Here is a 63,072-nt window from a genome sequence, read left to right as displayed (position 1 = left end):
ATTCTCCCCTACAAACGCTGTTTGTCGCTGCCCTAGCTGACCCACCAATTCCCAGTGTATGCCTCGTGGTCTGGAGTCAACCAGCACTGCCATACATCGCGGAGGCGGGGGTCAACTGCTAAGCCCGCCTACCCGCTATTTAAGACCTGACCTCGTGGTGACCTGTCTCTTATAACCTGCAGCCAGCAACACCTCCTCCTCGGCTGCTGCCTGGCGGCCCTCAGCTCCTCCTCCGCCTGCCTGGGGTCCTCTCTCCAGCTGGCGAGCATGGCGACCACAAGCTGTCCTTCTCTGGCGTCCTCACCAACCAGCTCTCTACATCATGCGCCAACCATGCGGCCTTCCCAGCACCAAGCTGCATTGTACATCAATACAACATGTATATAGAGAGCACATTGTGAGTTTCCTTTCTCCATCCCATCCTGAGTGTGAACCAAACATCCTGAACCCCACAAATGGTGATTCGAGATTCACTCACACAGGATGGAGGAGGAAACTGATCACGCTTCAGTCTTCAAGCAACATAGAGGCTGACTATCCACAGAAGCAGCTTTCTCATCGGATCTACAACTACTGTCTCTACACACTTGGGTTAGACACCCTAGAGCAGCTCTGCTACTCTAAGCAGACACCAGCTCCTCTTCCTGCACTCGCCCTGGAGCCCCAGCACACCAGTCCCTGCCTCAGGCGCCGACCCCAGCCCCTTGGTAACCCCTGATGCGGCCTCTGTTCAGGACATATATCCTTACTGCACTTGGTGTCCATTGTAGTGGAATTCTCCCCTACAAACGCTGTTTGTCGCTGCCTAGCTGACCCCCAATTCCCCAGTGTATGCCTCGTGGTCTGGGTCAACCAGTGCCGCCATACATCCGGAAGCGGGGGTCAACTGCTAAGCCACGCCTACCCCCGCTATTTAAGACCTGACCTCGTGGTGACATATCTCTTATAACCTGCAGCCAGCAACACCTCCTCCTCGCTGCTGCCTGGCGGCCCTCGCTCATCATCCGCCTGCCTGGGGTCCTCTCTCCCTGGCGAGCATGGCGACCAAGCTGTCCTCTGCGTCCTCACCAACCAGCTCTCTACATCATGCTTGTAACCATGCTGCCTTCCCAGCACGCTGCATTGTACATCAATACAACATGTATATAGAGCACATTGTGAGTTTCCTTTCTCCATCCACATCTGATGTGAAAAACATCTGAACCCCACAAATGGTGATTCCCGGAGATTCGCACTCACAGGATGGAGGAGAAACGATCACGATCCAGTCTTCAAGCAACATGGAAGACTGGCTTATCCAGAAGCAGCTCTCATCGGATCTACAACTACTGTCTCTACACTAGGTTAGACACCTACTGCACCCTTACAGTCGGCCTCTGTTCCTGAGTCGGACCCACACACCCTCTTTTCTCCCTCAGGTACTCCCTTAATGTCCTGCACCTGCTGCTGTCGTGGACCCAGCTGCTGTCACGAGCCCTCATCACTTCTGCTGACGAGCCCCTGCTCCCTGCAGGCCCACACACCCAGCAGGCGCATCTGACGACCTGGTACCTGCCGTGAGGAAGCACAACATTCATTGCCTCCACACACCCTTATTCTCTCTTCTCCCACAGATAATGTATCTAGACAGTTGTCCCCAGCGACCGGCTCATCCACGCCATCGCCGTTTCTCTCATGAGGCACGCACGCCCGTTCTGCCTCGCATGTGCTATGCAATCCTGCAGACAACAAGTCTCCTACACCCAGGAGGGAAGGGGTATTGTAGTGGAATTCTCCCTACAAACGCTGTTTGTCGCTGCCCTAGCCGACACAATTCCCCAGTGTATGCCTTGTGGTCTAGGTCAACCAGCACTGCCATCACGGGCCGGGGTCAACTGCTAAGCCACGCCTACCCCATATTTAAGACCTGACCTCGTGGTGATATCTCTTTCTACCTACAGCGCGCAACACCTCCCCTCCGCTGCCTGGAGCCCTACTTCTCCTGCCTGGCGGTCTCTCTCCTGCTGGCGAGCATGGCGACCACAAGCTGTCTCTGGCGTCCTCAACCAGCCTCTCTCTACATCACGCTTGTAGCCATGCTGCCTTCCCAGCACCAAGCTGCATTGTACATCCAATACAACATGTATATAGAGAGCACATTGTGAGTTTCCTTTCTCCATCCCATCCTGAGTGTGAACCAAATATCCTGAACCCCACCTAGCCACATTGTCAAAACTGCACACGAGTCCACCTGGTCCCATAACTCGTCGAAAGCTGGCAGTTTAGGTGGCCGAATTTACTGTTGAATACATAGATGACGTTGTGTGGTCATGATACAACCGACTCTATACTTGTTAATGTAAATGCTCCATCAATTCTTCTTGTCTTTGAACCCCTGTGCTTTCTCATCCTCTTAATTATGTTCCTTCAGTTCATAATCGGTATAAATGGAAAGGTGGTAGTACAGTGGCCAGTAATTATGGTGGAAGACCCACTTGGTGAATACCGAGGTTAGAACAATTCTGTATTGAGGCCAGATTCTTGCTACCACAATGATCCAAAGTGGGAGGATGAACAAGGAAAACGGAGTCCATATAATGTATAACCTAGCACAACAAAGTACATGTTCTGGGTGAGGTCTGTAGTTCCCTGGTCTGGCTACTGAGGAATGTCTGCAGCAAACTAACGCCTACTTTTAACCACTCAAGCCTACATTCCCCAACCTCGTAGCTTCTTCACAACCACTAGGCACCTGTACTGGTAGCTCTCGCCTGAATCTGTAGGCAGCAATCCCTCCTACTGCAAATGTTGGAACTCCATTGGCCCACGTCTGAGCTCACTCGTCTTGGGTGGTAGATACTAACTTGTTACCTTGAGTATAGCTGTACTACTACACCTCCACCACTGCTAGTACTCATCACCATAATTACTACTGTACTCATTACAGTTACTCACAACAGCACTCCCCTCCATTACTGTACTGTCATTCACATTATATTACAACATTCCTATACAAGAAACCATTCATTGTTTAACCCTTCACTAACAGTCCTCACAGCTACAGTAGATACATCTCCCACAGTTCCCAGGGCCCCTTAGTAGGTAGATACACAAGGGGATACAGACGTTTATACTATAACACTTGTTAGCAGAATACAGCAGATACGATACACTGCTGACATGTGACAAGTTTTCTGTCTGGTATAACAAAGGCTGATAAAGTATAGGTCAATTATTTTAAAAATCGGACATAGGTACAACTGGTTTGTAGTATTAATGCACGAGAACTAGTTTGTGTGGCATAGCATCAAGGCGAAGTGACAGGTGGGGAGTAATGCGGCACCCAGCCTTGAGGGAGTGTCAATACGACCTCGCTCGTAACGTGTATGAACAAGTGCAAACTGTTGTTTTTTGCTTATTAACTCTTATTTTTCTGCCCTCATTATGGCTCCCAAATACAAACCTGATGCAAGTGATAGTAGTGCATCCAAAAAAAGGAAAACAATTAGTGAAAGTTGATGTAATTAAATGTTCTGAAAATACAAAACTTTGGTAAAGAGTTAGGCTTCAGTCGGTCAACAATAGGAACAATTTTGAAAGACAAACATAAAATTTTTGAACACATAAAAGGATCTACACCATGAGCTCAACTGTAGTAACAAACCAAAGAAGTGGATGTGAATGGAAGATCTCTTATAATTTTACTTTACTTTATTTAGTCATTCAATTTCTTATTCTCTTAATTTAAGTGAGTCAAGATGATATAGTGCACATAGGGTATGTGTTCCAACTTACGTACTTTTCCGACTTATGATCATAAGGATGGGACTTGTGTAACCAGGACCCCTAATACTTGTTTTATGACTTATATCCATATATCATTTGACATCATCACTCTCAGATAATTTACATTGGTGTCCTATTGTCTGGTAATTTTTATATTAATTTACATACTTCAAAGGAAAATTCAACTCATACTTGACCATTAAAATTTTTTTATTTTCCACAGACAACAATTTTTTGGCCTTTGCCCAGAAAATTTTCAGAAAAATTCATCTACTATGAATAGCATTCCCCCAGCCTCTTGATACTGCCTAAAGAACTAAGAATAGAAATGGAGGATTGATCCTGAAATTCTATTTTCTGCAACCCATATCCAAGTGGCTTCTTTTAACACAGGCTGCCTACTGTTAGTTCTAGTTCCCCAGACAACTCCCAAACAATGGCAATTAGCTGGGAAGTGAAGTCAAAATGATGAACTGACCTGGATCAAGAGAAGGCAGGCACTTAAGTCAGGTGGAAAGTGTGCTGATTAGGCAGATGTGTCCAAAATACCTGTTGTCTCTAGTGGACAATTGTTACAGTACACCTGATCTTCCTTATGAGTGTGAGGAGGGAAGAGGCAACTGGTTCACCCCAGAAGTTAATAGATTAACCTTCATTAACAGAAATGGGAGATGTCTTAGAACACAGAAGCTCCCAATAAACAGCCTGTATAATAAGATGCTGCCTGATGGTAGGCCTAAACCAGAAAAAATATGAATGTCTGTCAAACATTCAAAGTGAATACAAAGTACTACAGAGGAATTTGCCATTTGTAACACCTATGATATGTGTTCCATTGTGCTATCCTCTTTATCCTTTTGACAATGTTTTTTACTGTGTAGTTTTAATGAACCATAGTCTCTGCACTTATAATCACACTTGTCACATTTATAAGGTTTTTCACGGTATGTATTCTCATGTGTCTCTTGAGTGCTTCACTGTAACTAGTCTTGTATGAGCAAACATTACAGTTATATGGCTTCTCTCCTGTATGAATTCTCATATGTTTGGTAAGGTTACTCCTCCATTGAAAGACCTTCTTACAGTCAGGACATACAAACCCAATATCAGTTACCCCTCATTACTTGCTTCTTTTCTGCTGGGTCTCCGCTTCCTGGATCAATGGTCTCTTTCCACTTAACACCTTCAGTAGACTGCTTTCCTCTCTGAAATGGCAATAATGCAAAATTAGAAGAAGATAATGGTTTGTTTCAGAAGATGATAGCTTTAAAATGTATTGGATCTACATTAATATTATAGAAAATAAAACACCCGACAGTATACTGCATAACGCATGAAGTGCTTGATCTAGTTCACACACATTGTATAATGTTCTTTGCAGATTCCTCCATTGTGTTATCTTTCACATCAACAGATTCTATTTTTTTCATTCTTATCTCTGGTCTCATGCAGAGCTGCTTAACTGTAGAAATACTGTAATGTATATCTTACTCTTAAGGCCAACGAGGGCAAGGATAATCTTAGCAGTGAAACCCTCAGAACCGAGATATCCTAAACTAGGAAAGTACAGTGCAACATAATTTAATTACTGAGCAAAACAAGCCATTATCTTTCAATATGTTTACACTTACATTATCAGGAGTGTTGCTGCCTATGAAGACTTTCAGCATAGAATTGATATCAGCACTCGAACTTTGGGATAGGCATCTGTACCAGGGTTTGCATCCATTTCTCTGTTGTGCGAGTTCTTATTTGCACATAAATCATAACCATCCGACGCCGAATGTGATTTTTGATAATGTGAGTAGTTGTTGGTCATGTCTTGTGTGTCTGACTCTTCATACTCAATAGGTTCTTCTTTTAGCGTAAAACTTTCACTGCTTTTCCTTCTTTTTTTATTTACAACCAGACTTATTTTTACTATTGTTTATATTATTTTCCAAATTGTTTCTACACAACTTCTTTGTAAATTTGTACACCTCCTTCTGTTCTACCTTCTCCCCATTCACATTTTGCTCTTCATTAAAATCACATGGAACTGCCAGCCCTCGAATCAACAGGATCTCAGCAGCATTTACTAACTCTGCTAGATCACTTTGGGGTACAACAACTTCTCCGAAATACATAAAGTGAGGAGGAGACAAGTTCTCTGTGCTGCACATCAGGAAGAAATGGAACCTTGATGGGGAACATCTATCAACAGTTTTTGAAAATATTCACTGCAAGCTGATAGAATAAACTTGTGCACCCAGACTTCACGGCCTTCACATTCAAGTCTAACATCTGTAAAAATCTCCTGAAAGAAGAGTACAAACACGTTAGGTACAGTAATATAACATGCAGTAATTTTACATCATTCATCAGGTCGTCCTATCAAGTTACTCATAATAACCATTTTGTGAATTCATCAAGTGAAAATTGGTACAGTAATATGTATCCCCGATAGCTGAAATCTTTGATCCCCGGAACTTTGCATTACAGTACAGTCATGGCGGTTAACGTCCGATCGCATATACGTCCGTTCCCCCGCCCCCAACCAAAAAAAATCAGCGCCTGCTGGACCACCACTCCCTGACGGAGACACGATGATCCTCCCCATACTGGTCAGATATTATGTGTTAAAGGAATATGCTTCCTTCCTTAGGCTTTAGTAAGCATTTTCCTCCAGGTGTAATGTTAACCTACATCTATTGAGGATAAAATCTTTCACCTACAAACTGACAATAACACATTTGCTGTAATCAGACATATCTAGTTGCCTCAACAATTTGCAACCCCAGTTGCAATTGCAACCCCAAGTTTGTTTCAGAATAACTTCAAGTCTCTGGTGCACTCTAAGATTAGAGAGAAAAGAAAGAGGACTCAGGCGTCCTGTGAGCAGGACTCGTATGATGGGGACCAAATAAAAAAACGCATAGCTACATGTTTTGTGGACTACAGTATTAAGCATACACTTTTTTTCATTACTTTTGGCAATAAACCTGCATAACACTGTGTATTTATGATATTTACCATAACATTATATATATATTTAGTGGGTCTAAATGGTGCGTAAAATAGGAAACTTGGGGAGTTGGAGTCTTGGGTGCCTGGAATTGAGCAGAGAATGATCCCGTAGGTTCTGTGCTACCGTTATCCCAGCGTTCTTACGTTATCACGCACTCGGCGGGGAGTCCCCAATTAGGCGATGATAACCAGGGATGACCTGTACTGTACTGTATATACTTGTGACACTGGCCAGTTGCTTCTGGTGTATGGTACAGGGGTGCCAAGTGGCTTAGCTAGATCCCTTCTATCAAAGAATAAACAATTGAAATTGAATTACCGTCAACTTGTTTTATGGGGTGTTCAAATAAGTACTATCTTACAAGAATCCTGTGACATAAGTTATATTCACCAGGTCGTTTGGGTGTGTAGAAATTATGAGAAGAAACTAAAATCGCTCCTAAGTAATGATAAATAAACACATGGGTCTTCAGTTCCAACTGTCAAATCTTCCTAAAATAATAAAGAACACTCTGTCTGCCTCTCCTCCCCCGCCCCCTCTTCCACATTCCTCCTCTTCTGACAAAAAAGATTGGTGATTTCTTTATGTTTTTATCTTATATAATATCTCTCGAGACTAAAGGATTTGTAATATAATTTTTTGTAAATCCTTGTACCAAGACAGAGATTAATTTAGTATGGCATATAAACTTGAATATAAAATACATTTTTAACACACTGTAATACACATTTATAAAAGTTTTCAATATATTTTTTTGATGAATTTACATAAATTTCTTTATTTTTCATCCATTTAAATTTTACACCATACTAAAAAGCGTAAAAGAAATGGTATTTTGAATTACTAAAAGCTTGGGCGTTCTTGTACTAATTTGTTGATTACTGTGCTAAAATTGTTGTGCTCTGGTCACAATTACAACATGTTTATATTCAAATAAATCAGTATCTTACAAGTCAGCAATGGTAATTATATTCTCTAGGTCCATATCACTGGCATTTTAAAATGAGAGAAGCTTAGTGGGACTGTTAAATAAACACACACAGACCTTCGGCTCAAACCCCAACGTCTCACCTCAACCCCCTCCCCCACCACCCCTCGCTGGCTGGCTGACAAGTCCCCTCTCCCAACCCAGGGTTTTAAACACAGTTTCTCTTCCTATATAATATCTCAGACTGGTGGGAACATAATTGCATTGCTGGGATCCCTTGCAAGACAGCCAATAATTTTAAGCCATAAGCAATCTTCTCTTTGTAAAATAATTTTTTTTGACACACATTTGAGTATGTGTACCCAGTACTGTGAATACATTTTATAAAGGATTTTCCTACTGCTTATTTTGGGTGGAGTTACATAGATTTCTTCATTTATTTTGCATTTCATTTACATGCACACACTAAAAAATGTAACAAGAAATAATGGCGCAATTCTAAGCTTGAGGAGGCGTTCTTGTACTAATTTGATTCACGGTACTAAAATTGTTTTGTCCGAGGTGCAAAATTACAGCATGTGTTTATATTCAAATTAATCGGTATGTTTACAAAAGACCGGCAATGCCAATATATACCAGTCATTCTGGCGCATAAGAAGCTTAGTGCATAAGAACTGATAAATATACAACGTTAGACCTTGGCCTCACGGCAGCTGTCAAACCCTCCCCTACCGCCCCTCGCTTAGCTCCCTCCTCTCCCCCATCTGCCCGGCGTTTGCTGGAATCTGTAAAACAGTGAATAATTTTAATATAAATGTCATGTATTTTGCACAAGAGATAAAAATTAATCACCTGTATCACATTACATTAGTGATTTAGAATACGTATATAGTATTCCACATACACCTAAGTATAAATACAAAGTTTATGTGATGATCGGACAACGTCCATTTAGGTTAATGTCGCGTTTAAACGATATCTAGGACCTAACGGCATGACTGTACTCGGAAAATCGAATTTTAACATTTCAAAAAATTCTGGGAAAAACCTCTCTATTCCAAGCATTTGAATGAATTTCTGAGCGATTGCATCATGTACCAACATGTGCCAAGCTCATGGGAGGTAGTTGAGAGTGTTCATATTACGTTGTACTACTGTCATGTGACTGTATGGGATGTCTATGATTTTTTTTTCTTATAATTTTTTCACGGGATTAGCCCACCCGAGTCTGGGGCAAAAATGTAACAATAATAATAATAATAATAATTAGTTCATAGTAAATAAAATTTATAATAAAAAATATAAAATTGAATAACAATAATAACAACACTGATGATAATAATAATAATATTAATAATAATAACAATAATAATAAAGAACCATAAAGAAATAATAATAAAAAAATCAATACAGTATAAGTCCAAAAATCCGGATGCCAGGAATCCGAACCACCCGAGAATCCGGACTTGACTCAAACTTTTTAAATTTAGCGGGCTTTTGTGGGTTATGTGAATGAATGGAGTTGCTTTAAAAAATTAATTTACATAATTCGAATAATAGTAATTGTAAATTATAGGTAACTAATTTTGTTAGTTTGTAATTAGCGAACTGAAATGTAAAATTTGAGGCACTATAATCTTTTGTGTGTATGTGTGCATGTGTGAATGCCACAGCTGCACAGCGACAACAAACGACCACCACGATCGCCACTTTAAAACAAGCAATCAAACTGTGACAACGTATGTAATTTTGAGTCCCTACTCTTTCCATGTACAGAGTACAAGCCCATAATAATGGCCCTAAGTAGATAAATTTCGTTGTGTGAAGAAAGAACACATTGTTGGTGACAAACTTAGTAATTAAGAAACTAGAATGTAATGTGAGCAATGCTGTTCTAATGGAAACATACAACATTGGAAAGTCTACAATTTATGATATAAAAAAAAAGGCAAAATAAAATTCTAGAATTCACAGCTTCTTCTGAGCCTTACATTAAAATTGCTGAAAGAAAAAGTTTACATTGGCCCAAATTAGAAAATCTTGATAAAGTGTTGCATGAATGGTTTTTGTTAAAAAGCGATCAGAAGGTATGTCAAACTTCTGGCCGATGCTTATTGCCAAAACAGAGTCTTAAGAACAAATGAACATTGAATCAGAGTGCGCATTTAGTGATGGATGGCTTAGGAATTTCAAGACTTGTCATGGTATTAGACAGTTTGTTTACATTTTGTCTAGTGTTGACTTTATTTTTCTTTAAAACTGCTCGTTTTGATAAATGAAGCATGCTTTATTTGCTAATGAATAAACTATCAAAATGTACCTGTTCATCTCTTCTTTATTCCTCCTTAAATTTTAATTTTAAAAGTACTGCCTGAGAATCCGGAAAATCCGAAAATCCGGACCGACCCAATCCCCAAGCAGTCCGGATTTTTGGACTTCTACTGTAGTGAGAAACAATATATGTCTGGTTGATGTACGGTGTCTCACAGTCTATCTCCTCAAACTTTTGCATCACGCTTTCACTATTTTTTGCATGATCTGTGTTGTGCAGTATTACTGTACCAGGATACACTCAGCCAAGAATATCATTAAAGCAGTTTTAAGGTGTAAAAAGTGATTACAGTTACGTATATGGCACCGTACATTCAGTAAGTGTTCAAGTACCGTACCAACAGTACTACTGTATAAAGCAGAGTGGACAGTGTATGTCTGCTTTAAGTTAGTGTGTAGAGGGTGTATGTACATTATACAGTGTGTGTATAATCGCTCCTTCATGGAAGGCGGAGAGTGACAGCAACATCTGCTACAGTACAGTAGATTGTACAAGACAAAGGCAGGCCATCCTGCATCACCATATCACCATTTGGCCTGCCTGTATCACAAGCTCAAGATTACAGCATCGGCTGGTGAGTACAGTAGTATTGTATACTGTATAGTGGTATATTTTGTTTACATTATACTGCACATGTTTTCATAAATAAATACCACTCTGTGTCTCTCCTCGCCAGATGTGTAATTTAGACATAGAAACATTAATCAATGCCTGGAAAAAATTCCGTAGATGTGCGATTTTTTCTGGGGATAGGAAAATTTCTCTCAATACCTGGAAAAGCCTTAAATCTGGCTAACAGGGATATAACTGTGTTAATTAATTTTGCGTTTTAATATCTTTCCTTCAAACCCAATCCAGTGTGGGGTGGATCAAGAGGCATAAAAACATCAGTGTGGAAGAAATGGTCCAAAGTGTAATTCTCTAAGTATCAAACAGCCAGTAACAATGCTTGGAATACTAAATGAATATATCTGAATGATTATTTGGCTTTCCTATAAATATTGCACCTGAGAAATTATTATTTTAGGAATAACCTACATTAAAATTATGTATGAACCAAATATTTAATATATTATATATAAAACAAGCCATAAAAAACTATCTAGACTGACAAATAATATTTTGTATCCATGACTTCAATATTGTATAGTACTGTATTGACATAATACTAACAGACAAATGTTAAAAATGTGATGTAATTCCTGTTTTCACTCTTACTTCGTTAAGTGTTAGAGGGAATATATCTGGCTAGGAACATCACATTAGCCATAAAATGTTTTGAATTTCATGTAATTGCTGTGATTATCAGCTATTACAAATCCCTGATTTTTATTTTTTTAAATACTGTACATTGTTACATAAATTGCATATCAACAAATGTGTATGAGTAATGCTGGAAAAATGCAACAAAAGTTATGTGAAATTCCTAAAGCATTTTGAGAACTATACAAAATCATTTTCTTTAATGATTTAGCTGCAGTATTAAACCATGACCATTATGGCCCTTCTACTTAATACAGTATTGTAAAGCTAAACCTTGTTTTATGTTATAGTTGTTGCCTGTTTCCTGTACTGTACCTTCTTGTATATCTCCTTAATAGCCTGGAGAAGCACAGAATGGTGATGGTCCCACTTTACTGACACTGATTCCGACTCCTTATCAGCCATTCTCAGCTCTGCAAGAAGAGGAAGAAAGAATATAATTTCAAGCATTTCATCACAACAACTGCAAAATTAATCTAACCTGCTAATCTACTTGTACTGACATGATACACCCAATTTTTATCCTTTTTCTTACCCATTTACTCAGTACAGTGGCCCCTCCATTAACGAACTCAATCCGTTCCAGAAGGTCGTTCGTTAGCAAAACGATGGATTAACCCGAAACCATTGTTTCAATGGGTTTTTGGGTATTGGTTCCAGCTCACCAAAATTTTCAAATTTTCTAACTTCAACAAAAATGGCGGAAAAATTTACTTACTTTGAGGTGTGTATGTAGAAAGGCTCCTGGATGATGATGTGTGCATTTAGCAGAGTGGGAATTTTGGGAGGAGAAGGGAGAAGAAGTGGAGGGAGGTGGGAGGCTTGTGCACTGTGGAAGGTGAGAGTCACCTTCCGCCAGAAATGTCAGGAACTGGACAGTTCTCTGTAGTCCTCTCTCCTTCTTGAAGTGGAGAGAGCTGAGGGCTAGCATCTTGTTCCCTCTGCCTTTTTGCTGAAAAAAGTGTCAGTGTGGTCTGTGGGGCATCTGTCATCCTGCAACTTTATGTTTAAAGAAGGAGACCACTGAGTCCTCAACATGACACAAAGTTAGTTCAGTTTTTCCCACTTGGGTGCTTTGACAGTTCTGAACTTCTCTGATGTGGTAAATCACATCCTTTTCAACTGTTTTAGCTGACGCATATCAGTCATCACTTTCAATTTCACTACTCCACCACTGTCAGCCTCTACCCGTAACATCTCATCCAGTTCCTTCAAGTCATCAAGATGATTCCTCCTCGCAGAGACATCACAATCTTCCCATCCTTCTCCTCCCACTTGAGGCCCAGCCAGGCTGACCAATGGACACCAATCTCCTGGTCAACTCTCTGTATCCTCCATTCCTCAAAATCATGGACTACTGATGGCACAATTATTTCCATGAAGAATTGGGGACTATTGAGAACTTCTTGCCATGATGACGTCAATTTTACAGCCTCCAGGGCGTTGAATTGTAGCTCTTCCAAAGACATTTCAGCGTTAGTTCAGGATCAGCGGAAGTTGCTGTTGACACCTCTAAACTTTTCTTCATATTTTGCGCTTCTTGAAGTTGCTGATTATTCTGGTCCATTAAAAGCTGTATGAGGCGTGTAGTGTTTGGGCAAAAACAACACTTTCTGAGTCAAATTGATACTCAAATTTCTGCTTAAAGGTCAAGGAGTCATGATCAGGAGCAACCTCCGCCGAGGAGAGCTTGCCTTTAAAGAAGTTTATTGGTTAGGTAGCTCTTGACAGAAGGGCAAACACATCAACAGCCCATTCATTAAAGAACTGTATATGCCTTACGGTTGGACTTACAATAAACTCCAAGCATTGTTCTTACCACTTTATTTGGCAAGACACCTGTGGGTTTTCCAGAGTGGTAGACAAACATAAACCAGTCGGAGAAATCTGAAACGTTAACCAAGCAGTAAGTGAAGACGGTCTTTTTGGGTTTATGCGGGTAAAAGAGGCTTCATCTTTGGTGATGAATGTTCTTTGGGCATCTTTTCAGGAACAACAGTTTCGTCCATTGAACACTTGCTGTGGAAGATAATTTTCTTCTTCCATCAGTTTTTCCAAATTCAACTAAACTTTGCTGCCCCTTTCTTTATCAGCACTGCTTGGCTTCACCATGCCTAACAACGCCGTCTCTTCTTTACTGTAGAATTTTTTCGAACCAGCCTTTGCTGGCCCTAAAATCTTCACAAATGAAATCACCAGAAATTGAATCACCTTTCATCTGTTTTCCTAATCCAGATGATAGGCGATAACCTCTCAGTTTCTACGATTGAGGATCTACTTTTTAAACACTCTTGTAGATTTGTCTCTAGCGTTCACTTCCTTAAATTTATGTCTTTTTGTGCAAGAATTATGGAAACACAATTGATGCTGACATGCCATATTCTTTGCATAAGCGCATTGATTTAATACCTTGTTCGTGTTTTTTATTATTTCCTGCTTTAGTTGGTTCCAGAAATCGCTTTCTTCTTGATCTCTTAGGCCCCATGCTGGATTCAAACAATGTGTTTTCAAAAGTTAAACTAGCTGTAAATAAAGATATTTTCTTTTGAAAATAACACTGCACTGCACTATATATTGTCAATATGTAAAATAATTTTCAAAATGACCAATAATTTGCTTTGAAACTTTAGAAAAAAAGCGTTTAGTTGAAGGTCTCAAGCAGATGTTACCTCGAAGTGAAAACAGAGAGACTAACGCTGTTTGCTGTGTTAAGAGGCTGGATGCAGCGCATTAAACTAGTCCTCTGCAGCCAATTTTATGTTCAATAATTGACAAAAATATTTAAAAATTGAATATTAAACTTTATTGAATAAGGCATAAACTTCTTGATATTTACTAAAAACGTGAAATTTAAGCCCCTAGAACGATTAATGTATTGGCGGACTGATGCTAAAAGTAGTTTGCCCGGTCAGTGCAAACATGTTGGTCCGGTTAAATGAAAGTTAGATTAGCGAAATTTTTTCGTTAACCGGAAGGTGAAGATCATATGGAAGGAGTTAGATTAATCGAAATTCACGTTAACGTTAACGGTGTTAGTTAAGCGAGGTCACTGTATACTAATATTAAAAATGTGCCCAAAGTAGAGAACCTCTTACACATTACAGTATTGTACATACAGCCGACATTACTCAGCTGAGCATTCTTACTATATACTGTAACTTTTCCTCTTTACCATTGATTAGCTTGTTAGCCACTTGGGCACCCCACTAGGGGTCACATCTTCACACCTTCAGGTTAAAGAAGCCATAAGGGTTAGGATTCAGAAAAAGGTTGACCACAGAACTTTGTGTTTATATTTACACAGTGGTCCCTCGGTTAATGAATTACCTTCCATAAGAATATTCAATTCGGTTAACGAACAAAAATCAGGTTAACGAAATTCTTACGAAAATGTTTCAACATGCTTTGGCTTGCTCATCAGCTGGAAGATTAGTCGGCCAATACAGAAATCGGTTCTAGGGCTTACATTTGTTAAAATTGGAGTAAATATCAAGAAGGTTGTACTATTCAATAATTTTCCAAGTTTTATATTAATTTTTAGTCATTTTAACACTTATTTAACATAATTGCAGTACAGGAACTAGTTTTTGGTGTAGCACAGCCACTTCACTCACCAAAGGCCTCAGCAGTATCTCTGTTCAGTGGAGGAAACATCTTTCGTGGCTCTCTTGAACACAGAGTATTTTACGTTTTTAGTACAATTATTGATCATTCTGAAATTTATTTAACATATTGACAATATAATTAGTTCAGTGTTGATTTAAATAAAATAATTGAATTACACCTAGTGAACTTAAAATTTTATGGGTGAAGCAGGCATCAAGCATGGGGTGATTTCTCCCCCCCCACTTCTTCTTCTCCTTCTCCTCCACTCCCACTTCTAATTCCCATCATCATCAACCAGGAGCCTACATACACACCTCAAAGTAAGTGTACTGTGTACTTTACTGCATTTTTTTTTTTACTTTGTATGTAATTTTCGGTGAGCTGGAACCAATTACCCAAAATCCCATTGAAACAATGGTTTCGGTTAACGAACAACCTTCTGGAACGAATTGTGTTCGTTAACGAGGACCACTGTATAGGTAGATAAAGCAAAAAAAAAGTATTCTATTACGTTTCAGTCAAAATTTATATTTCTCAAGTATTTTGGACTTAACAATTTCACAGAAAAACTTGCCATACATTTTGGCAGGAGACACTGTTTATATCTGACTCACATGAGTATGATCCGCTAATCAGCGTTGCTCTCGGTGTCACGTGATACTCCTGTGCATCCTCCGATTTTTTTATTTTAGTTGGCTAGTCACATGAAGGCTTCTCTCTGTATGGGTGTTCTATCTCAGCCCAAATCATTCATCGTCTATTTGAAAATGAAGCTGCTACCAGTGACATCTCTTAAGGCTCATGGTACAGTATTCTGCCAACCTTGTGAAGTGCTACAGGTATTCATATGCAAAATATAGAATGATTGTGGAAGGATATACAGTACTCGTAAAGAGTTTGTTGCTTAATGGTAGCTATAAGAAGGAACATGTTCCAAGCCGAATACCTGTACAACAATCACAAAACTCCACCACTTGTTCCTACAGTAACATCACTTTATCCTCTGGCATCTCTTAATTAAGGTAAGATTTTTACACAATGGAGGGTCCAGGGGGAGGGGGGGGGGCAGGTTAGGTTAGGTCAGGTCCTGCTGGTGTGTCTGGTTAGGAGGTTTCGTTAGGTTTCATTTTGTCAGTTTTGCGTATTTTAACCCCACAAATGCCCATTTTGTGCAACCAATATTGTTGGTAATTAGGGGATCAAATATACATAAAGGCTCATTATCAATGGAAATGAGGGTCAGATTCACGTGAAGCACCACAAAATACACGATAATTTTTTTTTTTTTTTAAGTTTCTGTGGTTGACCTTTTCCGAATCTTTACTGCAATAAGTTCAGAAATTTGTCAGGGCAAACTTTTTTGGAGTGTGAGTTAAAAACTCTTGGAATAATTTGGCAGAGAGTGTTGTAACAGCACCAAGTGTAGGCTCTTTCAAGACCAGACTTGACCAACACTGGTGCAGGTACAGATACATACTGGAGCTAGTACAGGTCAACAATGTGTAACAGAGATGTGACTGACTGATCAAGATTCGGTATTATTTTACTTTAGGACATAGCGCACCCGAAATTTATAAACTATTGAAACATTTAGACCTGACCTATTCTGAGCATTTTGAACCCCATATACCATACTGTAGTGTAAACCAGGCAGAAATGGATAACAGCGACACAATCGAATTTAATTGATTTTACGTAGTTTTCAGTCTTCGTCTGTGAGGAAATGTTATCGGCGCATCACGCATGCACAATATTGACTGACGTCATCCAGTCGTGACCAATGATGTATCGATATTATCAAGCGAATTTTTTTCGACCAATCGCATTTGATTTTTTCAAAGGAAGCAGTCTGGGTACGATTTTAATTTCGTTAACCAGTCTCACAATGGAGGTGGGTTGTCATTTGTGCTCCTACGATTATTTTAATTTTATTGCTAACTTTTACGAGAAAGGCGACCATTCTATCCAATTCTTACGTATCCCATGTCCTTCCACGTTTAACTAAGGTATTGTACTTTCGGACATGGTACGCTCCAAAGTTTTAAACTACTGAAACAGTTAGGTTAGTTTAAGCTAGACCTACCGGAGGTCCAGGGGCAAAGCCCTCTGCTTGGGGGTTAGGTTAGGTTTTGTGAAGTTTGATGACTCGTTTTCTCCCCCACCCAAAAACCCTGATTTCCCAGGCTCTCCCCCATTGTTGTTAGGGGAGCACAAACTAGCATTTTCTGCCAAAAATGAAGTTCAGATTCGTTTAAAACTCACCAAAATACAATGGAAAAATATATTGGTCAACCCCAAAGGACTCTTGTCCTAAAGTAAAAATTTACCCAAGATACTAACAGAAATGAAAAGGATAAAGTATAGAAGTCAAGTTAAATCAAAGGTTCAAGAAAAGGTTACTAACAAAACTGGATGAAGGGAACAAAATTTTCTCTATAATATTATATGTAAATGAAGCTAGTTCTGAAGATATGCCCATCTGTGCCTTAAAACTAATGCCTGTATCACCAGGGACCATAAACTATGAGCTGTCAGCAGTGAAAACCTGACACAATAGAGAACCTCTACATTACTTCCTTGTAAACCTTCTCCAATGAGTGTACTTAATAAACTTGGTAACATTTTAGTTTCGGCCATTCCTATGTTTTTCCTACTTTTTTTTTTACATATTTTAAATGGTTTTGATATGATCTGATCTAACCTAACCTAGCCACAGAACCCTGGAGCCATAACTAACCTAACCTAGCCACAGAACCCTGCAGCCATAACTAACCTAACCTAACTTCCTAAGATTCCCCGGATAAGTGAAACTAAAATAGAGTAATACCCAAAACTTAATAAATACCTTCTATCCATCGCTTACATGAAACAGTATCTAAAAATAATGAAAGGCCACAATTTAAGACATTAAGATACAGCTCTTACAGATCTTTTCAAACAACTCTCTCCCAGTTACATTTTCATTGGCGTACCACTAATTTACCTGTTATAAGTATACAAATGCAATATTGAGCCTTTAAATGCCTAAATATGAACAAGGAAGTGGAGGTGTTCCTTACCTGGGTGTAGAAGGGACGCTAAGATAAAGGGTACGATAAGAAGGTCGTTTACTTCACAAACACCCAAATATTTTTTTCTTAATATTACTTTACCAAAAACAAATTTATCTTTAATTGATTCATGTAAAGACAGATCACACTATATGTTGTTTTTCAGTGTTTGTTGGTTTACTGCAAACTGACACCTAGCTTAAACTGCTTTATTAAATTCTGCTGCCGTTTTGATTCAAATATAAAAACCAAATAAAAAAAAATATTGCAGTTCGGTATAAGTGAATAGGATAAAGATAGGATACATGATAAAAAAACATATTACAAGTAGTAGGTACATATTTAACACAGTAAATTTTAATGTTAGAAATATGCGACTTAGTGATGAAAGGGAGTGAATAATTTACTTTAAATGGAGTGACGGATACACAGGTGTTAAAGATGGAAATAGGTATTGACACAGGTTAAATGTCCTATGTTCTTATGTATGAAAATCCAGAATGACCATTAACAAGGCCACACTATTATCTGAAAAGCTCATCCTTTTAGGGTGTTCACGGCGTCTAGAAGACCAGCCGGGTTCAATATCTCCAGACTCACTCCTTTGTTTGCTACATTATTATTAGTTTTATTATTGTCATTATTATTACTTTTACTTTTATCCTTACTAGCCAATCCGCGTACAGCATGACATACATGGCATAAATGCTAGTGACAGGGGGGAAGGAGGTTCAGGGGAAGGATAAAGAGAGGATTGAAGTGAATTTTAGAGGGAGAGGAAAGGTGCAGTGGCTAAACACAGCTTGCGTTATTTTGGGTTTTAAGTTAGAGGCAGCAGCAACCTGCGTGGACGCGGCGAGGAGGGGGCAGGTACCCAGAGTCAGGTCAAACGTCAGGTGCATGTCGGGTTGGGCAATGGTTTCTCAGTACTTGGTCGGCTTAAAGTTGATTTTCTTCTTTTCCTCCTCTTCTTGCTCTCTTGGACTGTCCATTCGGTAGTGTTTGGGTCCTGTACTTTGTCGTCGTCGTGTAGTGTACGGTATGTGGCCAGTTGTCAATTCTCTTTAGTGGTCTATTGTCTCTTTATATGGGCACACAAACGTACGTACATGTAGATATCTCACAACTCAGGAATGAGGTAGAATAGACACTCACAATGCGTTTTTTGTATATATATATTGTTGTACAGTGCAGTGCTAAGGAGTTACTAGGTGAGGAGTAACTTGCTCAGAGGTCTTGTAGGGGGAGGAGCTTTCTGAGGGAGCTGGTTGGTGAGGCGTAGCGTAGCGCGATAGCCAATCATAGAGGAGAATGCCAGAAGTGCCTGGCACTCTGATCCTGGCGTTGCTACATGTGCGTCCGCACTGGAGAGTAGGTCTGTAGTGGATTTCTCCTACAAACGCTGTTTGTCGCTGAGTAGCCGACCCCCCGAATTCCCCAGTGTTTGCCTTGTGGTCTGGGTCAACCAACGCCGCCATACATCACGGAGGTCAACTACTAAGCCACGCCTACCCCCGCTATTTAAGACCTGACCTCGTGGTGACCTCTCTCTTCTTCTAGCTACAACCGCAGCAAGCTACACCTCCTCCTCCGCCGCTGCCTGACGGCCCTTGCTCCCGCCGGGGAGCATGGCGACCCACAAGCTGTCCTCCTCTGAGCATCCTCACCAACCAGCTCTGTCTACATCACGCTTGTAACCACGCTGCCACTTCCCAGCACCAAGCTGCATTGTACATCCAATACAACATGTATACAGAGAGCACATTGTGAGTTTCCTTTCTCCATCCCATCCTGAGTGTGAACCCAAATAACCTGTTCCCCACAGGTCTACCAGCATCGCTGGCTATACGCTGATTGGCTGGTAGGCGCGCAGGAGCTCAGTCGTCAGTTGTAGGGGACAGGATCCACTACAGTCGTGCCCTAGGTGTTTGTAGATGTGGATGAAGTCGGAGGGGGTGATCTTGATGAGGGCTTCTGCCCCTGGGGTCTCGTGGTGTTCTTGTTTCTTGGTAACGTGTGTCTTTTCTTGTCTTGGGCGTGTACAGCAAGGAGGGCCTCTTTGTAACTCAGTTTCTTGTCGAGTCGAGCCTTGGCTATCCTGCATTCCTCTTTCCATTTGGGGCAGGTCCGGTCGGCGGAGGAATGTGGGCCGCCACAGGCAGCTCATTTTTTCACTGTATTAGGGCAGACGGTGTAGCGGTGTCCGGGGTTACCACACAGGGAGCAGGTGTCCTCCTGCGCCACACACTTGTTGACAGTGTGACCGTAGTGCTGGCATTTGTAGCAGCGTTTGGGTCTGCAGAAAGGCTTGACTGGCACAGTTACCCACGCCAGTTGAGCCTCCTTGGGTAGGGTTTCGTGGTGTCCGACGAGGGCAGTGGTGTCGGACAGCTTCTTGACACATCTGAGTTGTACCTCAAGTAGTTCGTCCAGCTCTTCTTGGTCCATGTGGGCAATTTCAGCGTGGGAGATTACTCCCAGCTTCAAGTTGTCCCATATGTAGGCAATTATTTGTATTTTGATGCTGTTGATGTCGGGGATCTCCGCGAGTTGTTTGGGCTGACCATATTCGGCGAAGGTGATCTTGATGTTTCCATTCAGCTTCAGTCGTTCCACCTTGGTAATCCCCACGATACCTTTAGTTTCAAAGAATTTCTTGAGGACTAGGAGGTTTAATTTCAGCTACGCCGAAAAACTAGGTCTATGGTGCGGACGTAGGGGTACGACCGCCGACCTAGTCTTGACCTTCCACCTCAAGCTCAGGATCAGAGAGTTTCACACCTTTCGCGTTCTCCCCAGTAATTGACTCTCGCGCTACGCGCGCCTCGATTCCTGATGCGGCAGAATCACATAAATACGGGACGGGCTGGCCGGGGAGGTCTCTTCTCTCCCTTCCCATGGCAAGCCATTGCCATTTTATCTCCATTATCATCATCATCATCATCGGGGAGGTCATTCTACTCTGACCATCTGGACCAGCAACATCTCTCTACAGCGCCTCACCAATCAGCTTCCCCATAAAGCTCCTCGCCCAACAGGACCTCTCAGCAAACTACTCATCACCTAGTAACTCCTTAGCACTGCACTGCACTGTACAACAATATAGATACAGAAAATGCATTGTGAGTTTCTATTCTACCTCAATCCTGAGTGTGAGATATCTTACATGTACGTACGTTTGTGAGCCCATACAAAGAGAGAATAGACAACCAAAGAGAATTGACAACTGGCCACATACTGTACACTACAATTGGCGACCCCCGGAGCTGTGAACACCACACTCCCTCTGCTGCCTTACTCCTGAAGCTGTGAGGATTGCCCTGTCTGCTGCCAGTCCGGGCCAACCGCCCTACCTGCATCACCTGCTACTCCACCATCTCACGACCGTAAGGCTTATAACGCATTAGACTGTTCTCCCCACTGGCGGTGTGAGTGACCCACATCACAGCCGGAGAGCATCTAATGTGAGATATTCCAAACGTGGTTTGAGCTCTTTTGCCTAATCTCCTATTTTTCTTTTGTTTTTTTAGTTCTGCCCTAAGGACCTGCACCCTAAAAAGTGTATTCGTCCCGAAGTCCCCCCTCCAACTGTTCACCTCCCTCCCAGGAGATTGTGAACATGGAAGGGGGTCGGAACAAGCACCCATCCCTCATCCTTCCCTAACAGGTGGGACACACTTCCGCAAGAATGGACGGACGGATCTTTCTACCAACCTTCAACCACAACGTCAAGGACTGGTTAATTCATGTGGAAGCAACCCTCATCGGCTCACAAGCTACTGACGAGCCAAAGTACGGCGCCCTGCTCTGTTCCTTGCCCACGGAAGTCGCCACACAAGTCTCACAGACCATTTCCAACCCTCCAGATAACAACAAATTCGCTACCCTGCGGGATGCCTTAAACACGCGTTACCAACGGACCCGCCCCAGTCTCCTGCAGAACCTATCCTCTATCTCCCTTTGAAACTTAACTTCGGGACTTCTCTAGGAGGAGATGTGTAGGCTGAACTCCCTGCACACAGACAGACTTCCCGACTCTATCCTGCGCCAGCTTCACGCACTAAAGCTCCCCACACAAGTACGCATCACCCTGTCTGCAGTAGATTACTCTACGACACCAGAACTCTATGCAACCTCGGCAGACAGAATATTCAACGAGTGCGCTGCTGTGCACCTTGCCGCTGCGGACAACCCAACGACCACGCCAGTACTTACCTCCGAACTTGTAAGCCTGGTCAACACCCCTCAGCCGAGCAATACCTCACAAGACATCAGGGACCTGTTGCAAACTTTGAACTGCAGGATGGACACCATTGAACAGTTCTGCTCCTCCATGCCTGCTGCTGAGCCTGTTCCTGACTCACGTACCGCGCCCTACAATCCCCGACGCGCCCTTCCTGTCCCGGAAACCGCCGCCAGCTCCCAGTACAACAGATCTACCCTCTGCTGGTATCATAGACGTTTCGGCTCCAATGCTCAACACTGTGAGCCCCACTGCACCTACTCGGGAAATGGCAACAACGGGGATTGATAGATGCCTCAGCCCCCGTCCCTTCAGGCGTCTCACTACTGCACGTCACCGACCGCACCTCCGGCACGAAATTCCTCGTCGACACAGGTTCATCAGTCGGCATCATCCCTCCCTCACTACAAGACGCGTCAAAGCAACCCTCTTATGACCTGTTCGCCGCCAACGGTACCCCCATCGCCTCCTACGGCGCACGCATCCTCGCCTTAGACCTCGGTCTTCCCAAGACTCTGCGCTGGTCGTTCGTAGTCACAGACGTGTCTCAACCCATCCTTGGCTTTGACTTCTTCACCTTCCACAAGCTCGGCGTCGACCCAAGCCATCTATGCCTCACCCATGAGCCAACAGCATGCAAGATCCAGGGTTCACATGCCAAAGACACCAACACTATTGTAAGGAAAATTTGAGTGTGCACTTTATCTACCGATGTGAGGGTGTATTTTGTAACATGTAACACCATTTATTATTATTATATGAGATGATGTATCTAACCCCATTTATTATTATTATATGATATGATGTATGTAACACCATTTATTATTAGTATATGGTGATGTATCTACCCCCACTTAGTATTATTATATGATGATATATCTAACCCCATTCAGTATTATTATATGACATGATGTACCTAACCCCTTGTAGTATTATTTTTGGTGCTATTATGTTCTGGTATATGTATCCCAATATACTTTTTATGAAGGTGTGTCACATTGTAGTTGTATGTTAACAGATTTCCATTTCTTTTGCCCAATTCTGACCACCGGTAGGGAATTATTTTTCTATTTTTATTGGTATAATATATGTAATGTTTTGTATGGGGAATTATATTTTGTATTAATCATTTAATGTGTATGTAACTACTTACGTGTTTTCTGAACGTTACCGCATAATATAAATCTTGGGGAAAGGGGAAACTTTGTCATGAACGTAATGTCATTGTCACAGTTAGTAAGTGCTTACCCCTTTCACCCATACAGGTCCCTAACGCAGCCTAGGCCGTGTCTGTAGCATGGATGTTGTATCCACTATGTCTGGAGAGATGTCCAAGGTCCAGTAGGATCAGTTACCTTCGTGGGACCCGACCGTCAGACACTTCAGTACTTCCTATGGCCCCCATAGCTGGCCAGTCTGACCCTAACACTCGGCCCGCGAGGTGACCCCGCAACACCAAGCCGCACACAACTACCAGCCCCCATCATTGGTGGATGAGTGTCTAACTCAGTAGGGCTATGGTGTGGTTGTGTTATTCCACTGGGATCTTCAGAGTTCGTTGGAAAGTACCCCATGGTGGCAGGACCCCATGGCGGTTGCTTGAGTATCACTCCTGATGACTGAGTGTTGTAGTGGCAGTTGCCCCTGGTCTCTATGGTGCTAGGTTACTATAAGAGTTTATGTGTTATTGAGTATGTCCACCCAGTAGTGGTGTGAGTATTTTGAGCCCGAGGTTTAGTCTGTTGGTACATATATTCTTTCCCCTACCTCCATTTTAATATTTAAATAAATATATTGTGTCTCTTATTTACCTACAGTATCTACCGTTATTTCTTCCCTATTACTTGATACTATCATTACATATACCCATGAGCCTCCTCTCGTCACGCTACCAATGATTGTAAGTAAAATTGTTATAAGAGGCACAGGCCCTTATACTATCACCTGTCTCTCGCCGTCCAACGAGTTCTTCCCCCTGCTCGAAGAGTTCAAGGAACTTTTCTCACCCCGAGTCTCTGCATCCCCACCACTTACGTGGGGAATTTTCCACCGCATCGAGACCAAAGGACCTCCAGTCTTCTCACGCCCTCGCGGCCTGCACCCTGAGTTCCTGAACACAGCCAAGGTGGAATTCAACAGACTACTGCAACATGGTATCATTCGTCCTTCAAAGAGTCCCTGGGCATTGCCTCTTCACATGGTTCCTAAGCCATCATCCGGCGACTGGAGGGTGTGTGGTGACTACAGAGCCCTGAACCTTGTCACCAAACCTGACAGGTACCCTATTCCACATGTCCAGGACTTCCACCACAAACTTCATGGCAAGATCATTTTCTCGAAAATCGACTTGGAGCTTACCTTCCATCAGATTCCAGTGGTACCTGCAGATACCCAGAAGACTGCCTTCACCACTCCGTTCGGTTTCTTTGAGTATGCCTACATGAATTTTGGACTACCAGTGCAGCTCAGGCCTTCCAGAGGTACATGGACCACATGCTTCGTGACCTCGACTTTGTCACTATCTACATAGACGACATTTTCGTCGCATCTCCGACGCCTGCCGAACATCAACACCACCTACAGCTCCTTCTCCAACGCCTGCAGAACAAGAACATGAAAGTTCATCCTGCCAAGTGTGTCTTCGGAGCCCCCTCCATCGACTTCCTCGGTCACAGAGTCTCATCGAGCAGCATCCAACCCCTACCACAGAAGGTAACTGCCATTAAGGAGTTCCCCAAACCTGAAACAGCAAAGAAGCTCTGAGAATTCCTGGGTTTAGTCAACTACTACCAACGCTTCATTGCCCAGGCTGCTAACATCCTCTCTCCTCTCCACGATCTTCTGAAGGGACTCCCCAAGACGTCTCACAAGCCTCTCATATGGACTCAAGAGGCATTTACAGCATTCACCACTATCAAGCAGCACATCACACGCCTTACCCTGCTGGCTCACCCTGCCCCCAACGCCCGGACCACTCTCACAACAGACGCTTCTTCTAGTGCCGTGGGCTCTGCCTTACAACAGGAGATCAATGGAACCCTCATGCCCGTTGCCTTCTTCTCACAGCAGCTTCAACCACCTCAACTCAAGTACAGCGCCTTCGATCGAGAGCTCCTGGCAATATATCTTGCTGTCAAGCATTTCCAGCACTTCCTCGAGGCCCGTCAGTTCACCATCTTCACTGATAACAAGCCCCTCGTCCAATCCTTCGCTTCAGCCTCCCAGACACATACACTTCGTGTTCTTCGCCACTTGGCTTACATCTCGGAGTTCACCAGCGACATCCAACACATCAAGGGTCAGCCACGACGAGATCGCCGACACCCTCTCTCATTGTATATCCAGCATTCTTCCCTCATCTCCACCTATGGATTACAGACAGCTCGCCGTAGCTCAAGAGAACGACGAAGACCTTGCAGCATACAAGACATCTCCCTCAGGTCTCGCCCTCCAAGAACTCTCCGTTCCCGGCACGAACATCAAGTTGTGGTGCGACATGTCCTGTGGGCAGCCTAGACCGTTCGTGCCTCACATCCACCGCCGCGCCATCTTTGACCGCATCCATGGTCTCAGCCACCAAGGTGTGCGGGCCTCCCAGCGCCTTCTCACGCAATGTGTCGTCTGGCCCGGCATCAAGGCTGATACTCAGAAATGGGCTGCCCAGTGCCTGGCCTGCCAGTCCTCTAAGATACATCGACACACACGGGCTCCCTTGGAAACCTTTCCTGTACCCATAGGACGCTTCCAGGTAGTGCACCTTGACATCGTGGGACCTCTACCAGTATCCTGTGGCAACACCTACATTGACCGTTTCACCAGGTGGACAGAAGCCATTCACATGCCCAATGCTACAGCAGAGTCAGCCGTCCGTGCCTTCCTGTCTGGTTGGGTCTCCCGTTTCGGTCCTCCCATGACTGTCATCACTGACCGAGGAGCCCAGTTTGAGTCACAACTCTGGCATAGTCTCCTACAGTTCCTCGGCAGTTCCAGGCACCGCACTACTGCTTACCACCCGCAATCCAATGGCACGGTAGAGCAGTTTCATCGGCAGCTGAAGGATGCCATCAAGGCACAGCATGACCCCTACAGCTGGACGGATGCTCTACCCTTAGTGCTCCTTGGCATCGGTGCATCACACAAAGAGGACATGGACTGCAGCCCAGCAGATCTCACCCTAGGCGAGCCCCTTTGCCTACCCAGGAATTCTCACTTACTCCTTACCTTGACCACTTTACTCCTGCTGCCCGTCACGACCTACTGCAAACACTACAACAATCAATTTCTGCATTCAAGGCTACTGCCCCACGCCATCCTTCCCATCGCCCTGAACACATCCCTCCTGCACTACTCAACGCCGAGTATGTCTTCGTCAGGCGTGATGCTCACCACAACCCACTTCAACGCCCCTACGACGGACCTTTCCTGGTTTTTGCACGGTCAGCGTAGTTCCTGACGATCATTCACAATGGCAGACACGACACTGTCACCTTACCCGATGGGGCCCCAGCCCAGCAATACCCCCAACAAACCAAGCCTGCACCAGTCTGCCCGCAGTTACTACTTGCAGCACCACCTTGTTCACAACAGTTCTCTGTGCCCTCCTTTCATTCTCAGGTACCTACTGCTCCTGATGAGGATCATGCACCTAGCCCTGTGAACCCAGACATCCCACCCAGCGCCCCCAAGGACTGTGCACCTGCTGCCAAAAAAACACATTTCCCCCAGCAAACCACGCCTGCGCCCCCTTCACCTGTCTGGTCACCATTGCTGCCCGCAGCACCCTCTTTTCTCCCTCAGGTAATTACTGCTCCTGATGAGGATCCTGTATCCGGCCCTATGAACCCAGACACCCCACCCGGCGCCTCTGAGGACTTTGCACTTGCCGCGAGAGAAGCACCACATTCCTCGCCTGTTCAACCTTCTCTTATCTACAACCCTCCTTCTTCCTCTGCTTCTCCCACAGATTTCGTGTCACTAGACGGAGTCGTCACCCGTAGTGGTTGAGTGGTTCACACCCCCGCCCATTATGTCTCACATGTGGGATACAACCCTGCCGACAACAAGTTTCCTGCAGCGCTCGGAGGGGAGGGGTAGTATTGTAGTGGATACTCTCCCCTACAACTGCTGATTGATTTTTTTGCGGTCTGCTTACCAGCCAATCAGCAGCGAGTTTCACAGACCGGGCCTCACTCTCTGACTGCGTTGTGATTGGAAATTATCCAGTAAATGAGTCATATCCAGCAATACTGAACTCACATTCCTCTGGGTCGATTCTCCAGTTCTTGTACAACAGTTCTATAACTCCTACAATATCGGGTTGGTGTACCTTCAGCAGTGTTTCAAACTCCTCTCTCTTATCAAGGAACGAGTCAGTACCAAATCCAGGTCGTAAGTCGGAATGGTCGTAAGTCCGAAATAGATAAAAAATAAAATATATAAATAAATAAATAATAAAAAAAATCTACAAAGAAATACAGTACAGTATACCCCGCTTTATGCGGTCAATTAAACCCACGGAGGCCCGCGTAAAATGGGAAACGCGTAAATGGAACACCAGAACATATGGGATTAATTGAAATAGAGACTGGGCCGACCCCCAAACTCCATTTTTTCAAACACAATACCTACATTGTAGTAAAAATAACTTCTTAATTTTATGATGCTATGCACACAATTAATAATTAAGAGAAATATTAATAATATTAGGTCTTTTAACACTTACATTAGTAGAAAAGATGGCTGGGCACACGGGGATGGGTGGTTGGTTCCGATGCAGAGGGCAGATTATTGGCCCTCACCTGTATCACTTGTATCAATTGTATCACTATCCACCACAGAGGCTTGCAGGGCCTCTTTGTCAAACCCCTCAAAGTCTCTATAAGTCCATACACTCACTATCACTGACTTGGGCCGGCTGTGGTGGGTGGCTGGTGAAGAACCCGGTAATGTTTTGATGACTCGGCGACCTTGTGGGCACCCTGCCCGCGCCGCTTCCCGCGTATGATTAGATGCACCGCATAAAGTGGGAATTCCGGTTCTGGCGGGGTACAGCGTAAATGTGGAAACACGTTAACGAGAACCGCATAAATCGGGTTATTACTGTACAGTAAAAGTAATAAATAATGAGGAATGGATACAGTACAGTAAAAGTTATAAATAATGAGGAATGGATACAGTGTGATTGAGCACTTACCTTTAATGTAGTCAGCTGAATGCACACGGGGCTCCCATAATTTTCTAATTATATTTGGAGACTACATAAACTGGAAGAAGCAGAGGAGGAGACAGGGCTGGGTGGGTCATCAATGTCGCTTTCTTCAGACAGGTTTATGTGCTGAGGAAACTTGCTGGTTGAAGGTATTGGATCATCTTGAGGGAGTGAAGAGGCAGCACTGGTGGGGCGTGTGGAGACAGCACTGGGGAGACTTCTTAAAATAGATGTCCAATTTAGACAGCACAGTTTGCTTTTTCTTTTCATTATAAATTTCTCTGTAGCAAGCAAGTGCGTCTTGGATCATTCTGTCAACTTTGGCATAACGCTCATAATTTTGATCCATGCCATCAAACATTTGCATTCCTTTATTAATTGTAGTAAATCCCTCTGCCATTTGCTTCACTGAAAACTTTTTGGGGGGTGCAGGTCCTTCTTCTACATTTAGACTGGCTTCTTCCTCTGCATCTTTGTGTGCTTCCAGTTCGATGAGATCTTCGTTACTGAGCTCTTCTGTTACACTTTCAACCAACTGTTCAACATCTTCATTATCAATTTCTAACTGAAGCTGTTTACCTAACTCCACTATCTTGTTACTAATATCAGAAATAACTTCATTTTCATTAAATCCTCTAGAACTGTTCACATACCTTTTCAGGATTTTCTTCCATATTCCATTCATGCAATGTTTTGTAACCTGATCCCATGCTGCACTAATGTTCTTTATACATGACAAAATGTTGTACTCCTTCCAAAACTCTCTGAGCGTTTTCTCACCTTCAGTAGCAGCAACAGCCTGAGCGAAGGTCGTACGTAAATAATACGCTTTAAAGGCAGCAATATCACCTTGATCCATGGGTTGGATGACAGAGGTAGTGTTAGGTTGAATGTACACTACCTTAACATCAGGGTGCATGTCGTCCAGGTGTGGTGAGTGTCCCGGAGCATTATCCAAAATCAGCAAAATCTTGAATGGAATCCGTTGTTGCAGACAATACTCCTTGGCTCGAGGAATGAAACAATTCATGAACTAATCCTCAAACAGTACAATGGTCATCCAGGCTTTCTTGTTATTGCGATAAAACACTGGCAGTGTGTGCTTGCTGACATGTTTAAAAGCCCTGGGGTTCTCTGAATGATAGATCATGAAGTGCTTTAGCTTGAAAACAGCAACATTCCCCCCCCCAACAGAAGTGTAATTCTGTCCTTGAATGCCTTGAATCCTGGCATTGTTTTCGCCTCTTTGTGGATGTATGTCAGCTCAGGCATGCGCTTCCACAATAATCCAGTCTCATCCACATTGAATATTTGCTCAGGCAAATAATTCCCTTCCAAAATCACATCATCTAACTCCTCCTTAAAAGCTTTGGCAGCACCAACATCAGCACTAGCTGCCTCTCCACTCACCTTAACATTGTGTAAACTGTAGCGTTTTTTAAATCTATTAAACCACCCATGACTTGCTGTAAGGGTTTGCTCACATTCATCTCCTGCCTGCTCCTTCAGGCTTTGGAACAGGCTTCTTGCTTTTGCCTGTAAGGTTAGAAGGCTTAAGGGTACCGTACATGCTTCTGTGTTTGGTCTTCTATCCATATCACCAATAATTTTTCGATATCGTGAATAGGACCTTGTCTTTTCTTCGAAATTCTAGTTCCCTTTATAGGTGTTGTTCCTTTCACTACATCACGAATACGTTCCTTGTCCTTCAAAATAGTGGAGATGGTCGAGTGCGAGAAACCTAGGTCACGTGAGATTGTTGCTACAGTTTTTCCATTCTCATAATGCATTATTATCTTCATTTTCATCTCAAAAGTAATTGCCTGTCTCCTTTTCTTTGGAGCACCACCAGCACTGTCACTTGTACGCTTTCCAGTCATTATAAAGTCAATTAAATACAATAATAACGTAAGTTCACAGCGCAATCAGGATACGATAGCCAAACACCAACTAAGCGCTGTACTGAGTGAGTGTAACCACGCGGTGACCCAAGCCACGCCACGCTCTCGCTCAGGAAGGAAACGTTTCGGTATAGAAAATGCGTGCGTCATTTGAAAAAGTTTTTGGTCACGACTGCGGCGGTCGTAAGGTCAGAGCAGGTCGTAAGTGCGGATTTACGTAAGTTGAGTCAGTCGTAAGTCGGGGACTACCCGTATTGGTGTACATGACATTCAAGCCAGAATTTGTTCTCGATAACGTCTCTGCTCTTAGTATTAACTCCGGCCCCCCTCCATTCTTAGAAGCTGCAGCATTTGCTAAGAACACTGTATTTTGCAGGATGTGGTTAGAAATATCAATGTTTACACGGCGTTCGCCTCCTCCCGGCTGGTAGGCGGAGCTGGTGCCACCTCCCTGGTGGCGGATAGAGCGGGTGGAGGGTGCACTGCTGCCCCCCTGGCTCTCTGTGTCAGCACACTTGCTTCCACTACCCTCCCCCTGAATATAACACATGTACACCCATCCCTCCTTGACTCCTCCCTCTTCTGCTTCAAGTCCTGCAGGAGCTTCTTGTGCTGTTCCCTCTGCATTACCGTGCGATCTAGTTGAATGAATACACTCCGAAATGCCTCACTCCTTGCTAAGTTTTTGCCTGCCGAATAACCTCCCATTTCTCCTCTTCACTCACTAGTGTGATCCTGAGGGGGCGAGGCTTGTCCCCTTGCTTTTGTCCCAGCCTTCTCACATACTAAGGGGTTGATGGCATCTTCAGAACCTCTGTACAAATATTCTTAAACTGCATCTTATAGTGTGTTATATTACTCTCAGTTCCCTCTGTCTGGCTGTCAGGGACTCCAAAAACAACAATTATAATAATCGTAATAATTAATAAATAATAAATAAGAAAGAATATTAATATTAATAATAATTCATAATAAAAATATGTGAATAAAAAAATTAAAATAATTAAATAAGAATGATAATAGAATTAATAATACCGTAATAATAAAGACATACAAAAATAAAAAAAGATCAAAAGTGAGAAACAAAATATGTGGTGTTGTCAATAGTAAGAGATACAATTGAGACATTATTTGCCAACAGTGCGCGAGAGACGTGACCGATCGCCTGGGCGGCTAGCGAGCCGATCTTTTAGTGAAGAAGATAAATGAAAAGGAAAAGTAATCAGAGACGTGACCGATCACGGCTAACAAGCCGACCAGTGGCGCAGAGGATAAGAGAGACCCTGCAATTGTGTGTAAATGAGGCAGAAAGTCAGATCAGCAACCTGGGACAGATTCTATGTTCCTCAATTTACCAATAATGGTTTTCCATTTTTTTTTTTTTGCTGTTTTAGTTTTATTTTGGAAGTACTGTACTTAATTAGATCAACATTAAATTCCAATTATAAGAGAAAAGTCTGGTAGATGAAAATATTCCTAAGGGGTAAGGCTTACTATTTCAGCCATAATCTTGACTTCTGCAATTTTCTTCAAAATATCATTCAATATGGGTACTCCTGAACACGCTGAATCAGGATTTGTGGTAAAAAATTTGGATTTTTGAAAATTCTTTTGCAATGCTAATTACCCGCCAAGTATGGTTTTCAACGGCACCTTTTGGTGTTTGTGTTATTTTGGATGTACAGTACTATATTAGTTAAACACATTCAATACCAATTCTAAGAGAAAAAGGGTATGTCGGTCAAAAGTCCACTATGGGATAAGGCCTACAGTTGGCCGCAATTGTAATCTTGTTGATTTTATTCAAAATCTCAATCAGTATCTTCCTAGGGTTAGGTTGTATATTAGCAGCAAATAAGCATGTGGTAGACATATTTTGAAGCAGAGAAACTTTCTGAAAAATGTTTTTACAGCTGACATTCACTGATCTTTAAAACAATCACTGATCAGGATTTAGATCTGCAATAGCAGGTCGAGAAGGATGCTTGCAGTTTGATGGTACCCATCACAGTACAGCAATAAAGTGCGTGCCTCTCATCAATATGTTCAGAATGTCACCCGGGTATTCCAGTTTTCTCCTGTACTGTACTAACACTGGAAATGAAGGTCGTAACAAAATACAGATCAGCCACCTAATGGCTACTAAGCTGAAAAGTGAGAGAAATGGCAGATAGCACTGCAAATGATTCAAACAATGGCAAGCTCTGCCTGGGATGTTTAGTGGGGTTTTATCTCAAGTCATTTGTTTTGTCACCTCACCCATAAAATGGGATTTCATGCTTTAATCCTCATTTTAATTCATAGGTGTATCTTGTTGATATAAGTAAATTCTCTACTTTTGATCGGTCAACATTATCAATGAAATGAATTTTGGTTTTGAAGATATTTTCCAACTCTAACGACTATTTAGTTAGCTAGTTATTAAGAACAACTACACAACTCCTCTTGGAGAAATTAAAACTCCTGGCATTTTCTTGTATGTTTCAGCCACAGGTGTCTGCTAAATAAAATTTTCTACGTTCTATTTATTAACTGACAAGTCTTTTTATATACATGTAACACTGCAGTGCTATTAATATTGTGCAGTGTGGCAGCAGAATGGATACAGTGTTTGCCTCCTACCCTAAGGGTCACTGGGTCATGACTTGGGTACCCAGTTGGGGAACTGAAAGCTTAGTATTCCATGTTGTATTCACACTGCCCTTAGAGGCTGTCAGACCCAGGACATATGCTTTTAAAAATCCACAATCAATTAAAATGTTATCCAGGAGGTAAATTTGGCACTATTGATAGGAAGGATTATGAAACAATTTGTAATATATTTACATGTATTTTTTGTAAGAAGTAAAAACTGAGCGTCCCTGATCATAGAGTAGTGAGACGAAAGCATTTTTGAGCCACCACTAAGGAGCTTGACAAAATGCTGATAAAAAAGAATATTTGGTAAAGAGTGTGAGTAATGACCTCTCCTTCAATTCAAGTTTTTGGTACAGCGTATTATATGTACATGATAACGTGTTTTTGTCTGAAGAGAAGGAAAGGGCCACTGATCGCACTCTTCAATTCTTTATAATAATTTCCCTGTAGTACTGAAAATGACCCAATGTTAGAGTTGAAAACTAAGGGGAGTGAAGGAGCACAGGTTTGAAAGATATATTTACGCTCAGAGTTTTAATCACCCTCTTCCGTTGACAAGGGTCGTCACGTCGACAACCATAGTTTTAAACATGAAGGTCCCTGCACTGCAGCACATGACGGGGAAGAGTGGTGGAAAAACGAACTAATAATATATTGGAATTTGAAGATGTAGTGAATAGCCGATCTTCATTACCCTCTTCAAAATTGTTTTGTTAGTTTTATTGGATATTTATAGTAAATAAAATTAATGAACAAAGAAAAACATAATGGTAATTTTATAAACTTGTTTATTTTAATTAATGTTTTATGGCCAATATTTTGAAATTTTCAAGAGACTTGTTTTGTTTTACTGACAAGTGCCAGTGCATTCTACTGCTGGAGTCATTTCATCTTATCAACTCTGTTAGACTAGCAATACAATAATCATACCATACCCCCGGCAGGTGGCAGGAATTGAAGGCTAACCCCATTAACTTTTTCTTTTTTATTTAATTTTTGAGTTATCTGTGTGTTCAACTTTGACTTAGCAACCAGTAAAAAACAGCAAACTTCAACTTCTGTGCGATGCAAAAGGCTGGGATGAGAATGAGGAGTGTGCCTGTCTCAGAGTGTGTACAGTAGTCATGTGCACCCTATTCAACCTAACCTACTTAACAACAAATTGTTGAACTTCCTGTATTTTAAGATGCTCTCAGATCTTCCACCTTTGTAGTTCAGATTGCTGAGGTCCATATCCCTTGGCATTGAACTTGGATGTTGTTTGCATCTAAGCTAAGCTTCTTTCTTTAATGACATTACCCTAACAGTCTTTATTTTGTAATATTTTTTCCTTGTCAATTAACGGTACTATAAAATCTCCCGTTATCTGGGGGTTGAAAGGAGTAGGCATTGTTCATGTTGATGGTTGTCCGTGTACAGCCCTGAATTTGGCACCAGCATTTGTGAACAAATGTAACTCCGGCATACCAACTACAAGAGTAAGATGACCCATAATGCACCAACGAAGGTGGATAGGCTTACCAACCCTACCCTCGATGGTCCCACATGGAGAGGAAAAGGTTTGGGTGATTAAAACTATCGCGTGAAGGAACGACTCCTACCTGCGGGTTCTTTGTGGAAGAAGGAAAGAGGGTGATTAAAACTCTGGGCGTTAGACTTGATGAATGTACAAGAAAGTTGATGGTTACATGAAAAGGATTAAGGGGTGAACATAATGGGTTGATCAATGAAGAAGGATTACTGGAATTTATGACACGGGTTAATGAACTACATTAGAAGAGCTAACTCATGTACGAACATGTGGAATGGAAGTTTTAATGGATGTATAAAACTGGCGGATGAATGAATGGGAGGGGCAGATGGATGCATGGGAAGATTTTGATGGATGTGTAGTAAGGTTTAATGGACATGTGTAAATTACTGATGGCTGTACAGGATGGGCTGACTGACATTCAAGATGGGCTGCTGGAGAATATGCTCTATGGGTAATATGGCTTAAATGAATGTGAGGGATGTTCAGGAAAGGCTATTGGATACCTAGAAAACGTTGACAGATGAATGTAGTGTGTGCATGAATGTACATTAAATGCTGATGGAAGTTCAGAAAAAGAGCAGTTAAAGTACAGTACAGGGACCAAGAGAAATATGGTAGAGCAGAAAGCTGGTGGGATGTGATTTGACTTTGTAAGGAATGGAGGATAAATATAATATGGATAAGCCCCAATTTGTAAGTGTTACTATATGAATTCAAAGAGGAATGGGGAACTTATTTCAATTCTCTGGTGAGAAGGGGACAGATGTATAAATATCTGGTGTGGAGGGGATTGATTTTTGGTTCTTAGTGGGTGGGGAGGGGCCTGTTGTAGGAGTCTTTGTGAATGGGAGAGGGGCTGTTGTATGTTTTTATGTGTGTGAGGGAAGGAGCTGTTGTATGTCTTTTGTGAGTGGGGGAGAGAGCCGCTGTTTGGGACAGTGAACTAAGGGAGAGGAGGAGGGGGGGGGGGGTATATTTTTAAAAAATTGGGAGTCATGTTTAGTACTTGGGGTTGGGAAGAAATGATGGATGTTTCTTTGGGAATCAGGAGACTGATGTATGGTTGTTTTGAGTGTGTGGAGGGGGGGGGGAGAGGCCTTTAAATGAATCTTTGTGGGTAGATGTTGATGATGGGTTGCCAATGAACCCAAGCACTATAAAGAAATAATTCTTACCTGGATTAATACTACATTTCTCACACAACCAACAGTTGGACTTAAGTTCCCTACAGTTTCTCGTTAAAAAACATAAACAATAGACTTGGATGAACTAAGATACAGGTTTTAACTCTCAAGTCACTTAAATAATGGTAATCTCACATAAGAATATTGTAAAAATAAATTATTACAATGTAGACTTAACTCAACAGGACTTACAGTATAAAGTGGTTACATTCTAAAGGCTCTCCACAATTATTCATTCTATCACAATCATGGTCTGTTTAACTTAGGTCAAGTATACAGCTTACTGGATGTCATACATTAAGCACTCCACTTATAATTTTATCCTGAATTGACAAAATTATTGCTCCAGTTTTGCCAATCTTTTCCCATTCAGAAAATAGTGGGTGACAACAATAACGTTCAATAACAAAAATATACATAACTGTTATATTTGTATTGCACAATATGCATTTGATTACTGTATCATATTGCAGTAAATGAACTGTGTGCTAATTACTGTACTTCATCATGTGAATGATTTAGTTTTGTCAGGATTATATCTTTTATCTTTTTTTAAGAAAAAGTATTATGAGATAATTAAATAGAAAGATTAACACACCTCAAGTATGCACCAACTAATTTAGGTTTTCTTTTATTACCCAAAATGCACTAAACATATTAAGTATGCCTCTTATTTAGATGAAATAAAAATGCCTTATATTTCTACTGTTTTACAATATTAAACTGAAGGAGCCACGTCATATGGATATGAGACAAACGCTCTGTACTGTACAGTACTTACTCATCAGTATCTTTAACTACATCAAATTTGATTCCTGAAAATAAAATTATGTCCCTGACACCAAAGTGGTACACTTGCGAGTGGCAGAGGCCGTTATATATTCTGAAATGATGTCTTGAGGCAAAGAACCAAAACACTACAGTACTGTACTGCTGAAAAAAATTTCAATTAAAAGTTACTGCCTTCAAATCTTCAAATTAGAAAAAAAATGGATATTGTGACCACTAGATGGAACCAATGAAGGCAGAGTGATGACAGAGTAATCATATAGTATTAATATATATATATATATATATATATATATATATATATATATATATATATATATATATATATATATATATATATATATATATATATATATATATATATATATATATATATATATATACTGTACCCTGTACAGTAATACTATATAAAAAACAATTAAATTTTTAAAAAGACATTGAGATGAAAACATTATATTTCCAATAGGCAAATTTACATATCTTCTTAAAGAAAAATAGTTATTGTGCTAACTCACTGCAAAATTACAGCTGTAAGAGGATTGGCAACTGATATTAAAGATGAAAAAGTAAACATTTAATGAATGGATATTGGCAGTAATGTATGAACATATAAGACCCCAGTAATGATCTTGTCACAATATCAGTGCAATGAATACATCTGTTGTTTCATGTATTAGCTCAGGAGAAGGAATTATTTCAAGGTAACTTTATTGTAAGGGAGTGTTCCAATTTAGTTTTAAAATATGTATAGAAGTTTGACCCTGAAGTCCTTTACCATGACTGAAGGTAAGCAGAGAGACCATGACAGACACAGGTTCTCAACAATAAACAAAACAGAACACTATATCACACCCCCTATACACACTGGCAATATTACAAAGTTGCTATCCATACAACTATACTTGGGTCAGAAGAGGCAAAATGGTCCTTGGAAATTGGAACAATAGTTTTTGTAATTTATGGCCAGAAAGAGCTTTTCATAGTAACCCTGGGTGATTAGTGTCTGCTTCCCTTGGTCCAAGAATTGGCATTACATGAATGAATCCACCATCAGAACAAAATATACCTTTCATACACTTGGACCACTTTATGATTTGCTTAATGGCTCTGGCAAAGTACAGTACGTATTGGCATATTCTGTCCTACGTTATAACTAAAATTTTTAGTACAAGTGACCTTCATTGTGACATGGATATTTCTACCTAATGCACATTGTTTAGACCCCACCCCCTTTTCTGAAAATTCTGGACCCGCCCCTGCAGGCCTCCACCATGTCATATCCAGCCATTGATGTTCCTCATCATAGGAAGAAGGGTAAGAATCTGGGCTATACACTTTCTTCATAAACAAGGATTTCAGGATTAAACCCCAATTTATGATCTACAGGCTTTGTGGTTAACCCATTAAAAAGATGTTAGATGAATCTTGGGAGGAAATGCTGAGGAAGTAATGATGTTAAGACAACCTTGAGCACTTCCAGCACTATTGGGTTCTGTAGCTTGGCTGTACAAATTCAATGACTCTAGTAATAATTCTTCAGATAGTTGTTTTATAAGCTTTAGATTCAAGCTGTGATTCAATATGCAAACAGTTAAATTGAAATACTGTATCTTGTAATCTATAGATATCTGTGTGTAACATACAGTATACACGACACAGATGATGATATTTGCATTGACAGTAATACTAGATTTCCAAGCAGGACAAATGAATGCTCTCAGGTCTAAACTTAAGGATGATATATAAAGAATATACAGTACAGTATGAGCCCTTTCTTAATGCACATATTTCAGAAGCCCTTTTGCCCATTGTCAAGGTGAAGAGAAGGTAATTTAAAAACTCTCTATCCTTTTAATGTAATGAAGAACCTTTAGTTTCAGATTTTATTTGTCTTTAAACTTGTAGTAAGTCTTTAAATGCTCCAGTTACAAGATCAATAGTCAATGTGTTTTTTTTTATATGCCACGCATATGTTCAATTGCACAAGGCTGATGCATTTGCAGCCATACTGCATACTTTCCTTTCAGGTGATATTTTTTTTACCTTATACCAAACATAATATTTGTTGTCAATAATCTAAACAAGATTGTAGGGTTGTGGAGAATCTTAAATATACTATTTTCTGTCACTCTCAGAAGCAAAGTTAAAAAAAAAAATATGTACACCTGTATAGGATATTGCCAAATCTGAAGGAAAAGTAATGAATTGTTGTATAGTACTGTCTCAGAGGAAATCTGTATCTTTGGTGCCATTTGTTCCATTCTCAAATACTGTACAGTACAGTAGGGTAGGGTCGGGATATGTAGCGATTTTTTATAAAGATTTTTTTTATATCGTGACTACCAAAATTATCAAAATTTTCCAATACAGTATAGCAATAAATCTGATTAACGGACTCAGCTGGTGTAAAAAGTAAACAAAGTGTTTAGTATCAATGAAAAAGTGAAAATTCTCTGAAAACTTGCTACAGAAGCCCCATGACCAAACATTTTACTTTTACTTTTATCCTCTTTGCCACGGATTGGCTCTTTAGTCGATTGAGCAATCGGTTACGTCTCTGATACGCACTGTTGGCGAGTACTGGGTATGCACTGGCTCCTGAATGTATCTGACCCTGCTTCAGTGTTGATCAAGTCTGGTCTTGCGTTTCTGATATAGGTTTCCCTTGATATACGAATGGGCAAGGTTCCCCAAAATCATTCATTAAGTGAATTTTCGTATCTCAAATAACAAGAGCAATTGGGAAAAATAGGGTTCGGTTCCCAATAACAAAAAACCCAATATCATACCCCAAAAAAACACAAAATCGGTTCACAAACAAGGAAAAACCTGCCTAACTAACAATAAATAGTACCTTACAGTACACAACTACGGTACTTAACTACCTAACACTTTACTGTAGAAACATTAATTACATACTGTACTATCTAGATGGAAATATGCAGCTAAAACTATGAAGGAAAAGCTTCACGCGTGGCTGCCCTCAAGTGTCGCCATAGCAACACCGTCTGGCTGCTCCTCCTGCTTTCACACACAAACTAATGCTTATTCCCTTTATGTTTTTACCTTTTGATAGTTATTTATTCTTTTATTTTTTAGGGGGGCACATTATGTATGTAGGGATGTAATTGAATATAAAAAAAAGAGTGAAGAAAGTTAAGTTTATCTATCCCAAACTACAAGTATGTTTGTCAACTAATTAAATTTTTTTAGATGTAATATTGGCATTTTCTTCTTGTTGGGAACTGAACCCTATTTTCCCCATTTATTCTGTTATTCACTATCGAATAGTTTTCAAAGAACCAAACCCATTCAGATAATGATGGATCTGTGTTTGATAACATGTCTAAAGGCATTATTGGCTGGAAGAATAATATTAACTGCTTGACTTACTACAACATATCTGCCCTGGGACAGTTACACCCAAAAATTTGAGAGAGGGAACAGGGCTGTCAAATTTACATCATAAAAATTCTTAGTAAACTATTCATTGGGCTCCTGTCTAACAGTTCAGGCTGCAATTTAAAATTATTGAATAGCTTAAGCTCATAGATTACTGTATGTACTTCCATATTTAATTAAATTATAGAACTTTCTTAAGACAGAGACTCACTCTACCCTTCCCTAATTATAAGTAGTTTGGGGCTTTTGTCCTTAATACAACTACTCACTTGAGTGTTACTCAGTCTGTGGAAAATTTGGGTTAAAGGAACCCTTAGAAAATCCTCATGTACAATCAAAGACAAAAGTCGTGTCGCGGTTTTGTCCAAAGATTAAATATAACTCGTGAATCATTATGAGAACCCTACCACAAGGCAGAGCACACCAAAAGCTTTAGCCCTTCGGCATATGTTTTCACCAAATTTCACGACACGACTTTCGTCTTTCATTGTACACCATACAACTCAGCTGACCTTATGTTCCCTAATGAGTTATCTGTATTTCGTATTTCAAACAAATGGAAACATACAAACCTACCATGAGGAAAATTTAGCATGTAGGTGCTGATATACCCACTCTGACCCTCAACTCTCCTTCTATCTCTTGTTCCTGTCAGGAACTCTAAGTAGTATGTATAGCATATGAGTTACACTGTGTATTGAGTCTTTGCTGTGACATGAAATACAAGGCCATTCCATGTGTTGCCAGTCTGAGAGAATCCATATAGAACATAATAAAAATTCCCTTGTCTAAAAAAGATACAATAGGTCATTGCAAGGCTGAACTAATATAACCCTTAGACACACTCTAAAAGAAAGTTATCTTAATCATGTTGATGAAATAAGATGGTAAAATACTAGGGCCCAGAAGGTGTCAAAACTTATGTGGTACAACTTCTGATCAACCAGTCTTCCTTGGCTTGAATGACAAATTTCCTATCATTCAGAAATATTTTCCTCTGAGAATCAATGAACCAGGGTGTGAGAGAAAGGACATTCACTTTAGTATTGCTACTGTGCTTAGGGAGTATGTTATGTTGAGACAGTGCGATTATCATGGGCTATCCACAAAGCTTATTGATCATGAAAAAGATTATCCTGGGAGCCATATCAAACATGATTCATAATTGACATTCAGTAGATCTCAAGCTTAACCAAAGCCTTTCATAAAATGAATACACCTTTTATCTTATCATCATCATAATCACATGTACTTCATGGTTATCATCTGCTAACACAGAACTTGTGTTGTATTGCCACTAATGTGCTTCACATTAGGAAACAGTCATATCACATTTATCTATCACCCTAAATCTTGTTACAGTCTAGATCATTCTATAAAATTACCATATCTTAAAATAATCCTCTCATTCAACTTAAGATTCAAGTCTAATTGCACCAACGAATTTTCTAACAAGACACTCATAATACCTTGTGCGGCTCATGTTACAGATCTCGGTATAGCTCTCACTTCCAGCAAGACATTGTTTGCACTGAATCTAAACTCACTGTAAAAAATATGATATTTAAATTAGAATGATAATTTGATTATCCGGAAATGTGGTAAAATCCACAGCTCTCATCATTTTGAGATGGAAAAAAAAAATTCTTGGTAGAAGTGATAATGAATGAGAAGTGGGAACCTTACTGAGGAGTTCGGGAAAGGTGAAAATGTCGCTTGATAAGTGATATGGAAAGGAGGCTACCTACACTTCATCACCTGAAATAATACGTCATCTTCAAGGAGCAGATGACAGGATATCAGCTTTTCTTCTCAGCAGCTGGGTTTCCTAGGAGGGTTCAAATGTAGGAGCAGAGGAACAAGTTGCTGAACACATCCTCAACGTTTCTGCCAGATCATTAGCTACAGGGAACTAACAGGCAGTAGGGACTGGGTGTTGGCTTGGTGGAGACTCGAGGATCTAGACTGAACTGGGTATATAATCCAAAACAAAATCTGGGTTACAGATGAAAATATTTGCACTCTCAGGTCTTTCTTAAGGCCATTGTCTGACTTATACATGAGCAATGAAGTTGGAGAGTAACAAGAAAGTTGTGGCCTTAAGCAATGGAAGTTGCATATTAGATTGTCAAACATATACAAAACAGGTCTGACTTGAATGCACTGTACCCCTTCTTCAGTGATTGTCACAAATTTTGTTTAAGTTTACATACCCATCCCAATTCAAAGAGACTCAGGGAAAAAATCAGCCACCAAAAGTTGAAGCTTAACTTACAATGTCTTTTAGTCAAGTACAGTAATATAAATTTTGGGAAGTCCAGGACTTTTAAGTAAACATGATGACATCTAACTATGAATTACCCACTCAGACTTATGGAGTTTACCATTTACAAATTTACAATGGGGATATGAGGGAGAGCTTAACTACATTCCTCTGACATGGCTAAAAGAGTTATAATGTAAACAATGAATATTTCACATTTGTTCTTAGTTAAGAAGAAAAGCAACTCCAAGAGAGTCAATGAATTAAGGATTTTTATTTATAAGTGAAGCTTCAACATTTGTAGGCTGAGTTAAAGCACTCAGTTTCCCATCTGTAGAGTGCCACCAGGAGATACATCTCACATTGTTACATTACAACTTGAATATACAAAAGCCATTTTTAATTTTAAGAAGCACACATTGTGTGGCTTAGCAATCTAATTAATAATGCTTCATTTACAGCACGAGAAATTACAAAAACATTCCGAGTTTTTTTCCTTCATAAAAAGGTGTGTTTGTTGAAAAAAACACATTTGATGTGAGTATTTCTGTTAAATTTTTAAATGTATGCACACAAACTCTCAAATGGCCTGCAATATGAATTAAAATTTAGAATGGCATAATTCAAGCAATCAAGTAAACTTGTGTTGTATGGAGATTTAAGTGTTCACAATGTCTCCAATATTAGATAATGTAGTGTACTTTAAAACTTCTTGAATGCTACAGAATATACCTTTTATAACTGGCAGCTTACAAAGATAAAAAAAGCATTAATATAGACTAAATACTGTAATGTACTGTACTGGGTGAGCATCAGAAGTAAAGACTGTTGCTGAGGGACTGAGGAATGACCTGTACATTAAACGAGATCCTGATGATGAAGGTATATCTTGCTTGCCACTCTTGGTACATTGTACTAACACACATTGACACAAGCCTTCATCATAAAAATCTGACTCATTTAGGTGCATGCCAAGGAAATTATGATTAGGAGAGTGGTCAACTCAAAATCAAGTTGGATAAAATGACCTGATATAATCTCTTTATCAATTATATGTGTTCAGTTTTATCACAAGAGAAAGAGAGGAGATGTGTGATGCTCCTGGTGGCTTGTCTCACACAATGTTGTTGCTCTACAGGTGTGAACATTCCTGTACATCTTCAATAAAGCTATTATTACTGGTTGATAATTGTATTGCTAATCACAGCTCTGCCTTATATTACAACTATAAAACATCTTTTATAAACTTTTCAACCTATATACATCCATCACAATAACATTGTAATTCATATATTTTACTGTATTGATATATAATTAATTGACATACACTATAAGATATAATGTTATACATAAGATTAATGCAACTAACTGCTATTATGCATTACCCAGAAGAGACAATGAAGACCTATAACCAATAAATAATGAGAATGTGACTAGGATGTGTTTATGAATCTTAAGAGAAGCTGGGATGAACATCTCTGCTACCTGTCACTACTTACAGCAACTCAAGACCAATAACTTACAGAATCCTCCTAAGCTCTCTCATGATATCATTCATACTTCATTTTCATTACCACCATAAGTTCTGAGGCCAGGACACATTACGAAGTTTCATATAAAACATAGGTAACTTCATATACATCTGAGATATATATATATATATATATATATATATATATATATATATATATATATATATATATATATATATATATATATATATATATATATATATATATATATATATATATATATATATATATATATTTCATGTAGATCCACAATGAAAATGTGGATAAGATAAATCTTGATAAAATCACACGGGAAAAGGTAAACAACGGAGCACCTTAGCTTTCGTCTTTATTCAAGATGTCTGAAGATGTCTTGAATAAAGACGAAAGCTAAGGTGCTCCGTTGTTTCCCTTTCCATTTGTGATTTTATCTATTATATATATATATATATATATTTATTTGGCAACACTTTTGATAATGTATCATCTGGCATATAGCACAGTGCTCAACTATATCATCTGAGAACATTATGAGCAGCTTGTTTTTGGTATTCACTAGCGTGGATGGCACATGATCCCTACTAGCACGGTCCAACTTGCCTGGTCCCTACTAGCACGGTGTCCACTATCACTAGGACTCAGGCCCTGGGTGCCGAGATTTGTTCCGTCCTCGAATGTAACATCTTTGTCCTGCAGGCAACCGGTTTGTTCTGGACTGTGGTCGAGGGTCACCTAGTTGTAAGCCAATGGTTGTAGATGGCCGAGGTTGAACTGGCTCAGGCCGGGAAGGCCACAGCTGATTACTGTCTGGCTGTGAAACCCACGCTTGGCTACCATCAAAATGGCAGGGCCAGAGTTGGGTACCCTCACACCTGGGAGGGTATGGATGTTTATCTTTACGTTTGGGAGGCAGTGGCTGGCTAGTTTCAGCTTGGAAACGCTGTATATCTCTATTTTTAGTGGCGGGAGACTGAACTGATGAATCTGTGATCACTTCTGCCCTCAGTTCACTTAGGGAGCTAAAAGGTTGTGCAGAATTTGCCAATTCATTTAGAGAAGAACAAAGTTGGGATGAAAGAGGTGCAGACAGTGGTGTAGGTGAAGTGTAAGAGGAGTGGGGGGAATCTGTTGAACTTGATGAACAATTAGAGGTGTTTGGAGGGGTCTTAAATAAAACATTGCCTGATTCACTGATTGGGGAAGACAATAGAGGAGATGGAGAGGAAGATTGAGGTAAAATTGTGGCAGACAGGCCAGACATTCCTTCACTCCCTGGTGATGAGTCAAGTGAGGGTATCTCAGGAGGCCCACCCTCTAAAGTGAAGGAATCACTACTTGAAGCTAGTGTGGCATCATCATCTTCATCAGCAAATACATGAGGTGGGGGTGGAGCAACCTGTGGAAGGGGGCTGTGAACTTGGGTGTTGTCTTTTGCTGTAGAAGGCCCAGAAGTGAGAGTTGCTAGAGGGGAAGGTCCTGAAGACAAGCGTGATGCAACGGATACTTCCTCACTGGAGCAAACCGAGCATGATGTGGAGTCCATATCTAGTCGTCCACCTAACTCTGGTACATTATCAAAGCTTGCCATCAACGTCTGCGTGAGAGAATCGTCCAGGCTTACCTTGCGTCCTCCTCCACTACTAAACTCTCGACGATTACACCATCGAGATTGACGAAGAGCTCGTTGTGTTGCAGGGCTACCTCGCTCTTGGAGAAGTGGAGAATTTGGTCCTTGTGTAAGACTATCACTTCCACTTATGTCATCATCCCCTTCAAAGCTTCCAGCCAAAGGTGCTTCATTTTTAAACCTCTTGTAATTTTCTTTTTCTACCTGTGGTTGAGTTGGTGTGCTGGATCTGGGTCGTGCCCCCCCAGAGTGGGGGCTAGGGGGCTTTTGTCTTAAATCCGTGATGGATACTTTATCTACTGGCTCATCAGGTGAAGGACGCTTCAAATTGGGGTTATATAAATCTTCGTGGGTAAATGGTGGCAGCTGTGAAGTAGGTGCCTCGCCTTCTACTTCAAAACCCTGGCCATTGATATTAATACTGGGGATGTTCAAAGACGTATTATCTACCCGGATATCAGGAAGACCGGGTGTCACTGGTGGAGAAGCTGTCAAATAAAGGGATACACACAAAAGCGATAAACAACCATTCTTTCATTTATAAGTACAGTAAAGCCTCGAATAACTACAGTATGTGTCCTCCAATATTGCAGTGTAAGGTGAATCATCGTATCACGAATCATTAATTACCATTAAAATAAAGCAATAATAATGAGATGCGTTCCCAAGTGTGGCATTTTCATATCTTTTGTGTGGCTTTTTACCCTCTTTTCCCCCCAAAACAATACAATTAATGAAAATTGCAAACTATATTCTTTAAATAATGTTTCTGAATGCACCTTATACAATATGAATGAATAATAATATGGTCACACAAGAGGAGATGGGACGCCATTGTTTTCATTTGTGGTTACAGCCGGGAGTCTGGGACGATAGTTCTACATGAGAAAATGAAGAAATTAAGACCCTGGTTGTAGCTTTAGTAAAATTAATGTAAAAAAATGAATATATATGTTTTAAGTATCGTTATTTAATGTTAATAAATGGAGCAATAGAGGTAGCTAACCACTAATGGCAAAGAAAAAAAAAAAAAGAGATGGATTGGGAACACCAACATAAACGTGCGCATTTAAGGAAATCGCGTCATTTATCTTTTTAAGAATATGTACAAAAGAATCATTATTGTTTATTACTGAATATGTACAGCATTTGATTGAATTAATCTTTATAGATGCGAAATGAACACTACAATTCATTAATAATACGTAGAATATTAAAACACACAAGAGGATAGAGACGGCATTGCTGTCAGTATAATTTCAGTTATCCTCCTGAAACTGAAGAAAATAAGACCCTGGTTGTTGTTGTAGTAAAATTAATTTAACAAAATATGTATGATTTAATTAATGTTATTTAATGTACAGTAGAAGTAACCACTAATGTTGAAGAAAAAGTGAGACTGATAGTGGAGCGCCAATGTATACAGTACGTGCTCACTCAAGGAAGCATAGTCATTTATCTTAAGAATATGTACAAAAGATTCATTATTGTTTATTATTGAATATGTATTTGATTGAATTAATGTTTATATATGTGAAATGAACAATGCAATTCATTAATAATACGTAGAATATTAAAACACACAAGGAGACAAGACGGCATTGTTTTTGTGAGTGACGATGGTTCTACATAAGAAACCAAAGAAAATAAAACCCTGGTTGTAGCTGTAGTGAACTTAATTTAAAAAAACTGAATACCCTATGTGTGTTTTAAGTAATGTTATTTAATGTTAATAAATGGAACACTAGAAGTAGCTAACCGCTAATGGTAAAGAAATAAAGCGAGACGATTGGGAACGCCAACGTATGAACATTAAGTGCGTACACGTGAAAACATATTGTCATTTCTCTACATATGAATATGAATGCAACACTTATTTACTGTTCATATATGTTTTAAATCATATTTATGAATGTAAAACAAAAATTCTACACACCAATAGTGGTAAAGTCTAAAACATAAGGACAGCCAATGAATATTGTGAGTTTTTACTCAGATGACGAAGTCATCAGGTTTAACTCTGGCTGAAGCTGTAGCTTTCCATAAAGCTGTTACTGAACATGAAATTGATGTTGAAGCTGCTTATGATACTGAATTTGATGGTGTAGCTGAAGTTGATGGTTTAGGCCTTCGAATAATAGAGCTGTCAAAAGTACCTTGCAACAACCGGTCCGACTAATTACCCAAATGTACCCAAATATAGCCGCAATGAAGTCAAAAAATGGTCCTACATGAATAAATCGGACTGCTAATCACTTCTCGACTAGTGTAGCCGCAATGAAGTCAAATGATGGTCGTACGAGCGTAATTCAGGCTGTGAATCACTTCTCGATTATTATTTGGTGCCATAAAGTAAAAAAAAATTGGTAAACTTAATTTAATCTGAGTTGTGTTGGGTTAGATTAAGTTAGGTACATGCACTTGATCTATTAACTCAGATTAAATTAAGTTTACCAATTTTTTGTGACTTTGTGACACCAAATACTAGTCGAGAAGTGATTAGCAGTCCGATTTATTCATCTAGGACCATTATTTGACTTCATTCCGGCTATATTTGGGTACATTTGGGTAATTAGTCGGACCCTGCACAGCTGCTTTCTTTTCTCATTATACATCTTTATGTAGAAGTCATTTGCATTTATTTAAATTTTAATGTTTTGTTCTGTTAATGGATCTACAGTACTTCAGAAAATATGTTCATTGCTTGCTCCATATAATATCCACAGACCTCTCACCTTTTTCATATCGTTTTAACACATCTAGTTTCTTGGCTAAGCTTATACACTTACTATTAGCTTTTGAAACATCACTACCATCACTTGTTCTCTTGCTCATGTTGAATTGGGATGCAAAAATGTTGTAAGAAAGCTGAAAGTGTTTCTCCTGTTCCTGTTCCAGATGCGTGGAAACATAAGGCCCGCCAAGCTGAGACTGTTGTTTACCACTCTATTAGCAAGGCGCTCTTCATTCTTTTTTACATTTTTTTTTATATACATATCGGGATTTAGTTATTATTTATATGAAAATGCAATTTTATTTTATTATTCATTATATTTTGGTCGTAAATACGAATGAAATAAGGACGTAAATTGAATTTGGTCCTAAATTAACTAGGGTCTTAAATATGAAAAGTTGTTGGTCGAACTGTTGTTATTGGAGGCTTTACTGTACAGTACAGTATAATTATACAGTATACTGTATTATGCACACACACGTGTGCACATGAATGCATACACAAACACCCTAAATTTAAAAGTATTCCCTGAATAACTAAATTTTCTCGTTTCAAAAAATTTGAATTTGGAAAAAATAATTTGTTTCCTCTTATTCACAATACCTGTACACCACACCTTAAGTATTTACACAAACTTTTTATGTTTTGGGGTAATAAAATTGTGTCTCCAAATATTGCCACTAGTAATGTGAAGCTTTAGAGAAAAAAAAATCATTGACCTTACAAATGGTGAAATTGCCACAAAAGATTCAATTACTCATACAGGTATTTAAAAACAATATTGACATTTTTATCATTTCCATCTGAATAAAAAGGATAGAATCTTTTAAGAAAAACTTATTTGTTGCACCTTTCAGTATAGTCATCAATATCAGTCATCTCCCTTAACCTAACACTCCCACACAGTCATCATTATCAACTCCCACACAGTCATCATCACTATCAACTCCCACACAGTCATCATTATCAACTCCCACACAGTCATCATAACTATCAACTCCCACACAGTCATCATAACTATGAACTCCCACACAGTCATCATTATCAACTCCCACACAGTCATCATTATCAACTCTCACACAGTCATCATAACTCTCCCACAGTCATCATATCCTGATCATCACATCAACACTCAGTCATCGTCATCATAACTATCAACTCACACAGTCACACAACTCCCACACAGTCATCACTATCAACTCACACAGTCATCACAGTCATCACTATCAACTCTCACACAGTCATCACTATCAATCTCTCACAGTCATCATCACTATCCCCACAGTCAGTCATCATATCGTCATCACTATCAACTCCCACACAGTCATCACTATCAACTCCCCACACAGTCATCACTATCAACTCTCACACAGTCATCATCATCACACAGTCATCACATCAACTCCACACAGTCATCATCAGTCATCACTCCCACAGTCATCACTATCAACTCCACACAGTCATCACTATCAACTCCTACAGTCATCACTATCAACTCTCACACAGTCATCATTATCAACTCTCACACAGTCATCACTATCACCTCTCATCACTCTCACACAGTCATCATCCCCACACAGTCATCTCACTATCAACTCTCACTCCCACACAGTCATCATCACTATCAACTCTCACATACTCCCACACAGTCATCATCATATCAACTCTCATACTCCCACACAGTCATCATCACTATCAACTCTCACATACCCCACACAGTCATCATCACTATCAACTCTCCCATACTCCCACACAGTCATCACTATCAACTCTCACATACTCCCACACAGTCATCATCACTATCAACTCTCACATGCTCCCACAGTCATCATCACTATCAACTCTCCATACTCCCACACAGTCATCATCACTATCAACTCCCACATATCCCACACAGTCATCATCACTATCAACTCCCCACATCACACACATCACACATCACATCAGTCATCATCACTATCAACTCCCACATAGTCCCACACAGTCATCACTCATCAACTCTCACACAGTCATCATCACTATCAACTCCCCACCACACAGTCATCATCACTATCAACTCTCACATACACACTCCCACACAGTCATCATCACACACATCAACTCCCACAGTCATCATATCAACTCTCATCACTATCACTCTCCACACAGTCATCACTCATCAACCTCACACAGTCACTCCTCACACAGTCATCATCACTATCAACTCTCACATACTCACCGTCATCATCACTATCAACTCTCACATGTCATCATCACCATCAACACAGTCATCATCACTATCAACTCTCCCATACACACAGTCATCATCACTATCAGTCATCATCACTATCAACTCTCCCACACACAGTCACTCACAGTCATCATCACTATCAACTCCACATACTCCCACACAGTCATCATCACTATCAACTCTCCCATCCTGACACTCATATCATCACTATCACACTCATCATCATGCTCCACACAAACATCATCATCTATCAACTCCCCACATCTCCCACACAGTCATCATCACTATCAACTCACATAGTCCCACACAGTCATCATCACTATCAACATCACTAGTCACACAGTCCCACATCAGTCATCATCACTATCAACTCCATACTCCCACACAGTCATCATCACTATCAACTCCCCATACTCCCACACAGTCATCATCACTATCAACTCATACTCCCACACAGTCATCATCACTATCAACTCTACCCATCAGTCCACACAGTCATCATCACTATCAACTCCACATACTCCCACACAGTCATCATCACTATCAACTCCCACATAGTCCCACACAGTCATCATCACTATCGCTCACACATGGTCATCATCACTATCAACTCCCATACAGTCATTCATCACTATCAACTCCCACATACTCCCACACAGTCATCATCACTATCAACTCCCACATACTCCCACACAGTCATCATCACTATCAACTCCCACATACTCCCACACAGTCATCATCACTATCAACTCCCACATACTCCCACACAGTCATCATCACTATCAACTCCCACATAGTCCCACACAGTCATCATCACTATCAACTCCCACATAGTCCCACACAGTCATCATCACTATCAACTCCCACATACTCCCACACAGTCATCATCACTATCAACTCCCACATACTCCCACACAGTCATCATCACTATCAACTCCCACATACTCCCACACAGTCATCATCACTATCAACTCCCACATACTCCCACACAGTCATCATCACTATCAACTCCCACATACTCCCACACAGTCATCATCACTATCAACTCCCACATACTCCCACACAGTCATCATCACTATCAACTCCCACATACTCCCACACAGTCATCATCACTATCAACTCCCACATAGTCCCACACAGTCATCATCACTATCAACTCCCACATAGTCCCACACAGTCATCATCACTATCAACTCCCACATACTCCCACACAGTCATCATCACTATCAACTCCCACATAGTCCCACACAGTCATCATCACTATCAACTCCCACATACTCCCACACAGTCATCATCACTATCAACTCCCACATAGTCCCACACAGTCATCATCACTATCAACTCCCACATACTCCCACACAGTCATCAATATCATAATGTCCTTCATAATTCTGTATTTCTCTCTTATTTTAGCGTCCTGACCTTATCCTCTCCCTTGTTCCTATACTTCAACTAAATGAGGTATAAGAGGTTTGCATATATCACCTATGACTGGGGCTACAACTTTCCTACAAGATTCCATTTTACAGTGACTAGGTTTGTACTTAAGAACTTCTTTTAGCTGGTTCTTACAACACAGTGGAAATAGAGAGGATCTGCTCCTTAAGGAACAATTTCTATAGTGTTATATCTACACCTCCAAAATCTCCATTGACTGAATTCATGTACTGTAGTAATGATAGGCTCAAAATCCCAACAAACACACAAAGTGAAATCTTTAGTTCAAGAAATATAAGTGGGAATAACATTATTTTAGATAATAGAGGTACAGGTAATGGTAAAACACATATATTAATATAGTTTAACTGAGAGAATGTATAGGGTGGGTGATACATTAACATGCTCAAAAGAGTAAGCACAAGAGTGGGGTGTGCAGGAAGTGGGACACCCAAGCTCACCATTGTCTCGTGATGATGGCTCCATCATCTCTCTCTGGCCACGGAAAGTGAAGTTGGAGGGAAGTGATGACATCTTATTCAATGGCTTATGGAAGTACTTACTGCAGTTGAATTTGGCTTTGACGGTCTCATTCACATCCTGAAATATACTTATATCCATTAGTCACAACATTCGTGGGCAATATTTGAAAAACAAAAGAATACAAAAAAATGCATATTTCAGCAATAAGCTTTACCCTGTACACACAAGATAAGGTCCTCTTGCCATCAACAAAGGCAGCAGCTCCCTACACTTCCTCCAGTCACTTCTGACTTACAACTGAACTAGCTTCAGCACCACCTCCAGGGCTGATCATGTCACCCGGGTAGCAGAACTCAACAATACAGTCAAGGAATATATCCCCAGTGTTCAGTCTCTCCAGCCTTGCTAATGCCACATGCTTATCCGTGCATGCAGAACACTTAAAATTAACAACACCCTGCAGTCGACCACAGTATTTACACCACTGCACCTATTGTATACCCACCTCCCACACTCACTGCACATTACTGAGTTGCTGCCAACACCTTTCTTAAATACAGCATGTAGCCATTTTCCACTTTCCACCTACACCAATAATCATTATGGTATCTTTGTGTTTTCCACATTCACTCTCATACCCTGTAACTCCATTTCTTTCATATTTTCCTTTACCATATCTGTTATCAGCACTAAATTGTCAGCATACAACAACTCAAGGATAGATCAGTTCTAAAATCCCATGATAGTGTCTCTATCACATGATAAACAAAATGGGCTTCAGCCAGACCCTTGATAGATCCCTACTTTCACCTCAAATTCCTCACAAATTTACTCTCCCAGTGGTTCTTGAGACCTCATACATCTCCCAGTGGTTCTTGAGACCTCATACATCTCCCAGTGGTTCTTGAGACCTCATACATTTTTTTCATTGCCCATTACACTACGTGAAGTTAAAGAAGGTATCAGTACAGAACTTTGAAAGAGTTAACTTTTTGGAAAAAGAGCTGTAAACTCTTGGAATAACATGCCAGAGAATGTAGTGAAAACACCAAGTGTGAGCTCATGCAAGTCCAGACTTGACAACAGTGGAACATGTTCAGGTAGTATTGCTAACAGTGCCAGCTGGGTAGTAAGCTAACAAGTGACAAAGAGGATAAAGCAGCTAAGACCTATATATATTAGTGACTACCTCGATGAACAATATATGCTCTTGGGGTCATGGACTGTTTGGCAATAGGGATTATTTCATCACTTCCTTAGTGGTGACTTTACCAATTAAAGCTCACATGTGCAACCATCCACGCTATTAGCTATGTATCAATTCCAGCCTCTAATGTCAAGGATTAACATGAGATGCCAAACTGCAGACTTGGCTGTTGTTTGAGTAACCTAATCCAGGCTCCTTTTATATAAAGGGATTTTAGATAAATATCCTATTCCTTCACTTGTCTGCATTTCATTAAGGTTTTATATGTCACACTGTCTAACAATACCTTCTCACAAATCCCTTACCTTTGCAGTCTGTTGTGCTAACTTTTGGTTTGCAATGTTCTCCTGCATCTCGGCCATTTCTTCCTCCTCTTGTGCTAGCTGCCTCTCAATCTCCACTTCTAAGTCATATTCATCCTCCATCTGCAGTAAGTGTGAGAGTCTTAGCATACAGAAGAAGAAAATGATAGTGAGAGCTGTTTAGTTCAGGGTGCACAGTGCAGAGTGTGAAGCAGCAGAGTGCATGGTGGTGCAAACAGTTAACCCACACGCCAATGGCTGCTCTGCCCTCTGTGGGTCATAGCTAGTTATGAAATCTGCTGTTTCCAGTAAGCAACACTGACTACTGTACATTTCCATCTGCTTCCTGGAGCAAAAAGAGACTATGCCTGAGAGCGTATCAAGTGAGCACTCTTATGGCTATTTTAATCCCTGTAATCTACCAGCCTGGATATATTCTCTATCCATTGTTGTAAATGTTAATGCCTAATAAAGAATTTTAATCTAACCAACATTATAAACTGCTTAGTGTGAATCCCAAACACTGCTTCAAGTATCATACAATACACTTTTCTGATGGCAAACCACTGCTCTCAGATAAATCTTCATGGAGTTGAGCTGAGCTTCAAAGGGCCATTAATGCCACTAAATAACAGTAACCAGTTTACAGTATCAGAGGATGAATACATTTCATTATTATCGCAAAACAAAAAACTCTGTCTTCCTTTACTTCACTGTTCTGAAAGATTTTAAAGTAATATTAAGAGCAGTATCTTACATGCTTATTACAACAAAATGTTACTACTGTTAAAGCTTGTTTAACTTTAAATGTTGTATTATTGAAGAAACATGAAATGCAGGTTGTGTTATATGTATCATCATTCTCATGAAAAAAATTAATATTAAAATAGGTATTAGGGTAATGAAAAAACATTTTCAAACACACAATAACACAACTGCCATTGAACCAAGGAACATTTGGCCATGGCTCATTGTCTTATGTGAAGAGGAAGTAAAATTCCAAAATGAAATATCTTAAAAAAACAAAAAAAAACAAAAGTGCTCAAGGAGAAGAGCACAAAAATAATTGCAACTTGGGGAAACAAAATTACCCAAACATGTGGCATAATGAGCAATGACCCACAACTCTCAAGGTCCTATGGGTTGATAAACATTCCTCTTATTGTTCTGTATCAAAATGCTACTGGGTAAATCTTAAATGTATGCAAATCATAAATTTTTTTAAACATTTGTTAGTTCAATTCACCACAAGAATATTAATCTAGAAAGATTAATGATATAAATCTTTAATGACAGAAAATTGGAATTAATAGACTACAGCATACTGAAAATGTTGCCAATGAACAATGTCAATAGAGTAGAGTGCTGTGTGGACTCATGGCGGGCAGTTCTACACTGTTCACTCTCAGTGCTCAAAAGTACTTCACCAGAACAGACAGATTAACACTGGCACACTATGCTAACTACTCAAGTTCCTAATATTCTCTCTAAGAATTGTTCTGCAAATGCTTCATAAAATAATACAGCAATATGAGTTTACTAATGCACAGAACTATAAAACACATGATCCCTCGTCAAACTACAACAAACAGGCGACGTGATGTTCGCTGTATGGAACCGTTGCTCATCTTGCCTGCCACCCGCCAAGAAAACACACCGCAAATCTACTCAGGAAACAAGGGCGGACACAAAGACCAATCAGAAATAACTCAATCTAAAGAACACAATAGCTGTATGATTTAGTAGGAAATTATAATGTCATCTAATGTGCACAGTTGTCAAACCCTCACTAATCTGTGCTAGTCAATGCCACACACTCCATGTTGGACTAGAGGAGGGAGTGTTATGAAGAGGTCATACTAGTGCTCCAATCTCATTCTTAGGAGTTTACTATTGTTGTTTGCTGCAGGTAAGTCATATACAAAACTGGGATATGTACTTAAAGCTTCATGGACAAAAAAAAAAATTCTAATGTATTTTACTGTTATTTGTGCAAGACAAAATTTTATACATAACTGGTTGGCAATTCTTAAAAGAAAGGCAAAAAAGGCCAAAATATATGTGAAATACATCATTCTGAATTATGTCCAAAAACTAATTGGTCAAGTGTGGCAAAGACGACACTTGCTTAAAACAGTTTTAAATACATTGTTTACTAAAATATTATCACTGGGAAAAAGAGATCATGGACTGGAGCACGAGGAAGAATGACCCTGTGAAGTATGTTAAGAGTCTGAGGACAAAAGGATGGGTGGGGGAAGGGGCAAACACGTGCACCAGATTAGTGAGGGCGATCAGCCGGTTTGTCTTTACCCTGAGCAGCCGAGCAAACTCCGCCTCCTCTTCCTCCTGAAATCAGAATGTTTGGAAAAAATCAAGACATGGCATATATGCCGCATAGTGCAGTGGCCCTGGCGACCGTCATCACCGCGGGTTGGGGCACTACGCCTACACACATGCACATGCGCAATCACATGCCTCCTCACCTGCATGTGTACCCTCAATACATATTTAATCAGACTATCATACAGTTACAACCTACCTTTGTCACATATACACAACAGTGATCCACATACAAATCCTTCACTTCCAAATACAAATAAATCATTATAGTACCTGTACATCATTATACATATTGGTAAATGCTGACAAGCTCAGGTATACAAGCATCCTCACTCAGTCACATGCAAATATTCTTGAAGATACACTTTTCAAGAACTTCAGTCAGCAATCATCAGTTAGCAGGTATCAATTGGTGCTGGTGCTTTGCAGGTCATCTTATAGTGTCACTGCCTATTTCACTAAATCAGTGCACACTGAACCAAGTTAGTAAAAAAATAATAAAAAATAAAAGAAAGGTAAAATATTCTATCATACACATATATATATACATATATATATATATATATATATATATATATATATATATATATATATATATATATATATATATATATATATATATATATATATATATATATATATATATATATATATATATATATATATATACAGGTATATATAAGAACCTCCATACTTTCATACACACAATCATTATAGTATGCACATTTTATATAATGAAATTTACAGAAGGCTATAATGTAATAAAGGACAAGAATAATACAAAGTCTAAGGCCAATACCAGATAAAACATGAGTGCAAATTGTAGGTTTGCAAACCAGTAAGTTTTACTGTTGTTTTTAATCTTTTAATACAGACAAGAACAACCTAAGAGCTACTGACTATTTACCCTGATGTTGTTATGTGGTACTGAGGGGCGACTATATCCTGTCTCTACTGAGAAAACACACTATATCACTGATGAGGTGGAGGGCTGAGTGACCAGCACAAAAACAGTGTTAGTTAGCTTATTTTACAAGGTTTAAGAGACAGGCACTGCAGCAAAGCCCTCAAGAATTATTAGACAAAATTTTCCAGTGGAGGAGAGAGAAGTTACACTCAAGGCATCAGAAGGAATTTTTGGTTAAGGGCGAAAAATCTTGTGTTTGGTGGAAGTAGAATGTAAAGTAAAAAATATAATTCAGTGTTTTATGTAATGAATTTGATGACGGGACTTCATATGAGCTAGAGGGTAGCGTGTTGTGTGGGTTGGTGGGTGTGACTGTGTGGGTTGGTGGGTGTGACTGTGTGGGTTGGTGGGTGTGACTGTGTGGGTTGGTGAGTGTGACTGTGTGGATTGGTGGGTGTGACTGTGTGGATTGGTGGGTGTGACTGTGTGGGTTGGTGGGTGTGACTGTGTGGGTTGGTGGGTGTGACTGTGTGGGTTGGTGGGTGTGACTATGTGTGGGATGGTAGGCAGGAACTGACATGGGCTGGTGGGCATGGGCAGGACTATATATGGGGTAGTGGGTAAAATTTTGTGTGGGTTAATGAACAGGACTTTATATGGAGTGGTAGGCAGGACTTTGTGTCAGTTAATGAGCTATAGTTTGTGTTGAGACAGGACTTTGTGGTGGTATAGTTAGTAAAAGTTGTATCACTATAGTAATGTCATTACACAGAAGCGAAAAGACCATCCCTGTATGGTTCTTGCTGTAAGGCTTATGGTCACACTCTCTATGCTATGTTTATTTTAAATTTAATTACTATGGAAAACCTTTGAAGATTAATATGCAGATAAAACTCCTTCAGTACTTTCAGCATCAGAATGGGTAAAATGCTTTGTTGTAATCTACAAAAAAAGTCACACAAAAATATTAATGCATTTCTTCGGACAGACTATTCACTCAAAGTTTCAATTGGTAGTCACCGAGATCAGTTGTAATGGCTGAAGAGTGGTGTTGCTGTGTTCAGAAGGGAAATTCTTGTGTGATGTGATGCAAGATTTACAGATGTGGTGCAATATTTACAGCTGTTTTACAGGGCTAGCACACCTATGTACCACTTGAGCCCGTGCCTTGAAGTGAAACTCGAAGAAACTGGGTAGCAGAGTTACAGTAGATAACCTGTCTGTTCACCTTAGTCTTCGATTTTGATTCAATAATGATAATATCACATGCATTATGTTTATGAGTTGGGGGATACCAGTACATCCTCTATCAGTTGTTATACAATCAACCACAGGAAAGGCACAAATCAGGAAATACCTGTCTGCAGGCCAATATCTTGTGCCAAATTTTCTGATACTGCATAAAGTCTCCTTTTTGAGCTTGGTTTTTAGGTACTAAAATAATTAACATTAGTTACTACTGTACAGGCTGACTTGTTCCAAACTTTCCACATACCTTCGCAAGCGGTTCTTTTTATTTTTAATTTGATAAATGTGAGATCAAGCTACTTATGTTGCAAAGTGCAAGAAGTGTTCTTTCTACAGATTCCAACAATTATTCTTCACTACTGGTACACTAGTATGATTTTTTCCACAATTTCAACAGTTCAAAACCATCATCATCACAGCTATTAAATTTGTTCTAGATATTCTTAACGGGAATGTTTCTTTATGGTACCTGTTCTTTTTGCCTCCAAAGATATTGAGTCCTCCTGGGTTTCCTCTTCTTCAAAATCTTTATTTCTGTCAGAGTTTCTGTTCAATCTTTTGGATGGAAAAATTTCTTCTTCACACTTTCCTTCATCCATACTGCTGTTCTGTCTCTCAGTTTGCCCATCCCACATATGTCTGTTGCTAATTTCTCCATCCTTAGATTGTTTGAAGGTGCCTTTTCCCTTACTAATGTCTTCAATTACTGGTCCTTGTTCTAAGCTTTCTGCATCTTGCAATTTTTGTTTTTGGTGAAATTTTCCTCTTGGGCGAGCATTAAATTTACCGTAGATATATTTCCACCATCGTGACTTCAAGCTTTGAAACATCAAATGAACTGAGAACCTTGTGATTTTGTTCTGTTCATCTTTATCACTTGTTTCATCTGCTTGTGTTACTACTTCACATTCTTTATTCTCGTCAACAACAAAGGACACTTTTGATATTGTCTTCTTTCTAACAACTTCATCACACTCATCATTTCCCTTACCCAGAAACTTTACCCATAGTATGGGTGAGTGAGAGTCTTCAGAGTGTCCTAAATCCTCTATTTTATTTGAATTTATTTCTAAATCAGATTCTTTTATATCAAGTTCCCTAAAATTTTCTACACTAGACTCCAGACAATTGGAGAAACTTAAGCTTTCACTTGACACACTAAATTTTCCAAGTACATGTTTCTCTCCACATTCTGTATCAGAAAATATTGTTTTTTCTGAGACAACTCCACACTGAATTCCATTAAATGTGTTGGGCTCATCGATAGTGCAAGAGCTATTGGATCTTTTTAAACATTTTGAATTAACCGTATCAAAATGCATGTTCAACTTCCTACAAACATTTGGATTTTGCTCTATGGTAACAATGCAATCACTGTCCATATTCTCTTTATTTGGTTGATGAACAGATTTGCTCTTTTCAATGGAAGAGTCACTAAATTGTTTTTCCAAATGACTATTATCAAAATATCCCCTGTTCTCTTCAAACCTTTCTTCAATGTTCTCATTATCAGAAGAGTCCAAAAGCTTGCTGCCTATATCCAAACTAAGATTATCATCTGTACTAGAATTCATTAAATCATCAGCAGAGTTGGAAGATACATCTAAGGAGTCATCTGAAGTTGTTGTATCATCAGTCTTGCATGTGCCATCTTTACCCTTAGCATCTGGTGGCTAATGACCAGACAAAGAGGAGTCAGGCACCATTTTGTAAAAGAAAGATTCAATAGAAAATACAGCCAAGAGTAATAAATGAGAAAAGGGAATAAGATCTTTGCTTCAGTAAGTTGGAAATATTGCAGAAATAAAATAGCATAACAATATGAACAAGTTGGAAATACTTGTAAGTTAAAAGTGAAAAATAGTGCAGACTAAGAAAAAAGGACAAGAATTGTGAAGAGCTGTTACAACTGTGTACAGCTTTTTAGAATAATAAAAGTAATATTATAGCTTACAATACTAATGAATGTAGCAACCTGGCTGAGAATATAGTCCTTAAGGGACTTACATGCAAAAAAAAAAAGCAGAGTAATAGTATATCCTTGAATAAAGTTTCCGAGACAAGAAATTTCACTTGATCTTATACGCTGCATGCAAAAAAATCCTGGCATGTGTCACAACAACACCAAGATATATAAAATCATAAGAATATAAGACCTTCCTTTTGAGGTATGGTATACATAATCCATGGTAAAAATGGCCGAGTTCCCCCTAAAGAAAAAGATTCGTCTCGAATGAGAGCCAGCGGCAGTGAGGGGTGTAGTGACTATGCTAAAGTAAGCCATACATACCAGTTTGTGACTCTCCTCCAGGTGCTTCATGAGTACAGCCACCACCACATTGACTAACACAAACTGTGCCATCAATACAAACACAACGAAGAAGATAGGAGCCACAAAAGGGTAGAGGCAGCAGTTCTTGACACAATCTGGCCTGCTGTCACACTTGTCCCGAAGTGTGTCCTGTAAATAATACAATTGTACCTGGACTCACTCTGTACACAAGCAGTTAATACATCAATAAACATAAATTAAAATGTCAATTACAATATCTATCTTTCTATGAGCCTTACTCCCTTCCCTACTACAGGAGCTGTAAAAGATGCAGCAATTACACTAATAAAATTTTTCAAACAGTAGCCTCGGGTTATTTCGCAGCTTTATAGAGATTTTCTTATTTAGCGGCTATGTAAATTACAGTACTACCAATTTCCTATACTGTATACTGTACTGCGAGAAAAGCCAGACTGGAAGCAGTTTAAATCAACCGCTGTGCCAACAAAACTCCTGCGCACACACATTTCCCCAGTTACACTCACAGTGTCACTCATTCAGTGCTCACTCAACGTCAAGGACACTTCCTCTTACTCCCGTAATTCTTCTCGAGTTTACCACATGCACAACTTACCAAGACATCTAAATGCTCAGCAGCTGCTTCTCCTTCCAGTTCAAGAGAGAAAAAGAAAGAGAAAGACATTGATTTAGAAGAGAAAGTTTAAATTTTGGACAAACTTGACCGAGAAGTGCGTCAGTTATGGCACACTGAAAGAGTGTAAATGAAAGAATTATTCACAGCATCAGACTGAAGGTTGACAAGATTTGTGCAACATATACACTGCCATCCATATCTATGACCATCCAGCATTAAAGACTGTCACTGTACCAAGAAATGAAGATGCTTTGAAAATTTGGGTAGTGAGCACATGACACAAAGCTGCACGAAGTAGTTTAATGTTTCAGTATTACGCAATGGAAATTTAAGCTCGGCAGCTCGAGAAAGAGATGTCCGCAAATTCACAGCAAGCTAAGACTGGCTTCACACCTTCATGAAATGTGCCGAGCTATGTTGCATGACTTTCTATGGGAAGGTTGCATCATATGAGACAGCTGCAAGGTGAAGGGAGAATAGACAAAATAATAGAGCAGGTTGCAAGAAACCCCGAAATATATATATCTAGTTTAGTTAATTCAAGTGTCCAGGAAACACAAATAATCTTTGGTTTATTTGTCTGAGTGTGCCAGAAATTCTTTATCTAATCTTTATTTACAGTACAGGTAGTCCTCGACTTACGACCCACTCGACATACGACCACCTGGACATACGACCGCCTCAGTCGTACCAAAAAATTTTAAAATTACATACATATTTTCCAGTACCGAAACGTTTCCGTCCCGTACGAGAGCGTGGCATGGGCTGGGCCACCTCGTGGTGCACAGCGTCCATGCCATAGCACACTCAGTTGGTGTTTGGCCGCCGTTGTTGTCGGTAGTGATTGCGCTGTGTACTGACAATTTTTTCAATATTTTCGGTTCTAATTCCCTTTAAAATGAGTGGCAAGCGTAAAAGTGAGAGTTCTGGTGGTGCTCAGAAGTAACAAATGGGAGAGGCACTTGCTACTATTAATAAGGGGATGCAAATGCTTGATGAAATGGATCAAACTGATGAGCGTTTTGCAAAAGTTGACAGAATGATCCAAGATGCACTTGCTGATTACAGGGAGATTTACAATGAAAAGAAAAGGCAAATTGTGCAGTCTAAATTGGACATCTATTTTAAGAAGTTCCCCACTGCTGTCTCCTCACACCCCACCAGTGCTGTCTCTTCACGCCCTAAAGATGACCCAATACTTTCAACAAGCAAGTATGTTGACATGTCTGAAGAAAGCGACATTGATGACCCACTCAGCCCTGTCTCCTCCTCTGCTTCATCCAATTAATGTAGTCTCCATGTTTAATTAAAAAATTATTGAGGCCCCGTGTGCATTCAGCTGACTACATTACCGATCGGTAACGTTCCCTAGTCCCATGCAGTAGGTCGAGGGTTCGAGTCCTGGCTGGTGAGGTAGTTGATTATATGTTCAAAGTCCGCCTGTTATATGGACTAAAAATGAAGTATATATATATATATATATATATATATATATATATATATATATATATATATATATATATATATATATATATATATATATATATATATATATATATATATATATACAGTATATATATACATACAGTATCCTGGTACCACAGGGCAGTGTATTGGGCCCGCTGTTGTTTGTTTGTTTTATAAATGACATGCCTGACGTTGTGCACTCCTCCATACAAATGTTTGTCGATGACGCCAAGTTATTTGGGGAAATCAAGAACCAAGCGGACTGTGAAGAGCTGCAGAGGGACCTCTGTGGGCTCCAAGAATGGTTGAAGAAATGGCTGCTGAGATTCAATGTCACGAAGTGTAAGAGGATGCACCTGGGGCGTACCAACGGTAAGGAGGCGTATCATATGTCACAACGGGATGAAGAAACTGCACTACAACTACTCCTTGACTTACGACGGCGGTTGGGACCAAAATCCAGATCATAAGTCGAAAATGCGAAGATAATACAATAAAACCCCGCTTTACGCCGCTTCATCATTACGCTGCACCCCG

At 40.1% G+C, this 63,072-nt stretch overlaps 1 protein-coding gene and 1 long non-coding RNA gene across 8 annotated transcripts in view; both read right to left on the bottom strand.

Moving 5' to 3' along the window:
- Positions 1–3,957: 3,957 nt before the first annotated feature.
- On the bottom strand, positions 3,958–18,064 carry LOC121878420. 2 transcript variants are annotated; one of them, XR_006091149.1, is made up of 4 exons: positions 17,961–18,064; positions 11,611–11,708; positions 5,397–6,061; positions 3,958–4,970 (listed from the first exon to the last, which is right to left on the bottom strand). It is a non-coding gene; the product is annotated as an uncharacterized LOC121878420 (long non-coding RNA). The 2 variants fall into 2 exon arrangements; XR_006091150.1 differs by lacking the exon at positions 17,961–18,064 and adding an exon at positions 15,516–15,858.
- Positions 18,065–44,027: 25,963 nt separating this feature from the next.
- Positions 44,028–63,072, bottom strand: part of LOC121878323 (voltage-dependent T-type calcium channel subunit alpha-1G-like) — a 170,252-nt gene continuing 151,207 nt past the window's right edge. For 5 of the 6 annotated variants that reach the window (XM_042384452.1, XM_042384447.1, XM_042384449.1 and 2 more), the window contains 5 exons: positions 60,432–60,602; positions 55,957–55,992; positions 53,647–53,766; positions 52,113–52,251; positions 44,028–45,738 (listed from right to left, as the gene is read on the bottom strand). In XM_042384452.1, coding sequence (XP_042240386.1) covers positions 44,255–45,738; positions 52,113–52,251; positions 53,647–53,766; positions 55,957–55,992; positions 60,432–60,602 — 1,950 coding nt within the window. In that variant the 3' untranslated portion in view covers positions 44,028–44,254. The remainder of the gene's footprint in view (positions 45,739–52,112; positions 52,252–53,646; positions 53,767–55,956; positions 55,993–60,431; positions 60,603–63,072) is intronic. The other variant, XM_042384448.1, reaches the window with a different exon arrangement.

Source organism: Homarus americanus, unplaced genomic scaffold (assembly GCF_018991925.1).
Source record: "Homarus americanus isolate GMGI-L3 unplaced genomic scaffold, GMGI_Hamer_2.0 scaffold41027, whole genome shotgun sequence".
NCBI lineage: Eukaryota > Metazoa > Arthropoda > Malacostraca > Decapoda > Nephropidae > Homarus > Homarus americanus.
The sequence above is the reverse complement of the archived record's forward strand: the minus strand, read 5'-3'. Positions and strand labels throughout refer to the sequence as shown.